The sequence below is a fragment of the Xenopus laevis genome, chromosome 1S (genome assembly GCF_017654675.1).
Source record: "Xenopus laevis strain J_2021 chromosome 1S, Xenopus_laevis_v10.1, whole genome shotgun sequence".
NCBI lineage: Eukaryota > Metazoa > Chordata > Amphibia > Anura > Pipidae > Xenopus > Xenopus laevis.
The window spans coordinates 2,677,073-2,735,443 of NC_054372.1; the positions used below are offsets into that span (position 1 = coordinate 2,677,073).

Genomic DNA, 58,371 nt, shown 5'->3' on the forward strand with positions numbered 1-58,371 from the left:
ATTTTAAATAACTGTTTATTAATTTTTAATTGCAGTTTTGCCCTGTCATAGTCTAATTCTGGATTATTGAGATCCGGAACCAACATGGATCTCTGTTCCTTTGTAATAACCGAAACCTGGTTATTCCTTTGCAAAACTGACTCTATTTCTGACAGTCTAAGTTCATGCTTAGAAATTTCCTCAGCCAGACAGTCATTGCTAACTCTGTAACATTCTACTTCTCTCTTATCTGGAGTAGTAATCTTTTCTGCATCATTTTCCTTCCTCTCTGAGCACATTAAAGTATTAAACGTTTTCACTAATAGCATTACATTCTGGATTTTATGTTTCAATCTGGAAAATGAAATATCTTTTCTCTCTACCAACACATTAGCATTCATACATTGAGTATACAGATCTGACCATATCTCTGCATCAGACATAACACTATGAGGGATATCAAACTTGAATTTGCTCTTATTAGCCAAATTATCAAGAAAATCCATACTCACCGGAAAACAGAATCTTTCTCACTGCGTCCGCAATTATGTCAATGCCTGTAATACTTACACAAAATACTTCTAGGTTCTTTTACTCATATAGACATCTGGAAGCTTTAGTTCAGCTACACCCTCCTGTCCCCCTTTGAAGCTGACAGAATGTGTATATGTCTAATGTCCAGGTCTATAATCTGACTAGGCTCGCCATCTGTTAGAAACTGTTGTCTTATTAATAATTTGTATAAGTTCTATGGTCGATAAACACAACTCACCAAGGTGATATTTAAATATATTTAATGTGTAGAAAATGTGTTACAGAAAATACATACAAATTAACAAATACCTAGCCAGTCAAATGCTCTATTGACAGCCTACCAAAATAATATGTATGTATCAATATGTTGTATAAAAGTTTTGTGTATGTCTGTATTATGTGAGAGTCAGTGTGTGTCTGTGTGTGTGTCTGTGTCCAGTGTCAGAGCGAACTTCTCTTTGTTCAGGAATTTATTCAAAATCTGTGAGATACACCTCCCCCAGCCTACTCATAAGACATTCCATACGTTTCCTGTAACCTAATCCATTTGACTTAGGGAATAAATAGAGTATGGGAACCAGTGTGTGAAGGATGTGTGAATGACAAGTCATGAGTGCACAAATGAAACATATTCAAACTTAATCAATACTGGAATATAACCATTTTTCCAATACCCAATATTTAACATATATAGAGAGGCAAAATTAACTATATTGTCTGTCATTGTGATACAGACCTTAGATTGTAAGCTCACTGGGGCAGGAACTGATAAGAATGTGATAGGGACCTTAGATTGTAAGCTCACTGGGGCAGGGACTGATGGGAATGTGATAGGGACCTTAGATTGTAAGCTCACTGGGGCAGGGACTGATGGGAATGTGATAGAGACCTTAGATTGTAAGCTCACTGGGGCAGGGACTGATGGGAATGTGATAGGCACCTTAGATTGTAAGCTCACTGGGGCAGGGACTGATTGGAATGTGATAGGGACTTTAGATTGTAAACTCACTGGGGCAGGGACTGATGGTAATGTGATGGTGACCTTAGATTGTAAACTCACTGGGACAGGGACTGATGGGAATGTGATAGGGACCTTAGATTGTAAGCTCACTGGGACAGGGACTGATGGGAATGTGATAGGGACCTTAGATTGTAAGCTCACTGGGACAGGGACTGATGGGAATGTGATAGGGGCCTTAGATTGTAAGCTCACTGGGCCAGGGACTGATGGGAATGTGATAGGGACCTTAGATTGTAAGCTCACTGGGGCAGGGACTGATAGTACTGAGGAGCAATCTCTGTAGTGGGCTGTGCAACATGTTAGTGGCTAAATAAATGAATGAATCAGAAGAGAGACTGTCATTAGCCGTTTCACCATGTGGTGGCGCCAAAGCAACACAAGTGATTTATGGAGGAAACAGCAAAACTGTAAATAAGTTTCTCTCCTGATCTTCACTGGATCCTGAGATAAGAGTCAATTGTGAATTATGTTTTGTTTTTCATCATGTGAATCCCAGAGTCCTATGTAGTCCTCCTCCAGTTGGTGGGCTCCCATATTGTTATTAAAAGGGTAATAGTTCCCTTCTGGTAGATACGTAGTAATAATAATAATAATAATAATATTAATAATAATAATAATAATGGTGCAGTTTCCTCAGCATCTAATGATCATTACAACCAATGATACACAATAAAGGAGAATAAACTGACACATATTTGGGCTGATTCTGGATCAGTAGAGAAATAGTTTCCTTATTTAATGTGTAAATTGGCTCTTTGCTAATGATTCCTGTACAGTCTGTGTGAGAACAAGTCAGGATAATTGTGCCCCCTATAATCTCCCCTGAGTCGCCTCGAAACAAACAAAATTCTACCCAAAACCATCCCCAACCAGGAACATCAGTTAGATCAGTGGGACTGTGGGAGATGTAGTTCTGCAGCATTTGTAAAACCACAGAATGAGCAACAGCCGGAGGGCCCAGATGTGCACAACACAAGGAGATTAATAGGATAATAATATTTATACAATTAATATTGGGGGCAGGGGGGTGTGAGTGGAAAGGGCTGGAGCCTTGGGGAACTTTCTATTGAAATCGGGCCCTGCCAACACCCCATACACCTCCCAACATTTTAGAAATAAAAACAGGGTCAAAAAAGTTGTGAAAATGTTTTTGACCACGCCCATTTTTGTGGCCACGCCCCCTAATTACCATGTTCATTTCACTAAATTTGGCAGGTTATGAAAGTTTAAACATATTTGTGTTTTTTCCAGTGATTCCAGTTTTGCTAATGAAGGTGACTTGCCCTTTAAGCTGCGATTCTAATGTTTCCCAAGGGACCCGTTGGAGGTGAATTTTTGAATTAAAAAAATTCGAATTTTGAGCTATTTTTTGTGTACGTCAACTAAAGAATACTCCAAATTCGATTTGAATTTGAAAAAAATTCAAAAATTAAAATATCGAAATCTATCATGTACTGTCGCTTTAAATATTTGACTTAGAACGATTCGAATTTGGCTGAATACAGACGTATTCAATCTAAAACAGACGTATTCAGCCAAGAAAAAACTTCGACTTCATTTCGATTGGTCTTTTTGTATTTCAAAATGTTTCAACTTCAAAATTCAACCCTTGATAAATCCGCCCATAAGTGTCGGGGCAGACGCTCAGATTCGGGGAGATTAGTCATCTGGTGATAAATCTCCGTCTTCTTTGGGGTGACTGATCTCCCCGAACTGCCTCCCCTTCCTTCCCTCTGACTAAAATATAAATCGCCTCACGAGAAAACTTCAGGTGACTTTGGAAAACCAATCACTCCGAGTGCCATCCCGCTAGCGATTTATATTTTAGCCTATGGGAAAGCAGGGGAGGCAGTTCGGGGAGATTAGTCGCCCCAAAGAAGACCGAGATTGATCGCCGTGTGACTAATCTCCCTGAATCTGCCCGTGTGCCCTGACCCTAATTTATTTGCTTCGAAACGATTCAAAGGATTTAATCGTTCGATCGAACAATTTTTCGCTCGATCATTCGATTTAACGAATTGCAGTAAATCCTTCGACTTCGATATTCGAAGTCGAAGGATTTACATTCACCAGTCGACCTTAAGTAAATCTGCCCCCGTGTGTGTTAAACAACGGCCAATTCAGAGCAACTTTTCAACTGGGTTTCATTATTTATTTTTTTATACTTTTTGAATGATTTGCCTTCTTCTTCTGACTCTTTCCAGCTTTCAAATGGGGGTCACTGACCCCATCTAAAAAACAAATGCTCTGTAAATCTACACATTTATTGTTATTGTTACTTTTTATTGCTCATCTTTCTATTCAGGCCTCTCCTATTCATATTCCAGTCTCTTATTCAAATCAATGCATGGTTGCTAGGGGGATTTGGACCCTAGCAACCAGATGGCTGAAATTACAAACTGGAGAGCTGCTGAATAAAAAATAACCTAAAAACCACAAATAATAAAAAATAAAAACCAATTGCTAATTGTCTCAGAATATCCCTCTCTACATCCTACTATAGGGGCAGATTTATTGTATTGAGGGTCAAATTTCCAGGTGATGGGAGTTTTTTTAAACTCCAATCAACTTTACATTTGAATAAAAAAGACCAATTGAAATTTATTTAAAAAATCAAAGTTTTTTGTTTCGGGTGCATAGGCTGTTTTTGTTCAAATTTAAATCGTAGTAATCGAAGTCAAAACGCATTTGATCAAATTTGATTCTAAGTTTTTGCAAAAAAAACTTCGATTTTTTAAAGTCCACCAATTGACTCCAAATAGGTTCTAGGAGGTCCCCCATAGGCTAAAACAGCAATTTGGCAGGTTTTATATGACGAATATTTGAAGTCGAATTTTTAAAGAGACAGTGCAAGATAAATTTCAATATTCTAATTTTATTTCATTTTTTAAAATCATAATTGAATTTGAACTATTCCCTAGTAGAAGTACACAAAAATAGCTCGAAATTCGAATAGTTTTAACTCTATTTTGACTTTGACCTTTCACAAATCTGCCCCTAACAAGGGGCAGATTTATCAAGGGTCAAATTTTCGAGGGTTAAAAAACCCTTGAATTCGACCCTCAAAGTAAAATCCTTTGAATTCAAATATCGAATTCAAAGGATATTAGCGAAAAAGGTTCGATCAAATGATCGAATAAAAATCGTTCGAATTGAACGATTCGAAGGATTTTAAGCGATCGCTCGAAGGATTTTTATTCGACAAAAAAACCTTAGAAAAGTGCTGGGGAAGGTCCCCATAGGCTAACATTGGACTTCGGTAGCTTTAATTTGGCGAAGTAGGAAGTTGAAGTTTTTTTTAAAGAGACAGTAGGATTATCGAATGGTCAAATAGTCGAATGATTTTTACTTGGAATGTTTTGAATCATTTGATTCCATCGAATTCGATCAAATTTGACAAATTCAATGGTCGAATCGAAATTTGAATATTTTTGATTCGAACTATTCACTTGAGCTTAATAAATCTGCCCCTATTAATTTAAAGGAGAACAACCGCTTAAACTGAGGCTCATTAGCTGAGTGGAGTATTTTTTATTATTCCTGAGTAGAGATAAATTACAGACAGTTGGACAGACAGAGACAGAGGAGACAGAGGAGGTTTATAAGAGAAGTGAATGTTACAGAAGAACAAGAGAAGATTTAGGAGCTGCTGATGATTCTACAGGAGAAAGAGACTTGGGTCTAATTTATAGATTTGTGTCAATTTTACTGAACAAAATCCCTCCATGTTTAACTTTATTGTCTCTTTCTTCTGAAATGATCGCAAAGCTTTTGCCTGTATTTCTTTGGTCTGTGTATATTTATATTTATCTTTATTTATCTTTATTTATAATTATTTATATTTATACATTTATATTCATCTCAGGAGGAACAAAACATTGGATGTGTAACATGTGAATATAAATAATAAACAGTCACAGAGGCAGAGCTGCTCCAGGAATAGTTTATTCCAATACAGAAATGTGAGCTTTATTATCTGCTCCCCACTATTGTATAATTGGGGTACAGACAGGACTTTATATTATATTTATATTATATTTATATATTTGTCTTTGGAAATAACTGGGCCCTATTGCTGAGCTCTGTGTCCCTCACTCGGTCTGAGTTAATTGTATTTCTTTTGTAGAGTTCAAATAAAATCATTATAAAACCCTCACTCATTAAAGCGAGAAGTGAAGTCACTACAGTCGCATTTATTATTATTAATAATTATTATTATTATTATTATTTTCAGTCGCTCAGTTTCAGGTTTGGGGTCGGGGAGAGATTTATTTAGCGCAGGAGGGTCGGACTGTTGTACAATCAGTTTATAGAGCGACCCCGACTCTTGTCTTGTGCTGCTATATATATATATATGTGTATAAATAATGTAATTAGATCTATAAATTACCCGCAGCTACTTGTTCTCTCAGTCTCAGTCCGACCCCAGCGCTTCGCGACCCCCCATTCTCTCCTCACACTGAGAAATCTCTGGGGCTCCCGGGAAATTCACTGACACTTGAGTTCATTCTGCTGAGAAGCAACAGATACAGGGACCCCACTTGTATCTCTGGATTCACTGACAGACAAAGTGACAGGAGCCAATGAGAAGAGAAGAAGTAACGGGACAATGGGAGAGAATGAAACACAAGAGAAAGAGACAGAGAAGGAGAATAAAGGAGAAGTAGAAGTGAGAGGAGAAGTGAATGAAATAAGAGAGAGAAGAAGAGACTTGGGGGGGAGAGACAGGGGGGAGAGAAAAGAGAGAGGGAGACAAAGAGAGAAAGAATAAAATAAATATAAAAAAGAGAAATAAAAGAGAGAGTCAGAGCTGCTGATGTAAAGTCCATATTAAGCCTATTTCTTATTAACTCTTCCTTCCCCGGGAGCCGTCGGGTCCCATTGATTCCCAAGCGCAGGCAGCTCAGCGGTGCAGGGGTTAATGGGGGTGTGGCCGCCGCTTATAATAAAGATTTATTAGGAGGGAGGTGGTCGCCGCCCCTCACAGCCTCTGTCAGACCCTCCCCTCCATCTCCAGCAAGTGGGTTATTGGGGGCTCTGTCCTGTGCAGAGACTCGTCTCGGGAGACAAGTAGAGAGAAGTGGAGAGAAGTGAAGTGGAGCAGCAGCAGCAGGTAACGAGTCGCTGGTGGAGCAGCGGAACAATCTCTGTCTATAAAGAGAAGTCGGATGGATTTGGGGGGCTTCTCTGGACACTGAGCCCCCCCCCGGATCTCTCCTGGATTCTTGTGCTGGGGGTCGGGGAGTTGCAATTGACTGTGAGCTCCTGGGACAAGCTCGGGCCCCTGAGGATCATGTTCCAGCCAATAGGAAAGCGCTGTTTTACCATCGAATCGCTGGTGTCAAAGGACAATTCCTTCAGCTCCGAGGAGCCCCTGCGACCCCCGACCCTCCCCTACCCCGCGACCCCGGCAGAAGCCTTTGTCAGTGGATTCCCCAGCCCGGCCGGACGCTCCATCTACAACAACCCGGAGCTGCTGTTCCCTGAAACTGTCACTCACTCACCTCTGACTGTCAGTCACTCACCTCTAAGTGTCACTCACTCACCTCTGACTGTCACTCACTCACCTCTAAGTGTCACTCACTCACCTCTGACTGTCAGTCACCTGCAGCCGCCTCACTCCTTCCTCGCACCCCCACACAGGGACCCCCTCAACCTGTACCCCTGGCTCCTCAGGAACAGCTTCTTTGGCCACAGATTTCAAGGTAAATGTAAAATACAAACATGTCCCTGGTCTGGGGCCACTTACCTACCGGGACACTGAGTGTAAAACCGACTCACCGGGATATTACTGAGCCCAAAGCTCTTTAATCACTAGTGCGATTTAGTAGCTGCGACTCAGTAGTGCGACTGTTGTTACAGTAATTCTCTGGCTTTTCATTTCTGTCGCTCGTTATCAGACTGACAGTTTTATATCAATTCTAATAATGTCATTAAATGTTACACTAATCACTGAGTAATGAACGCAATGTTTAAATATATCTCTATATACACTCTATATACTCCGTATAACTTATATACTCTAAATACTCTACTCTATATACTCTATATACTCTATATACTCTATATACTCTATTATTATTCGAATGACAATTATTCTGCAACATCACTTGTATTAATTCCTCTGTGTGTGAGAAATAATATTATATGGGGAATATTGTGTGTATTACAGAGAATGGAGTTGCTGCAGAGTTACATTTCTGTTTTATTATTATTATTTTTGGTCAAATCTAATTGGCTGATGTGCTGATATAAAGTAACTAAATGTTACTGCTACAAATAATTTGTGGGTTAGTGGGATATTTGGGGGAGTCTGGTGTGTGGGGGGGGATAGGGGAGTTGGATGTGAATTTAGCAAAGAAATAATGTTTATTAGCAGTCAATGAGGGGGTAATAATGAGAGATGGGGGAGACAGGTAGATGTGAGTATTTGGGGTCCCAGGCAGAATATATATATATATATATATATATATATATATATATATATATATATATATATATATATATATAGATATAGATATATATATATATATAGATAGATATATATATATATATATATATATAGATAGATATATATATATAGATATAGATATAGATATAGATATAGATATAGATATATATATATATATATATATATATATATATATATATATATATATATATATTGGGGTGCCAGGCAGAATGTGTGTATTTGGGGGATACTATGGAGTTTTAAGTGCAAATGTCAGGCTGTTTTTCCTGTGATTGGTTGATTTGTGTTGATAAATAAAGAGGGAGATTTCTATAGAAAGGCGCAGATTCCCCGGATGATATTTGTTTAATAAAACTGCCAGTTGTAAGGGGTAAATATTGATGATAAGTGTCACATGCCAGTCACTAGAAGAGACAGTATTTCCCCAGCTACACGGTATAAGGATATTATCACATGATCAGCAGGAAACACTGGGCCAGTAGCTGGAGCTGTTATAGATGAGACTGTAAACTCCTTATATGTGACACTTGGGGGTACTGAATGCCTGGAGTTTATTGTATGAGTTGTGAAGCTGGTGCTTATGGGAGATTTGTGTTTAGTTGTGTTTAGGGGGTTTAATCAAAGGGGGACACCCGCATTTAGGCTCCTCCTGTGAGGGTTGCAGGGAGTTGTATGATGTCGCTTAGGTGCAAAGCTGAAACTGGACTTGGGGTGAGGGGGTGACAGTTGTCAGCTGACACTTTTATCTCCTGTCTCTAAACTTTTTAGTTTGCGCCTCACTGAGCCCCCAGGGCAATGATCTGGGCTAAAGGGATTCCATTCAATTCTGCAGAGAAATCGGGCGACTAAAGGTCCTTATCGGGGACACTCCAGTCTGGAATCCTGTACAACTGTCAGATTGATGCGGGGGAGACGCTTTTTATTCATCATATTTATTATATCATTGGCGACAATCCCATTAGCGATACACGTGACCGATGTCTAACGACCAGAAATGCAAATTAATTCGAGTTCCCAAGATTCTCCCCGAGCTCTAATTCTAATTGTCGTATGGGAGGGGCCGATGTGTGCGGAGAGGACAGATCATCGCACGATCAGAGACATCGGTCGGTCTGGGCTAGAAATACAATCGAGTCCAGTAATGTCGCTTGTGGTTATACAATGAGAATAATAATGGGGGTTTATTACAGACAATTGACTCTCATAATAATAATAACGTGAGAAGCTGTTGTCTCGGAGCGATGCGTATTAGCCCCGCCCCCGCGTATTAGCCCCGCCCCGCGCCTCTTTCCCTCACCTGTCAGTCTCGTGTATAATAAACCAGTGACTAAATGAGGGGTCACAGGGTCTCACTGAGGTTTTTATTCCCCCAAACTCTCGTGACATTGGAATGAGTTGGACTCAATGGGCCCGTGAGGATCTGCGCTCCATTAACCCTTCTTGTGCCGCAGATTCCTGGGCTTCTTCCCATTGGTCGGTCTCTTCAGCCGATTGGGGGCCCTTAATTGGAGGTTTTCTGCAGATATTTATTATTTATTTATTACCCACCCCCTTCCTATGTCCAAAGCTCATTGTTATTGTAAGAAAGTGTCAGTGAAAGTGAAAGGTGTTGTTGGACTACATCTCCCACCATTGTCTGACCTCTTGTATATTGTTACACCCATCACTGGGGCACTGGCAGTCAGAGGGTTAACCCTGTGGTACATGATGGGTTAAAGCTGAGCCACAGACCCCCCCCCCCCCCATTGGTGCATTAATACAGGTGTTGGGCCCTCAGGAGCCAATTGATTCTGCAGCTGCTCAGGATTTAGTGTAAAACAGACCCCCCCCCCCATCCTCCTGCTGAGCCAGAAATATCATATAATATAATATATTAGTCTATTGGGGCCCCTCATAGTGTTTATTTGTCACTGGGACACAGAGACACACAGACACAGGGACACAGAGACACAGAGACACAGAGACACAGAGACACAGGGACACAGAGACACAGAGACACAGGGACACAGAGACACAGAGACACAGAGACACAGGGACACAGGGACACAGAGACACAGAGACACAGAGACACAGGGACACAGAGACACAGAGACACAGAGACACAGAGACACAGGGACACAGAGACACAGAGACACAGAGACACAGAGACACAGGGACACAGAGACACAGAGACACAGAGACACAGGGACACAGGGACACAGAGACACAGAGACACAGAGACACAGAGACACAGAGACACAGGGACACAGGGACACAGAGACACAGAGACACAGAGACACAGGGACACAGAGACACAGAGACACAGAGACACAGAGACACAGGGACACAGGGAAGGGAACAATTCTCCTCTGCACAAAAATTCTCACAAAAAAAAACATCAGCAAGAGCTGCGCCGTTATTATAGAGAATTTTGTAAAGAATTTCCTCCTCTCCTTCCCATAAATATCCCATTAATTCTTCCCTGACCAGGAGGAATACAAGGAACAGTTTCAGTATCGGTATTTAAAATGTAATACTTTTTTTTTAAAAAAAAATCTATAAAAAATTTAGTCTAAGAAAGAAAAGGAGTCGCTTTTATATCATCTGCAGAATGGAACCGATTACACAAATTAAAAAAGTGCGAAGATTCAGAACTTGCAACTGATTTGTGGCCAAAAACAAAACAAAAATATATATATTTTTTTAAATTTGATACAAATCTACAATTTATTCAATTCTGTTATTCCGCGGCAATAGAATCTTCCTAAAATGATTGTAAACATTTATCCTACACCCTGTCTGTATTTATTTCTCTTTTTTTTATATAATATTCAGGAAAACTTGGAAACGGTTTGATTTTCTTTCAAATCATTTTTTATTTTTAAGGGAAGAGAAGTAAATGCAGAGAGAAGCCCAGGAGGGACAATCTGTTACTATCACTAATTCACACTTTTATTCTGATTATTTTATTGCATTTTGTAAACTTTTCTGAATTTGAGATTTATTTTTTTGACATTTATTTAAGAAAAACACCGTAGGGATTTAATACAATAAACATTCCAATTATTATTAAAATTCAATGAAATGCAATAGATCTAACATCAAAACCATATTTTAGTTTGAGGAATTATATATATTTTTTATATTTTTATATATTTTAGTAAGATATATAAGTTTTTTGTTTGGGCTGATGATTGTGAGGGGAGAATTTGGCTTCAGTTTCGTTTGGTGAATTAATTTTGTTTTTCTGTGCAGGGGGGGGGGCAGGGCTCTCGTTGGGTCAGTGCTGGGGGGTCGCACTGTATCTCTATGTGCTGAGAACCTTCTGCTGTTACTGCACATAAATAATAAAACAGATTAAACAAACAACGAACACATTTTGTGTCATTTTTTTAAAAATATTTGTTGCTTCTGTTTCTGTTTGTGGATCTGGGATCCAGTCCCTCTGCTCCCAGGAGCCCCTCCCCCATACACTGATTATTATTATTATTATTAATATTATTATTATACAGAGTCAGACATTTACTTCATATTTAGGGGCCTTATAATATTCCTGTAGGGTCTGGCTCTAATTAAAGGAACCAATAATTCACAGGATTGTGATTTCCTTCAGTTTAATCTCTGTGTGAGGGGTGTTAGTGAGTGTAAGTGAGCAAAAGTTAGCGTTAGTGAGTATTAAAGGAGAACTAAACCCTTGGAATGAATGTGGCTAAAAATGTCCTATTTTCTATAGTGAACTTATTGCACGAGGCTAAAGTTTGAGCTTGTCAATAGCAGCAATGATCCAGGACTTCAAACTTGTCACAGGGGGTCACCATCTTGGAAAGTGTCTGTGACACTCACATGCTCAGTGGGCTCTGATTGGCTGTTGAGAAGCTAAGCTTAGGGCTCGTCACTAATTATCCAGCAGAAAATGAGCTTCCCTGGCTGTAATATAAGCTGATGCTACAGGTTTGCTGATTATTCAATTCTGATGCTAATTGCACTGGTTTCTGTGCTGCCATGTAGTAATTATGTGTATTAATTACTAATCAGCCTTATATTGTGACATTTCTATTCTATGTGTACTGTATATTGTGAGTGGGTCCCTAAGCTCAGTAAGTGACAGCAGCACAGAGCATGTGAATCAGTGAATCAGCAGAAAAGAAGATGGGGAGCTACTGGGGCATCTTTGGAGACACAGATCTTTACTGCTAAAGGGCTGTGGTTGCCTTGGGCTGGTACAGAAGCACAAAACATCATGTACAACATACTTCTTTATTTAGGCTTTAGTTCTCCTTTAAAGGAGAAGGAAAGCTACAGAGACATGTTATTGCCAATATATTAGCTGCAATAGTACAAGCTATAACACTATATTTATTCTGTAGAATGCTTTACCATACGTGAATAACCAGCTCTAGAAGCTGTTTGTTTAGGATAGCAGCTGCCATATTAGCTTGGTGTGACATCACTTCCTGCCTGAGTCTCTCCCTGCTCACTCATAGCTCTGGGCTCAGATTACAGCAGGGAGGGGAGAGAGGAGCAAACTGAGCATGCTCAAGCCCTAGCCCTGGAGGTTGAAGCTGAAAACAGTTAGTCTGATACAGAAGCCCATGAGTACACAATAGAAGGAAAGAAATGTGCTGTTTGACAGGGGACACAGAGCAGCATTACTTTGAGGGGTTACTGGTGTATTTATATAGACCTTTCTGATAAACCTTTAGCCTCTCCTTCTCCTTTAAGGGCTGCACTGAATCCAGGATTCGTTTTGGGCTTTGGCCCATTTCAGCTGAGCCAAATCCTTAAAATCATGTGACTTTCCATCATACAAAGAAACAGGCAGTAGTAAAGTTTCTCTCTAACTCTTCCTAATTAGATTCAGATTGAGGATTCGGCAGAATGTTTCATGAAGTATTCGGGATTAAGCTGAATGTGAGAATAGTGGATCCAGTGCATCCCTGCCCTAAACACAACTGCTCATTTATTTGGACTACAATTCCCAGCATGCCCCTTGGGGGTCCCATAACTGAAATCACTTCTGCTGCCAATAAACTAACACAAGTCCTTTTTGTCCCCAGGCAGCGACATTTCCCAGGAGTCTTTGCTCCTACACGGCCCGTTTGCCCGAAAACCCAAGCGGATCAGAACGGCCTTTTCTCCGTCACAACTGCTGAGACTGGAGAGATCGTTTGAGAAGAATCATTATGTGGTGGGGGCTGAACGCAAACAACTGGCCACTGGCCTCAGTCTGTCCGAGACACAGGTAACTATGGGCAGAGATTAGTACTCTCAGTACTCTCATTACTCTCAGTACTCTCATTACTCTCATTACTCTTATTACTCTCATTACTCTCATTACTCTCATTACTCTCAGTACTCATTACTCTTAGTAACTCTCGTTACTCTTATTACTCTCAGTACTCTCGTTACTTTTATTACTCTCATTACTCTCGTTACTCTCTTTACTCTCATTACTCTCATTACTCTCAGTACTCTCGTTACTCTCATTACTCTTGTTACTCTCGTTACTCTTATTACTCTCATTACTCTTATTACTCTCAGAACTCTCGTTACTCTCATTACTCTTATTACTCTCAGTACTCTCGTTACTCTCATTACTCTTATTACTCTCATTACTCTCGTTACTCTTATTACTCTCGTTACTCTTGTTACTCTCATTACTCTCATTACTCACAATCACAACTATTAATATTCAGCTTCTTTTGTCCTTTCTATTCTGCACTTCCTGTTCAGCAGAGTTTCCTGTTCATTCCTGTGCCGCCCCTTTACCCATCAGCCCATGCGCCGTGACACATATGTGGGGTACCCCCTCCCCACCAACCCCAGCTTGCTGAAGTATTTAAAGGGATACTGTCATGGGAAAACATGTTTTTTTCAAAATGAATCAGTTAATAGTGCTGCTCCAGCAGAATTCTGCACTGAATCCATTTCTCAAAAGAGCAAACTGATTTCTTTATTTTTAATCTTGAAATCTGACATGGGGCTAGGCATATTGTCAGTTTCCCAGCTGCCCCTGGTCATGTGACTTGTGCCTGCACTTTAGGAGAGAAATGCTTTCTGGCAGGCTGCTGTTTTTCCTTCTCAATGTAACTGAATGTGTCTCAGTGGGACCTGGATTTTACTATTGAGTGTTGTTCTTAGATCTACCAGGCAAACTTCAGTCACTCTTTACTGCTGTACTGCAAGTTGGACTGATATCACCCCCCCCCCCCCCAGCAGCCAAACAACAGAACAATGGGACGGTAACCAGATAACAGCTCCCTAACACAAGCTAACAGCTGCCTGGTAGATCTAAGAACAGCACTCAATAGTAAAATCCAGGTCCCACTGAGACACATTCAGTTACATTGAGTAGGAGAAACAACAGCCTGCCAGAAAGCAGTTCCATCCTAAAGTGCTGGCTCTTTCTGCAAGCACATGACCAAGCAAGATGGCTGCCTACAGTATAACCAATATTATAAATTTAAAAAAATACACTTGCTGGTTTCAGGAATGAAATTTTATTGTCCAGTGAATTATTTGCAGTGTAAACAGTGTCATTTAGAAATAAAAACGACATCATAAAAATTAGAATCCCTTTAAGGTGGGAGCTGCCATTGTCTTGCAGTTGGTCCATGTTCATTACTTTCTGCTTCATGAGAAACAGCGGCAGATACTGAACACTTTCCATATGCTGAGACCTCCCATAGTGCATTGCAACAGCCCCCCAAACTCCCCGCACCCCACATCCCAGCCCCCCTGTGGGTCTCCATTCTGCTATAGGATTCCATAGGCTCAGTCTCTGCCGGAGACATTGACAGATTTGTGTTTATAGTCACAACCATCTGTCCTATTATTCATCTTTGTATGTTAATATTTCCATTTATATCCAAATCAGCAACTGTCTCTCCCTAGGGCTCCCGGCTCTGCACACCCACATATATATATTTATTTATACTTATATTTATTTATTTATACATTTATTTATTTATTTATACATTTATTTATATATTTATTTATATATTTATTTATTTATATATTTATTTATTTATACGTTTATTTGTATATTTATTTATTTATATATTATTTATTTATTTATATATATCTATTTATTTATTTATATATTTATTTATTTATTCATATATTTATTTATACTTCAGCACCCGCAGATACAACACCCAGTACTGGATCACAAGCGCTCCTCTATCACAGGGCCCAATCAGCAGGATGAGGGTCATTTCTTGAATGTGTCTTGTGCCATAAAGTGAGACTGAGCTGCTGTGATGATGTCACAATTAGGGAGAGTCACATGGAAACATCACATACGTATTCCCAGTGTCCGTCCTCAGTCCATGGGATTAGATGTCACTGGGCCCCTCAGCAAATTCAACACTTTTTTCTAGGGATGCACAGAATCCACTATTTTGGATTCGGCCGAACCCCCTTATCCTTTGCGAAAGATTTAGCCGAATACCGAACCAAATCCAAATCCTAATTTGCATATGCAAATTCGGATTTGGTTCGGCCAGACAGAAGGATTTGGCCAAATCCGAATGCTGCTGAAAAAGGCCGAATCCCAAACCGAATCCTGGATTTAGTGCATCCCTACTTTTTTCAGTTTAGTTGTTTTCAGATTGTTCCCCAGAAATAAAGACCCCTTTTAATTACTTTCTATTTTTTACAGTTTTTCCAAAATCTAAGTATAAAGTGTAATGTCGGTGTCTCTGGTGTTTGAGTCTGACAGATCAGTAATTCAGGTGCAGATTCTGCTACAATTTTGCAACATGGCATATTTATCAAGGGTCGAATTCCGAATTGAAATACCTTCAAAATTCGAATTCAAAAAGACCAACCGAAATTAAGTTGCAAGTTTTTTTTGTTGTCTAGGTCCATTTTTGATCAAATAGGTCCGTATTCAGCCAAATTCAAATCGTATAGGAACATCGCATTCGATAGAATTCGATTCGAAAGTTTTCCCCAAAAAAAAACTTCGATTTTTTTACTCCAAATAAGTTCTAGGGGGTCCCAGCAATTCAGCAAATTTTAGATGGCGAATGGTCGAAGTCGAATTTTTAAAGAGACAGTACATGATAAATTTCGAAATTCTAATTTTTTTCAAATTCAAATCAAATTTGAACTATTCCCGAGTCGAAGTATAAGAAAATTAGCTTGAAATTTTTTTGATTCAAAAATTCACCTCGACAATTGATAAATATGCCCCTTAGTTGATCCATTTCTCAGCAGCATCTCTGGAGTATTAGTAACTATTGGATCAAGTCTAACAGCTGCCTGTAATGAAACTCAGAGATTCTGCTCAGCAGGGACAGAGATAAGAAATGTATCAACTTAGAACAGTTTACAGGGTCGGCGACCCCCCCTCCCAGAGCTGCTTTAGAAGGTGAAAAATGACACTTTACGCTTTAATATTAGAAAAACGGTGACACAAAGAAAATAGAAAGTCATTGGAAAAAGTGGTTATTTCTGGTGATCTGTCTGAAACCAACTAGTTGTTTGAAGGTGAACAATCCCTTTAAGGGCCCCAACATATTGGCAAATTGACTTTTTCTACTACAATATATTAAAACAACTAAACCCACTGGGCTAATTACAGTCATAGGCAGGTAATTAGGCCAAACACATGGCGGCACAGAATCCGGTATTCTCTGCCGGTGAGTAACCGCTCAGCAGTTATTCAGGGACAGATGTATCAAAGGTCAAGGTGAATTTTCGAATTGAAATAATTAGAATTTCCAGCTATTTTTTGTGTAGTTCAACTAGGGAATAGTCCAAATTCGATTCGAATTTGAAAACAATTCAAAAATTCGAATTTCTAAATTTATCATGTACTGTCTCTTTAAAAATTCAACTTCGACCATTGGCCATCTAAAACCTGCCGAATTGCTGTTGTAACCTATTGGAGTTAATCGGTGGACTTTGGTTTTTTTAAAAACTTCGAATCCAATTCGATCGGATGCGATATTCCTTCGATTCGTCCGATTATTATTATTACCTATTTGATTGAAAACGGACCTATTCGACCAAAAAAAAAAAAACTTTGCCTTAATTTCGGTCGGTCTTTTTTAATTCGAATTTCGACGTTTTTCAATTTGAAATTTGCCCCTTGATAAATCTGCCCCTCGATAAATCTGCCCCTCATTGTGGGGCTTTTCTACGGTTCTGTCACTGGCACCGGGGGGGAGGGGAGAATAATATGAGAATGTTAATGGCGCCCCAAAGCCTTCACTGCTGAGAGTTGTAGTTCAACCCTTCCCTATCATTTCAACTTTTGTCAAGTGTCTGTTTCCATGTAACCCCCATGATCCTCACTGTCCTCTCTCTGTCTCTCTCTGTCTCTCTCTCTGTCTCTCTCTCTCTCTGTCTTTCTCTCTCTGTCTCTCTTCACCTTACGCTGCTCTAAAGTGACAGTTTCTTCCCCTCCTGGGCCAGGAATATAAACATTTGGCTTATCCGCCAGTTTGAGAGCAGATTTATTTGCATATTGATGGGAGGGGTGAGAGTGTTGGCTCCCCATTGGCTGGCGCTCTAATCGCTATGCAAATCAGGCAGATATTGGGGGACATTTGCCTCGCAGGGGTGACGTCTGTATAAATTACAATTTGACAGATAAAAAGGCCCAAGGACAGAAAACTGTGGATAAATGAGACTGAGTATCACCTGTATCATCCTCCTCTCATATGAAATGATTCCAATGTCTGACTTTCCTTTTCTTTGTGAACGTTCGGCTTCTGTGTCTTTGTGGGAAGGGCAAGTTAAAGCTGAGGTGCAGAATTCAGAACCTGTGCTTGAACTACAACAATCAGCAGCTCTGCAGGATCATATAATATAAGGAACTGGTCTATTGAACACAGCAAACTGGCCTACTGAGTGTAGCGTAAAGGACAGGGATTTTGCTCCACCTGCTGGTTGAGGATTGTAAAGCAGGCGCTTGTGTGTGGGCAGAGTATGGGTAGCCCCACCCACCACACTCACCCCACCCACAAATGTCTGTCCCTTGCTTTTCTCTGCACCATTAGTTCTGACTACATACACGCAGGCACAAACATATCCGTCACCATAGGTATTTATTTCTACAACTGTCTTAAAGCCACAGTAGGAAGCCACCTTCAAATGCCGGCTTCCGGTTTTATAGTCTTGCGTATGCTCGCCCCGCCCCTTTTGTGACGTCATCGGCGGGTCGGCGCGGGTCTATAAAAGGACCCCGGAAGCGCGGGTGCGGGCTGGAGCAGGGCGGGTTAGGGTCGGGTACGGGTCAGGAAAACACTGACCCGCACATCACTATTCTACACCACAGAAAAAGTAACAAACATCAATGAAACTGAATATTATCAGAATTATTACTAACATATACTTTTAAGGCGCCAATAAATAAATTGGAACGATCTAGAGAAACAAAGGGAAATTATAGGGAGTCACAAAAGTAACAATGATACATAAGTAACAAACAAAAACAAAAATATGTCACCAACAAAAATGAGAGAAAGCTAAAGAGAAATTAAATAGAGTAACAAATAGAAAAAGAGTAACAAAGATTATAGAGAGTAACAATGATAAACAAAAGGGAGTACCAGAAAAATGAGAAAGAGTAACAAGAGTAACAGCTGAAGCGACAGCAAGTAACAGAGAACTAATATAGAGTAACCGAAATGCCAGTAGGTACCAGAGAAATCATGTAGAAACATGACGAGTAACAAAGAGAAACTATAGGGAGTACCAGAGAAATGATACTACACATATATTAACTAGAAATGATAGGGAGTACCAGAGAAATGATACTACAAAAATATTAACACCTAAAAATGTTAGGGAGTACCAGTGAAATTATTATACTACAATTACATTAACAACTAGAAATGACAGGGAGTACCAGAGTAATTCATTCAGAGTAACAAACGGAAATAGTACAGAGTAAATAAGGGAATTCATTCAGAGTAACTTAGGGAATTCATTTAGAGTAACTAATGGAAGTAATTCAGAGTAACAAAGGGAATCAATTCAGAGTAACTAAGGGAAGTAATACAGAGTAACTAAGGGAAGTAATACAGAGTAACTAAGGGAAGTAATACAGAGTAACTAAGGGAAGTAATACAGAGTAACTAAGGGAAGTAATACAGAGTAACTAAGGGAAGTAATACAGAGTAACTAAGGGAAGTAATACAGAGTAACTACGGGAAGTAATACAGAGTAACTACGGGAAGTAATACAGAGTAACTAAGGGAAGTAATACAGAGTAACTAAGGGAAGTAATACAGAGTAACTAAGGGAAGTAATACAGAGTAACTAAGGGAAGTAATACAGAGTAACTATGGGAAGTAATACAGAGTAACTAAGGGAAGTAATACAGAGTAACTAAGGGAAGTAATACAGAGTAACTAAGGGAAGTAATACAGAGTAACTAAGGGAAGTAATACAGAGTAACTACGGGAAGTAATACAGAGTAACTACGGGAAGTAATACAGAGTAACTAAGGGAAGTAATACAGAGTAACTAAGGGAAGTAATACAGAGTAACTACGGGAAGTAATACAGAGTAACTATGGGCAGTAATTCAGATGAAATTAAGGAAATAATTTCAGAGTAACCAAGGAAATGAATACAGAGTAACTAGAGGGAATGTTGCAATATTTAAAAAGGAATATTAAGGGGCAGATTTACTAAGGGTTGAATTACGAAGTTAAAAGAACTTTGAAATTCGACCCTCGAATTGAAATCCTTCGACTTCGAATATCGAAGTCGAAGGATTTTTTAGCATATTCGATTGATCTAATAGAACGATTAAATCATTTGAATCGAATGATTCTAACGATTTTTAGCGATTGATGGAAGGATTTCGATTCGACCAAAAAAAACTTAGAAAAGTGCTGTGGAACGTCCCCATTGGCTAACATTGCACTTCGGTAGCTTTAATTTGGCGAAGTATGAAGTCAAAGTTTTTTTTAAAGAGACAGTACTTTGATTATCGAATGGTCGAATAGTCGAACAATTTTTACTTCGAATCGAAGTCGAATGGTCTAATATAGCCTATTCGATGGTCGAAGTACCCAAAAAGTTACTTTGAAATTCGAACCATCACTCGAGCTTAGTAAATCTGCCCCTAAGAGTAATGATGGGAAATGCAAGAAGAGAAGTAAGGGAAATGTATAGTAACAAAGGAGAGTAATACAGAGATACAACAGGAACTAATAAAGAGTAACTGTCATCCAGGGTAACAAAAGGAAATGATAGTGAGTAACAAAGGGCAATAGAAAGGGAACAAGATTATATTATTGTCACAATGCTGTCAATTCCCCGCTCAGTATCAGAAGGGGTAACAGATGCCCCAGACCCAGTGGAAGGTGTTGTAGCCCCAATCCTGCTGGGGGAGAAGCAGCTGAACATACAGTGGCCCCTCTATAAAGACCCTTTGTTCTATAGGATTCACTGCTCTGCGTAGAAACCATATAGATTGTTTGGGGGATCCAGTGTGAGACAGTGAGGCCAATGTGGAGCTGAGGATGCTGGGAAATAACAGCTCCCCCACATAATACTATCAGAAACATCCTCATGACCTGTGAGACATATCTGTGCAATCTAAAGTCCCTATCACACACACTATGAATGGAAGGTAAAGAGATGGAGGTGACCCTGCTCCACAGGTGAATCAGTTCTGTCTCTTCCCCACTAGAGACGTGAGTGGGAGAGGAAGTGCGGGCGCTGGAGTATTAATATGCAGTTTGTATTTTCTCGTTCCCATGGATTGTGGCCAAATTAGAGTTTGTGGCTCACACTGAATATGTTGGAATTAGTCAATGTGTATAATTGATATCACGCTGAGTTCTCACCCAGAACATTCCCTCTGAAATATATGGTTTTATTCACTTCTGTTGTGCTACAACAACAAGCACAGAAAAGATTAAGAGAGAACTTCTCAATATGAACATTGTCCATTCATTTATTATGTCCATTACCCACAATGCAAATGTGTTCATGATGAAACCCCATTGTGTAGACTGCAAGTTTCAACTCAACTCCATCTCCCAACCAGCTCATTCCCTCTGCTCTGTCCCACCAGGTGAAGGTTTGGTTCCAGAACAGAAGGACAAAATACAAAAGGCAGAAGTTGGAAGAGGAAGGTCCAGATTGTGATCAGAAGAAGAAAGGGTCTCATCACATCAACCGGTGGAGAATGGCCACCAAACAGCCCAATGGGGAAGACATTGATGTCACCTCCAATGACTAGTTGGGTCAGTTATGAGAGTCAATGTCAAGATGAGACTGGAGACAAACACTCAAGGATTTCACTGACACAGAATCCAGACAAGCTCAGATGCCGAGGAGGACAATAGAGACCTGCTAACACTTAGGCTCAAGGGGTGCAGGATTAACCCCCGAGAGGAGGAGGAGGAACACGTGCACTTGTTCTGTGAAGAGGTGGGACTGCTCCACCCTATGGCTGATTCTCTCATGGACTTCTGTCAGCCACAAGCAAAACCGCTCACCTGTCCTCTGTCTAGTTTTTTCTCCCTTTTTGTTAATTTTTAATTTATTTTACTTTTTCTTTTTTTTTTGATATTTAATATTTTTATTGGTTTTCATTGTAACAAATAAATGAAAAAAAATGCCATAAAGCACAACATGTATTCAGCGGCAAGTTTGTCGTTCCTTGTGAAACATTTCCATATTCGGTCATTTCCCATGACCTCTCGAGGTAGGACGTTTCAGTATTAATCTTGCAGCTGGCATTTAGAGAAGGAACGGGGGGGGGCAGTTAATGGGAGAAAGAGGAAAAGGGGAGAGAAAGATTTAACGGGAGAGATAGTTACTTGGAAGTCAGTATGTTATTAGCAGACTACATCTTGTTTGTGATGTTGCTCAAGTAGCTCTAGAAGCCTCGGGTTGAGGTCCGGGTTGTAAGTTCTCCAGAAGTTGGGTCCATGGATACCACTCCAGTTCCCTCTCGTAGCTCCTATGTAGAAGCCTGTCTCTGATACATTCCAACGCTCGGGTCCAGTTCACTTTGGTTATCAGCGGTTGCCGGCCGAGTAATTGTGGTCTTTTCCAATTTGTCCCAAGAGAGATCTTGCTGCTGTCAGGATATGTGTAGCTCGTTTATGGGATTGTTTAGAGTTTATGGTCTCATTTTCAATGTTTGTGGAGTTCTGTAATAGTGCTGCGTAGAGTGGCTACCATCTTCCAGAACTCTTGGGCCACTGTACAGGACCACCATATGTGTAAAAAAGACCCTTGTTTGCTACAGCCTCTAAAGCAGTTCCGGATTACCACTAAATTTACTTACGCATGATGGGGTGTAGTACCATCGAAAAATAATTTGATACGCTCTTTCGCTGGTAGTTGCGCATATAGATGTTTTTTTGGCGCTGTCCCAAATATATGACCATGTCTTATTTGAGATTGGGAGATTTAAGTCTGTTTCCCATTTTGTCATATAGATCTGATGGGTGTCAGTTGTGTCTGATGACAGTTGGCTGTACAATAGTGAAACCAAATGTGCTGGGTATGAGCGTTTGATACAAATCGATTCAAAGTATGTCATGGTCTGGGTGTTCTGGGTTTTGATTTCGGCGTCTACATAGTGTCTGATTTGTAGATAACGGAAAAATTGCGAGTGGGGGATGTTAAGTTGCTCCTTATGTTGTTGGAACGATAAAGTTGTGGATGTTTGTGGCTATCCATGGTTGAAAGTCTAGTAGATGACATTCTGGTAGGAAACTCTTATTACAGAAGATAGTCCTATATCTAGTGCTACTTGTGGTCAATTTCATCTTAATAGCTATGTAATCCCATAGTATCTGTGTATATGTGGGACTCCCAGGCCTCATAATGTTTTTGGCTTAATCATAATTGTCGCTTTAATTCTGGGTCTTTTCCCTCAACAAATAAAATCCGAAATAGCTTTTTGTAATGAAAGAGCAATTTTATCAGGGAAAGTTATTGGTAAAGTCCTGAAGATATAGGAGTCGGGGCAACAGTGTCATCTTTACCGACGCTATTCTGCCGAACCGAGAAAGGTGATAGGTATGCCAGATAGATAGGTCTTTTCTAAGTTTGTCTATCCGTTTGGGGTAATTTGCCTTATACAAAGTGTCGTAGGAGGGTGTGAGGTTGATACCCAAGTATTCTAAGTGTTCACTTTCCCATTTACAATCAAAATTGAGCTGGAGTAGTTTCAATTCTGGTTTGGGCATTTTCAGAATGAGAGCATGAGTCTTTGTACCATTGATTTTGTATCCTGAAAACTTTTGGAACTGTTCCAGGGTCTGTACTAGATTAAGTAGCGTGGGGAGATGTAAGTACGAGGAGGATATTATCCGCAGATTGATTTTATGCTCCACCTGGAAAACTCTAAAGTCTGGGTTGGATCTAATGGCATTGGCCAGGGGTTCTTAGGATAATGCAAAAATAAGAGGGGAGAGGGGACAACCTTGACGTGTCCCTCCCTTTATCTCAATGTGTTCAGATAAAAGACCCAAGCTGAGTACTCTTGCTGAGGGAGTATCATATAGCTGCCTAAGTCCTGTGAGGAATGGATGTGGTATACTGTGTTTTCCCAGAACTGCAAACATATACTGTAGCTCCAATCGACCCTATCAAATGCTTTTTGTGCATCTAGAGACAGAAGGAGGTGGGTGATTTAGAGGTTAAGCTAATCAAGTCGATCGCGTGCGTATGGCATCTGCTGCCTGTCGACCTGGTACAAACCCCACTTGGTCCCTATGAATTATTTTGGGGAGTGTAGTGAGCCTATTAGCCAATATTTTCACAAACATTTTGATATCAGTATTTATCAATGAGATCGGTCAGTAGCTATCGCAGTTATGGGGGTCTTTTCCTGGTTTCAGTATCATTGTTATGGTTGCTGATTCCATATGTTTTGTTAAGGGTGATCTCTTGAGAAGTGATTGAAAGAGGTCTTTCAAATTTGGGCCTAAGAGTTTATCAAATTTCTTGTAGTATCTAGCCGTGTAGCCATCTGGGCCCGGGGCCTTCGTTGCCTTGGAGATCTTAATCACATTCTCTATTTCTTCCATTTCTATGGGTGCAGCTCGCATATTTTGTTCCTCCTTGGTGAGTTGGGGTGGAGTCCATTCAGACAAGAAGCTGGATTCTCTAGCTAAATTAGCTTCTGGGGTTTTGTGTAAAAACGACTGAACATATGGAGAATTTGTTTTGTATCTCGTGTTACATTCCTTGTGTAGGTCCTAATGGCATGTATGGTTTGTGTGGAGTGTACAACTCTCAGTTTGTGTGCTAACTTTGTGTGGGGCTTGTTTGCGTATTCATAGTATTGATATTTCGTTTTACGCATAGTGTAGGCTGCTTTATCCCAGATTGCTTGTATTAACTGTCTTCTCGTGGTTCGTATGTCCCAGTCGTTTTCTGGAGTTGGATTTTTTATATGTGCTGTGGCCACAACATGTCATTTTTGGGATAGTTGTTTAATCTGCTCTGTTTGATTCTTTTTATTTTGGATGTATGTTTGATCAAGATCCCTCTAATTACTGCTTCATAAGTGTCCCACCCAGTGTCGGACTGGCCCACGGGGATACCAGGAAAACTCCCGGTGGGCCTCTTGCTTCTAACCATTCAGCCTATTTCATGCCTATTTCATGGTCATTACCTATTTCTTAAAAATGCTTAATAATGGAAGACTATAGGAAGTAGATATAAGAAGAATATAGCAAGACATAAAAGACTAGGAGAATAAAGAGGTTAAGGAAAGGAGGAATAATAGTTTGGAAAGTGGACCCATAGTCTTTTGTAGTAGTTTTCTGGTGGGCCCCTGGCATCCCAGTCCAACACTGGTCCCACCTGATAGCCAGGGAGGTATCATCTGGGGTATTATTTTGGAAATATTCTTTAGTTATGTTACTTATTTCCTGACAGATATCCCTTTCTAGTAGTAGGGAGTCATTTAGTCTCCAGTTGCCGCACCCTCTGACCTTGTCCTGGGGGTAAAAATCGCTTCCACCAAGCCATGATCTGACCAAGTAATGTCGTGAATTTTAGCAGAGTGAATGTATTGTAATAATGTGGGTTGAGAGAATATAAAATCTATGCGTGAGTAAGTGGCATGAGCCGTGGAGTAGTATAATCTCTGTCTATGGGATGTTTCTCTCTCCATACGTCTACCAGTGTCTCCTCCTTTGTGTACTTTGTGCCTCTGTCGTTCATGCTGGATGACTGTCTAAAATGTCCCGTGATCTATCTACATTGTTATTTATGGTCCTATTGAAGTCTCCTCCTACTATGACTCTGACCTCCGAGATTTCTGAGAGTTTGTTAAAAAAAATTCTGTTTGGAGGTGTTAGGGGCGAATACTGAGACAAGCGTAGTCAACTGATTCTGGAGATGTCCGGTTAAAATAATAAAGCCGCCATCAGGGTCTATATATTTCTGATTAAGTTGAAATTTCACCTGTTTTGCGATAAGAATAGCCACCCCTTTAGTTTTTGTGGTTGAGTTTGCGAAGTAAACTTGGGGGTAGTATTTGATATGTATTTGGGTGATTAAGTTTTACTGAAGTTTGTCTCCTGCAGCAGAAAGACGTCCATTTTTAATTTAAAATAATCAGAGAAGTCCATGGTGTGTTTATGTGGTACATTGAGGCCATTGACATTACGCGAGCTCTTCCTTCAGATCAAATGGGCGCGAGTCTGGGGGTATCCGCGGGTCCATCTCGGTTGGTTCTTGAGGGATCTCTATGTCACCCAGGTAATAGGTTGGTAATAAGGAGAAATCAGAGCGTAAGGAGAAATTGAACAGTAGTAAGTGTTAGAAAGAGGAGAGAGGGGAAGGTAAGGATAGAGAAAGGGGGCAAGTATATTAAAATAAAAGAGAAAACAATACTGATAAAATTGTAGAATCACAAAGTGAGATCCTGAATCAGTGAGGTTTGAGGATAAAAAAGGGGGGGGTAGACAGTAATAAACAACACAAATATCAAATTAATTAACGTATTATCTCCCAAAATAGGAGATTTGTGAAGGTTCCTGATAAAAAGAGGGGGGAGCAGTTTTGTTGCACCCCGCTAGGAAAACCTAAAATTGGGGGGGGTTATGGATTGGAGTCTAACAGGGAATCCAGTCCGTGTACCCCACCATATATTTATTTTGTCAATACCCTGTGTCCAAAGGGTAAAATATTTTAACACCCTAGATTCTTAACTCTAACATTATCAATTACTAACTAACTACTTGGAACTAGTTTATCTTTAATCAAAATGAGTCCACATGAGGATCAATATGTCCCTGCTTTTGTATATTCCTGTATTGTTCATGGGGTTCCAAGTGGTTCCAATGGTCTCCTGCATCAGAGTGGAAATAGGGAGCCTGTCTATGAGAGCCTGTCTGTCTGCGTGTAAAACTGATCAAACTAGCATATATTTAACTTCAGGTATCTCAATTTAGTTTGATCCTCTATTGGTATGTTCTTGGTTTGTCAATGTGATATTGGGCAGTTCAGGGAATACTCAGTCTTTGTTTTCAGAGTCTGGTCTCCCAGAACTCAGCTTTTATCAGTCTGTTGATGTATGGCTGAGTTGGGTGTATAGTCCATCTCTGCGTCGCTGTATTTAGGTAGTAGTCAAAGTTCACCGTTTTTGGTGTAAGAGGTGTAATGTCCTCCATCAAGCAGTCTTGCGGCCATTGACCCCTCAACAGGTAAGTCCCACCCTCCGGCTATGCCATTATGTCCTGGTCATTGGGATCCCATGTCTCTATCTCGGAGGAATCCGCAGGAGGTGCCTGAAGATAAGGTGGTGCATCTTCTATTTGCACTGCGGTATATGAACTGGAGGAGGCCTCTTCCTTGTGGGGATTCTGAGTCTCAGGTTTGAGTTTACACCTTCTTGGTAGCTCCCCTGCAGCTGTGCGAGACAGTGCTTATGAAGGGGTTATCCTGGGGAATGGCCAATTTCTGGCCTACCTATTGTAGCATTCAAGGTGTTCTGCGCTGCCTTTATAGTAAAATATTATGCTGCGACTCACACCTGGCAGAAAGTATAAAGGCTCTCCGACTGACTTCCGGAGGGTCCTGGTGCTCAGTTTCTATTGAGGGCTTAAGGGCCTGGTGTGCCTTCTTGTGTGCCCCCATGTGGTCGGTGCGCCTGGGCCTCACTCACCTCACAACCGCTCTCCCCAGGTTTGGCTTCCCAATTCCTGAATAAGCGTTACACCCGCCTCAGTTGTTTTTTTTGGGGCTCTGGTGTGTAGGAACTCTGCGGGCAATGAAGTCGGCTGTTGGTGCCGCGCTGAGTAATGGCCACACAGGATAATCTGCGCACTAGCCTCTCTGCAGATCTTCCCGGAGCGGACTGTCCATCTGTGCTCCTGGGTGCCTGTATTAAATATCGGGAGGCTCAGGGCTACTCCGGCTGTTATTGCGGTGGATGTATGGCAGGACACGAGGGGCTTATGTAGGCTTTAGGTGGGCTTTTTAGACGGAGCTGCGGATTCAAGCCGCCATCTCTCTCAGATTCCAGGCCACGCCCCCTATTTTACTTTTTCTGATGCAAAAAAAGAAGTAGTTATTACCAATTAAATGTTTAATTTGTGTCTTAATAAAAATCATCTGGAAACATCAAGCTGAGACGTTGTTGTGGTCACAAGGAGATGGTGGGTCCACCACGAAGGTTTTCCAACTCTGCTGATATATAGAAATATAGATATAAACACTTGTGTTCAGAATAAGAGCAGCGTGACATCACTAACCTGATCGATCACTGGTTTTGGTAGAAATTATATTTATACATCACAAATAATTTACTAGTAGGTGTAGTAGAGTCATAGAAACCCAACAGACCCAACAGTCATGACATGTATGCGGACTCTGTGTTATTGAATCATTAATTGTTCCAAATAATAGCAGCGTAGGGTTCAATTAGTGAGTTCATTCATTCTGGGGAAAAAGAAGAGTCAATTCAGGCCGTATTTAAATGTTGTGCTGCTGTTATAGAGCATTTCTCTCTGAAACTCTCACTCAAATGGCTCCTTCCACACATTGTTCAGAAGAACAGACGACTTTGATTGATGACTTAAAAAGTTGATTGGAGAGGGGAAAACATAAAGAAGTGCAGAAAATGAGAGGCTGCTCAGCTAAAATGATCTCAAATGTTTGAAAATGGAACCAAAACCTGAAAGATGTGGAAGAAAAGGGAAAGTGACCATTGGAATGGATAGAAGAATAGCCAAAATGGCAAAGACTCAGCCAATGATCAGCTGTAGGAAGATGAAAGAAGGAGTAAAGTTCCCTGTGATACTGTTACAATTAGAAGTGACTGTGTGAAGTCAAGCTATCGGCAAGAAGCCCCCGCAATGTCCCATTGTTGAAAAAAGAAGTGGGCTGAAGAGCTTACAATTAGCCAAAGAACACACTGACTGGCCTAAAGAGAAATGACACAATATTTTGTGGACTGATGAAACAAGATTGTTCTTTTTGGGTGTAGGGGCCACAGACAGTTTGTCAGACGCCCCCCAAACACTGAATTGAAGCCCCAGTACAGAGTGAAGCACAAGTATCATGATATGGGGGAGTTTCTCATACTATTTATCCCTTTATACCAGGGATCATGGATCAGTTTCAATCCAAATACTTGTCATGTTGCCTTATGCCCAAGAGCAAATGTCCTTGAAATGGGGGGACAACAACCCAAACACCCCAGTAACTGAGCAACATCTTGGTTCCACCCCAACAAGATTGACATTATAGCCCCCCAATCCAATAGAAAACTAGTGGGGTGACATAGGGTGTGAGGCAAAAGCAAGAAATGCATTTGGAATTGTGGAAGAGGTTGTTGGAAGTTGGTGGAGTCCATACAACAGATGTGCAGCACAAACACTGTTATACAACTCAATATTAGTTCCCTCATTCCAAGCAACACAAACGTCAATGAGTTGGGAAAGAACAATGAGGGACTAATATTCCCTTCACTTTCTCTAAAGGAATAACACACATTTCAGCCATTTTTCTTCATGTTTTGGTTTGGAATACAATGTGCAGTGTTCCCAATGCATTTGTGTGTATGGAAATAAAACTGGTTATAAGGATTTTGAGCTTTACTCTCACTGCTATTATTCTGAACACAAGTGTACGTAGAACAATAGAAAATGGAATGGTCTCATCAAACACATCAGTTGGGTAAGATGTCTCCTGAATATGAGCTCTCATTGGTTTGCTCCAAATCCCCCATTACTGAGATCATGTTCCCCGAGGACACGGAGCTTCACTCTCTCTATAGACATGTGGGTGAATGCCGCCAGGCCCAGGAGATCAAGGAAATTGTGTCCATGGAAATCGCTTGTGTTATAATGATCCCCAGATGTGCAAATGCTCAAGTGATCCCTATGGTGTAAGGGAAACCTCCAGTGGGTGTGTTGGGGTAGAGTCCTGCAGCAGGTCTGGTACCCGTGGATACCCGAGGGTTACCCACAAAAACCTGCTGTACCCTGTGAGTTGCAGGTAGAAGTTCCGGGTGCTGTAACTTGTTATGAGCTAAGGGGGCCCAGTCTGAAGGTCAGTTAGGGGGAGATTTGGGGTGAGTGTTTATTTGTACCCTGGGTACCCCTGGAGCTGCATCTTCAGCTGATGGATGGGCAGTTGTATGTTTGGGGTGATCTCTGTTGAACCCCTGAGCGAGTCAGTAGAATCCTGCCATCCCAGGCAACACAGAAGAGAAGCAGAAATGATGATGATGAGGGGTTGAAGTCCATGGAAGTATTTTATGCCGATGCTTCTCTGGAATTCACTGCTGGACAGATTGGGGGCTGGAGAATTTGGAACAAGTTGGATCCTGTTTATTTGGAGCTGTCCCTGCCCATTAGGGCCACAAGCAGACACGAGCCACTTACCTTTAACTGGGTCCGTGATTTATAGAGCGGGTCAGGAATGTTGGGGACAGACAGATTGGGAATGAACTGGCAGTGTCTGATGTAACATATTGGGGGGTGTAGGGAAGGCAGGGGCTGGATATATTCCTATACTTGGGGCTGGTTATTACCGTTTGAGGGCAGAGTAGTTGGGGGTGTGACAATAACTTGTGTATAAACAAAGCTTTTGTCTGGCCGGGGTCACTGACCCTAGGGATGATGAAAGCAGAGAGGTGCTGAGCAGCTACATGTTCCCCCCAGGCAGTGAGTAGGTTAAACAGGCGGCTAATTGCTGACATTTAATCCCCAGCCCAGGTGTGACAGTTGCACAGAGACACAGACCTGCTCTGACGGGTCGGATAGAAACTGACAGGGACCGGCTGAACTGGAAACTGATCCAGAAGTACAAACGGACGCACCTACAGCACCTGGACTCCATCTGTTAACCCTATCCCTGCCACGTGCAATTAGGGTTGGCGTCTCCTCATTGGTCTCAGGGATGGAATGTTCCAACTCTTCTCCGGGGGGTGTAAGGGAATGGCTGTTGGTTGCTATGGGTTACTAGACAGGGGACCCCAACATTAAAGCGCCACTGAGAAAGAGATCTCCCAGAGTGCTTTGCGGCTGGCATTTCCCAGGTGCCCCAGTGATGGGACTTGGACACATTGGGGGGCTCCTGTTGCACGGCTACTATACACCCAGTCCTATTAGCCCTGGACAGGAGAGGGATCAGAGGGCAATTGGGAAGTAAAGTCATTTCATCCCACTGACCCCACTCACAGGGGCAATTACCTCCTACAGGGCAATTATATGCCCCTCCCTCTCGTTGCACAGGACTAGTGATGTATTAGCCAATATTAGCCCCAGGGCAACAGAGCCAGTGACTAAATAACAAATGTGCCCCAGTGCCCATAGAAGAGCTGAGTGACAAGTGGAGCATTAATTATACATTAATATCGATATATCAGGGATACCAATTGCTCATCAGACAAGAACTGCCGGCACATTCTATACCCACAATGCTCTGCAGCGCTAGTGCCCAGGGATAGACTTGCTGAATACGACCCTGTGTGAATGCTGGGAATTGTAGTCCAACAACAGCAGCAACAGCTACATTTCTGCCTCTACCAATTACACCAAAAGACCATCAGTCTAATCTATGGGGTTCAAGCAAATCCTACTGGTCCTATAGTGGGGTGTGTATAAGGGGTCGGAGGGGGACGTGTGTAATAGTGGGGTGTGTATAAGGGGTCGGAGAGGGACGTGTGTAATAGTGGGGTGTGTATAAGGGGTCGGAGGGGGGTGTGTGTAATAGTGGGGTGTGTATAAGGGGTCGGAGAATTCTGGAGGCAGAAAGGCGCCCCCCCAGTTGTGATTTTCCATGTTGCCCCCTCTGCTGAGTAATTAACACACAGAGTAATTAATTGGGTTCAGCTGATGGAATATTTGGGTGGTGAGTCCCAGGCAATGCACCCGGCTGGCTAATTACTCAGCAATTAATTAATTATGTGCCGTATGATTATTAGTTGTATCATAATTAATATCAACTCACCCCAAATATACAGGGAATCCCCAGCGAGTGTATCTCATAGTAGGATTGCAATTAGCCTGCGGGCCTGCAGTTGGTCGGCCTAGAGTTTCATTGTGTACTAATTAGTGGCCTCTGCTGATTGGCTGAGCTCAGATACAGTGATTTGCTGGTATGAGATTTGCCATAAACACAAGCACAGGGGGCGACATACAGGAAAATGATTTGGGGTAAAAGATTATTTATTTACCTGAACTTGAACCTGAGTTTGAATCCCACCTACAGAATGTTCCTCTCTGTATGTCTTGCACCAGTAATTAGAGTGTCAGCCCCGTGGAGAGTGAAGTTGCCTTGTGCTGACATTGAGGCACTGGAAGTCACACGCCATGATTCCAGCAGCCCCCCACCTACAACACTCCATGTCTGCGGCTGATGCCCACCCTATAACAAGCCGTGGCTACAAGACCACACATCGGCTGCTTCTTTCATTTTGGCCAAACGTGTCCAACTGGAGCCACATGACAGTCCAGACTCACGGGAATGTCTCTCTCGTCTCTGAGAAACACGGCAAGTTGGCACAGCTGTAACACTGGGCCACTAGTTACACTTGCCATCCATGGACCCCATCATAAATGGACATTGATTCAGGTGCAGGAGACCCCCTGAAGCATACGTACCTATGACATCACTGGCCCTGAGTTTAAGGCTCATTACAGGCAAAGCTGGAACCAGATCCAGGTTAGTTATGCAAATTAGCTTCTTATTATTATATTATAGAATATGTGAGAAACTCAAAGCAACCGTGGGACATTCTATCATAATGGAACATTCTGTGGCTTTTCTTCTATCTGGATAGGTTATTAGGTAAGCAGAGACACTGGGCACATGATACAGGGAAATGTAGTTGCACATGGCATGGAACCCTGGCTGTAGGAACATAGTGGAACATGGCATGGAACCCTGGGTACAGGAACGTGGTTGCACATGGAACCCTGCTGTAGGAACGTGGTTGAACATGGCATGGAACCCTGGCTGTAGGAACATAGCATGGAACCCTGGGTACAGGAATGTGGCTGCACATGGAACCCTGGCTGTAGGAAAGTGGTTGAACATGGCGTGGAACCCTGGGTACAGGAACGTGGTTGCACATGGAACCCTGGCTGTTGTAAGTCTCATTATAGAAGTAATTAGATGCTGCTCAGCAGTGAGTGCCATTTGGCCATGGGCTTAATAGGAATGAAATGATATGACCCGGCTCTTCGTTAATGAATAATGAACATTTCATGCAGTGAGTTGCTGAGTGAATTGTATTTAAGTCTAATTCCTAAAAATGTCAGTACCACATTGTGCCATTTATCATCTTCCTTGTTAAAAGTGACCCCTACCATGGGGAGGTGATAACTATGTTAACTCCGCCCCCCAGCTGAGAGTGGTCTCCTCCCCCATGTGCAGGTCAGAGAGGTGTCCCATTGTATTAAGCGGAGATGAACCTGTGCCTCTTACAGTCCTTTGTTGTAGACCACGGTTCTGGAGCTGGTTCTGGCCGCTATTTCTGGCTCCAGCCGGGAGGTCTCAATCTTAAAAATAAGAGAAATATAAAAATCTGTCAGGTTCACAAAGTGCCAACATATTCTGCATTCAAGTATTTCTAACAGCCACCCACACAATATTTATAGACTCACAGCTAAATACTGTATGAACTATAGACACAAAGTGATACACAGAGCTCGTTATACCCAGACAGAAACTTGATTTAGTGAGCTGGGAGCTGACGGAAAAGTTCAGGAATATGTTATAATTAGCAGGGAATAGTGGCAATACTGAATGTTTGGGAGGCGCAGGGAGTTGTGGGTTTGGGGTGCGGAGCCAAGAAGCTGCAGAGCTAGGTGGGAGAAGCACGAGGTGCGACGCAACCCTTAAGCAAAGCTGTTAAAGCGCATGGAGAGCATCATGGGAAATAGCACTTCATTATTTCCAATGCACATATGTGGGGTTTTTGCACCATATGCCGTTCCGAGCTATTTACAGTAATAATTAAATCTTAATCAACGTTTAACCCCTGTAAAATGTCTGAAGGATCTAATCACCCTTCACACAGCACTAATGAAGGAGAAATATACAAACACAAAAGGAAATGATTTGTAGATATCACAGCACAAAGAAGAGGAATTGCACAAAAATAGATATATTTCTGCGGCTCCGGATAAAAGTGCGGGCGGCGAGCGAGGGGCTGGGGAGGCAAACGGGGAGGCATCTTGGGTGTCAGAGGAGCTAAATTTGTACATTTATATTCAGCATATTCCTCCCACTGCCATTATTAGCAACGGCTACACTCACACACAACTCAATATTAATCCCAAACTCGTTGTCGAGACAGATCCTAAGGTACATAAACGCCAGTGAAACTAGGCTCAATGGCACCCTATATAGCAGCCTGACTCGTTACATCACACTCCTAACCATGATGCAACGGGTGCTGTTGTGCAGAGACCCCATGAGCAGAAAGCTAAGGGTCCGCTACTAATGTCCCCAGTGTGCAGGTCAGAATGGATCCTTAAAGGGCATGTAAAGGCAAAAAAAACTTTTTTTTAATGTAAAAGAAACTTATCTCCAATATACTTTAATTAAAAAATGTGGAACGTTTTTATAAGAAACCTGACTGTATGCTGTGAAATTCTCCCTTCATTTACTGCTGTGGATAGAAATTGTCAGACAGTCCCTAACTGCTCTGCAGGGAAACAATCATACTTATGTACAGCAGGGGGAGCCCCACCTTACTTCCCAGCCATGCAGAACTCAAGCAGCTTTGTTTGTTTCCCTGTAGAGCAGTCGGCGACTGTGTAAAGATTTGTATTGGATTTTATTTTTGTCTTTACATCCCCTTTACTGTTTCCAACTCCAGCTGCAGGGACAAAGATCATGGAGCCAAATTTAAACAGATAAACTGGGATTCTATTTGGAGAATTATTTTGCCGCAGCCACTGGTTCTGCAGAGTTGGAGAAAGTTTGTATTAAACAATACAAAAAGTATAAAATCCACATTAGATTACATGACAACACAGGGCCCAGTGCAGTCTGTATATTCTGATTATTAATCAGTCTTGCTGTATTGGCTTCTGGCAGATATTATTTGACTTGTGCTGTTTTGATCATTTATGACGATCCCTAAGCAGCCCAGATCACACTGAGCATGTGCACAGTCTTGGTCTTGCAAAGCTGTATAACAAAGTTACAAGATGGTGACCCCCTGTGGCCAACTTTGAAAGCATAAATCATTTGTTTGATTAGGCTTGTGGTGCAGTAAGTTCATGTTTATGTTTAGTATACAAAATACCGCATTTCTAGCCTTATTCTATTTTACACTTTACTTCTCCTTTAATGTGGACTTAATGTCTGGTTTTGTGTGCCTTGGAGATGGGGTTAAGATCATCATGTGCAACCAGAGGCCTTTCCTGTTGACTGGACTGGCAGTTGCTATTATCGGCAAAGCCAAAAAGGGCCGCCTGTGAGTCTCCCAAAAGCGAAAGGCTGGCTCTGCGTACAATTAGAATGTGATTGGTGCCGTTTCAAGTCAAAGAGTCATTCCAATCCAACAAGATGCCATAATGGCTGTGTTGAATATATTCCAGGAGTCCTTATAGGGTTACATATGTACAGGGATACACACAGTGTGTCTGAATTACACGGGGACATTGTTTTCCCACATTCAAACTTTACAGCAATACCCCCGAGTGAGGTGCTGATGTCCAAAAGGGGTGTGGCTTAACCAGTATGGTAGATTGGGGATATCTGTACGTAAATTGGTATGGCCTACAAAATGACAAAGTTATTCCGGAATATAGGAAGTCTGGGTAACCGAGGAGACCTGCTAGAAAGTCTCTTATTGGCCCTCTCTAGCCCCACTGTCTAAAATAGGCATAGGGGAAATATAATTAAAGGTATGGGATCTGTAACCCAGAAAGCTCCAAATTACAGAAAGGCTGTCTCCCATAGGGACAATTTTATACAAATTTTAAAAACTGATTTCCTTTTTCTGTGTAATAATAAAACAGTATCTTGTACTTGATCCCAACTAAGATATAATTAATCCTTATTGGAGGCAAAACCAGCCAATTGGCTTTATTTAATGTTTATATGATTTTCTAGTAGAATTAAGGTATGAAGAGCTAAATTGTTATCCGGAAAACCCCAGAAACGGGTCCCATACCTGTATAAGGATATTCCTAGATTTGATGCCTATAAAAGTACAGCACCAGTTTGGCAGCAGATATGGGGAAACCGAGTTTTGAGTTTGAGTTGAGTTTTTGGCAGTTGGGGAAGGGACAAGAGTAGCTGGTGAAAACCATACAGAGTTTTAACCCCCAATGCGCCTCTTTAGTCGTGACTACAATGCAGTGGGATCACAATACACAGAGTCGCCATGAGAAACTCGCTTTTCGCTTTGGGGCCCCATTTCAGTGCAACATTTAGCGCCTCTTACTGAACAACTGCAACGGTGGCTCTTGTGGCTGCCCATTAAGATGCCCATAAATGGCCCGAGGGTCTGACAGAGAAGAGGCTTCTTGCTCTACATTATACACATTTACTTAGAGCAGAACGGTGGACACAATGATCCATCATTATTATCTGTGGAGCAACATAAACACTTGCACCGAATACTGTCACAGCCATTTGTATATTCATCAGCCCCGAAGCAAAGCGAAAAGGAGCGAGAGTCGGGGCTCACCCGTATGGGTCTGGCTTCCATACGAGCCATTCATTCTCCATTAATACATGAATTCTACATTATTATATGAATTCTCCATTAATACATGAATTCTCCATTAATACGAAAACTCTCAATTAATACGTGAATGCTCCATTAACAAGTGAACTCTCCATTAATACATGAATTCTCCATTAAAACATGAATTCTCCATTAAAACATGAATGCTCCAATAATAAGTGAACTCTCCATTAATACGTAAATTCTCCATTAATGCTTGAATGCTCCATTAATATGTGAATTCTCCATTAATACGTGAATGCTCCATTAACAAGTGAACTCTCCATTAATACATGAACTCTCCATTAATACATGAATTCTCCATTAAAACATGAATGCTCCAATAATAAGTGAACTCTCCATTAATACGTAAATTCTCCATTAATGCTTGAATGCTCCATTAATATGTGAATTCTCCATTAATACGTAAATGCTCCATTAACATGCGAGCTGCACAAATTTTTACTCATTTACCAATGGAGGGGTTAGTGACACACACACACACACACACACACACACACACACACACACACACACACACACACACACACACACACACACACACACACACACACACACACACACACACACACACACACACACACACACACACACACACACACACACACACACACACACACACACACCACACACACACACACACACACACACACACACACACACACACACACACACACACGAGAGAAACAGCTGTTAATGGGCCCTTAGAGCCCTGTCTGTTTACTTGAACCCGAGTATGATGGGAAAACCAGATGCCCAAGTGGGGGGAATGTCTTCTCTATAATCAGATCCTTTCTCTACATCTTCTCACACAGCTTGGTAGATGTTATTGACTCTAATACACATACAGTATTTGCAAAGCTTTTTGCCTTGTGTTGATTAGTAAAATATATACAGAGCACCTACAGGAAACTGAGCACCAGATCCTACATCAGTGGGACGGACCTTATGAGCCACAACTCTATATCACAAGTCCATCAAGTATAACTAACCCATAACTACAACGTATAATTGCTGGAGTACTCCACCTGGCCCAGGAGTTTGACTTGCATCAGTTTTGTTCTAGGGTTCCTGTAGAATGTGTTGTGTTGGCTGATAAACCTTCCATATTACTACAATGTAAGTACACAGGCGTGATGTGCATCACATGTCCAGTGTCATGTTCTTGTGTTTATCCTGATTTAGTGCCACTATGGGGGAACAAGATGAGGTGACTGTTTAGCAGGGTGATTGGGTCATAAAGACAGAGGATGGGGAGCAGAGGAGATCTATCAGGTCAGATCAGGTTGGTTGGACGTCCATTCCCTGCAAAGACTCCCAGTCATCATCATCATCATCATCATCATCATCATCATCATCATTTATTTATACAGCCAAAACAAACGGCATTCAGTAGATTTTTAGAACAAGTTTGTGGTTCACTTCAAAAGATTCACCTGGAAGTGGGTGTGGGAAGGTGTAAAATGAGCCTCGTTCAACTGTAAGAAGGAAATGTTTATTTTAAATGTTCCTCTTGTTTTTTATCATTAACATTTCACGAGTGGGAAGGAGGTGAGGGCTTTTGGCAGTGAGCTACAAAGTCACAAAAGGGATCTAACAACAAAACAATTATTTAACTACAATATGTTCTGAGTGTGAATTGTAAGCAAGTAGAGGTAAGTAGAGGTAAGTGCAACCAGTAATTCAGAGGCACCGCCTTCCTCATGGATTTGGGACTTATCCCTGATTGGTTGCACATAACTCTAACTGCCCAATTAACCTGATATTTAGGAACAATGTGAATTTCTTTTTATACGCAGTTACATTTCCCACCTATTTCGGGATATGGTGCAGGAACAAAGAGGCGAAATCCAAGTGTATAATTTGTGTTGCACAATGTGGTGAAGCAAAGGAGAAGGGGGCGCAAGTGTCAGAACAGGAGCTCCCTCCATCTGTATCATGAATATATGAATTAATGAATGAACTAGGTGGGTGTCAAACGTGGGCCTGAATCCCATTTATAGTCTTGGGTCTTCACCAAACTGCAATGTGTGAGCTCAGGAGCAAAGTGTAGGCCTCATACGTGTTTATCCCTACAGATAATTAGGGAACTCATCTGCTGCACCCCAACCGTCATCGCTTTGAGCCCTAGAGATACAAGTGCAGACAGTTGCACTGGGATCCACTCCCCAGGGGGTCTGGAAAAAGAGCAACTGATTATTTTTAGATACATCCCTGATGCATTTGCCTTGCTCCGAGTATATATACCTATGCAGCCATGTTGGCAGGCCAATATATATATAATAATTATAATATGGGTGCATGCATGTTTTAGGGCAGGAAATAAAGATGGTGGGGAGGTGGCAATTTCTTGCATTTATATTTCCGGCATCTTTGTTTATGAGTCTAATAAGTCTGGGCACTTCTAATGAAGGGTGGGCAGCTCTGGGTAATAGCTGGTCTCATGGATTGGGAGGGCTGCCAAGGCTCTATTCTGTTGGGAACATGTGAATATATTGTGGGAGAAGAGTCTGCTCTCCGCTGGCCCATCCTTACGAAGTCACAGATGCTGCGTTTGGCTGTCAGGAGCCTTTAATGTGCAGATAAGATTTAGTTATAGATACTGGAGACACCCTGCCATGGGCTCACCCATCAGTAACTGGCACTTGCATCAACAGGTGGCGCCTCAACAGGAGACACAACTCCCAGTTTTCCAAGTTCAGGTTAAGAGACTTTCCGTTGGGCAAGAGCAGCCACTGGTAAGTAAGTATAAGAGTGACTTTATCTCGAGGACTCTGAACATTGATTAGACCCGTCATCAGACAACACTCAAGGCAACATGGAATGTAGGTGATCTCAGTAACAGCTTCACACTCACCACTGTTTTACTTTGGAAACACCTCATTTCTGGCACCTGAGCCCCTGCATTGGACAGGCTTGTGACACATCAGATCTACACCACTCACTGTCACATATAGAAACTGCCACATATAGAAACTGCCACAAGTAAAGTCCAAACAATGACACTGAGCCAAACTGAATCCTGGATTCACTACATCCTATGAATATTAATGTTAAGGGTTCCATATCCCCAGAGCTCAGCCTGCAGCCTTGTGCCTTTATATGGTCACAGAACAACCCCTCAGTGACTTCTAATATCCTTATCATTTACAGTAGGGGGTACATTATCCCTTATAATACATGAGTGATACTCAGAGTTCCCTGTATAACTCAGCCTGCAGCCTTGTGCCTTTATATGGTCACAGAACAACCCCTCAGTGACTTCTAATATCCTTATCATTTACAGTAGGGGGTACATTATCTCTTATAATACATGAGTGATACTCAGAGTTCCCTGTATAACTCAGCCTGCAGCCTTGTGCCTTTATATGGTCACAGAACAACCCCTCAGTGACTTCTAATATCCTTATCATTTACAGTAGGGGGTACATTATCCCTTATAATACATGAGTGATACTCAGAGTTCCCTGTATAACTCAGCCTGCAGCCTTGTGCCTTTATATGGTCACAGAACAACCCCTCAGTGACTTCTAATATCCTTATCATTTACAGTAGGGGGTACATTATCCCTTATAATACATGAGTGATACTCAGAGTTCCCTGTATAACTCAGCCTGCAGCCTTGTGTCTTTATATGGTCACAGAACAACCCCTCAGTGACTTCTAATATCCTTATCATTTACAGTAGGGGGTACATTATCCCTTATAATACATGAGTGATACTCAGAGTTCCCTGTATAACTCAGCCTGCAGCCTTGTGCCTTTATGTGGTCACAGAACAACCCCTCAGTGACTTCTAATATCCTTATCATTTACAGTAGGGGGTACATTATCCCTTATAATACATGAGTGATACTCAGAGTGCCCTGTATAACTCAGCCTGCAGCCTTGTGCCTTTATATGGTCACAGAACAACCCCTCAGTGACTTCTAATATCCTTATCATTTACAGTAGGGGGTACATTATCCCTTATAATACATGAGTGATACTCAGAGTTCCCTGTATAACTCAGCCTGCAGCCTTGTGCCTTTATATGGTCACAGAACAACCCTTCAGTGACTTCTAATATCCTTATCATTTACAGTAGGGGGTACATTATCCCTTATAATACATGAGTGATACTCAGAGTTCCCTGTATAACTCAGCCTGCAGCCTTGTGTCTTTATATGGTCACAGAACAACCCCTCAGTGACTTCTAATATCCTTATCATTTACAGTAGGGGGTACATTATCCCTTATAATACATGAGTGATACTCAGAGTTCCCTGTATAACTCAGCCTGCAGCCTTGTGCCTTTATATGGTCACAGAACAACCCCTCAGTGACTTCTAATATCCTTATCATATACAGTAGGGGGTACATTATCCCTTATAATACATGAGTGATACTCAGAGTTCCCTGTATAACTCAGCCTGCAGCCTTGTGTCTTTATATGGTCACAGAACAACCCCTCAGTGGCTTCTAATATCCTTATCATTTACAGTAGGGGGTACATTATCCCTTATAATACATGAGTGATACTCAGAGTTCCCTGTATAACTCAGCCTGCAGCCTTGTGCCTTTATATGGTCACAGAACAACCCCTCAGTGACTTCTAATATCCTTATCATTTACAGTAGGGGGTACATTATCCCTTATAATACATGAGTGATACTCAGAGTTCCCTGTATAACTCTTTATACAGTCCATGAATATAACGAGTGAGTAGAGAGGGAGGAGATGAAGCAGAAGAGGACAGACGCTGACACCATTGCACTGGGAAGAATGCCCTCCTCTCCCACATTATAGTCACATGCCATTCAGGGCTGCTATAAGCCCACACACTGGCTCCGTCTGTTAGGAGGGCAGAATGCCTCAGGGGTGATGGGCATTTAACCTTTTAAATGACACTTGGGCAAGCAATGCTAGGCAGGTGTAATAGATATTGCAGCTGTATCTAGAATCTGCTCCCTCGTTGTCACTATAGGGAGAAAGTAATGGTGATATTATAATATAAGAAGTATATATATATATATATACTCATGCTATGAGTGATTCAGATAATTGGGGATCAGAAGCTTAAATGGGGGGTCAACAAAGGAAAGAAAAGAGTACAGGACAGTAGAAGACAGAAGCGGAAAGAAAAAGAACCGAATCGGAAGGGGAAGAGAAACAGAGAATAAAGGGAGAAATAAAATCAGAGACAGATAAGGGTGAAATTGTCTCCTGAGGGACTTTCCTTTAGGGATTAAATAGTAGTTTGAAAGTGGAACAGGGATTCAGCACAGGCTCCTGGTCAGGGAACAAGATGTCAGGATAACTGAGGAGCTGCTACTTTAACATAAGGTTACTCCATGCATTTCACTGAGAGTAAATCTCATCATTTCATACTTCCCAACAGAACAGAAAGAGTTTGTTTTAAAAGACATGAATTTCTTACTATGATCCTGAGCTGCAATTTGCATTTACCATCAGACTACAGAACAGATGGGCAGGTTTATATGAATGTAGAACAAAGAATAACCCAGACCTCCTGGTGACTCCTCTAATCACGGAGAGACTCCCCCATTCAGTTGCACTGCGGACACCGACTACTGAGCTGCTTAGATAAGCTATGTATGATGGTAACTCAAAGTCCTGACACCCTGCTCCCTAAACAGCACCCACTTCAAATCCCTGACACCCATCTAAACCGGAATACTGGGGTTAAACAGGAATACTGGAGTTAAACTGGAAGTCTGGGGTTAAACTGTAATATGGGGGATAAACTGGAATACTGGGGTTAAACTGTAATACGGGGGTTAAACTAAAATACTGGCATTAAACTGGAAGTCTGGGGTTAAACTGGAATACTGAGGTTAAACTGTAATACGGGGGTTAAACTGGAATATTGGCATTAAACTGGAAGTCTGGGGTTAAACTGGAATACTGAGGTTAAACTGTAATATGGGGGTTAAACTGGAATACTGGGGTTAAACTGTAATACAGGGGTTAAACTGGAAAACTGGGGTTCAACCTGGCAAGGAGGCTGGCACTTAAATGTCAGGTTAGGTACAGGAGGTGTGACTGGCATACTGGAGGTTAATTTTACATTCTACAATCTGTGGATTCCAGGCAAATGATGTGATTTTCACTGAAATTTTTAGAATTAGAACTAAAATAAAATGAGAGACAGTGTGAGAGACAGTGTGAGAGACAGTGTAAGAGACAGTGTAAGAGACAGTGTGAGAGACAGTGTGAGAGACAGTGTAAGAGACAGCCTCTCGCGCACACACTGGGCTCACACAAACTTGCTGAACTGCTCCTCCGACTCTAAACTGACAGTGGGGTTTCCATCTCTAACTCTGATCATTTCAGTTAAGGGAAGAAGTCCCAATACTCGCCGCCATACGTTGGGTCTGAATAATAACAAAGATATAGAAAAGAGCCTGTCAATAAAGATGACAAATTCCCTGTGCTGCTTTACAGATCTCCTAATCAACTGGCTTCCACTACATTGTCTCAAGAGTCAGGAGCAGCAGTGCAGACTAGAGAAAGGCAAATCATGTGCTGGCAATTGCCCAAGAGATGGCAGTTGGGGATAGAAAATGTCCGTATTTACGGAGAGAAAGGGATTCCGTTTATAGGCAAGACTTGAGACAATCACATGGCAGACCCGCACTTGTCTGTGCAACACGTTTTCCTCGTTCTTAATCGCTGTTCTTGTTATAAAGGAGGACAACAGCAACACAACCCAAATAATAAAAACAATGCGGCTAAATTCAGCCGCCCAGACCATTAGGCCCCCCCTTAACTTCTGTTTAGATAAAGAAATGTTTTCAGCCTGAAACCGTGCAAAATATATTGCTCTCCCGTGTGTTCATTTCCACTCCCAGCCAACAAGAACTTTATATACACATATATATATATATATCACTATACAGGTAGGGGTTCATTGCGATTAATTAATTGGGATTAATTGATGTTGAAATGATTTTTATAGTACAGGTAGGGGATCCATTATCCACAAACCGGTTATCCAAAACGCTCCGAATTATGGGATGTCCATCTCCCATAGAGTCATTTTGAGCAAATAAGTTTCGAATGATTTACTTGTTCTCCATAATAATAAAACAGTACCTTCTATTTGATCCCAACCAAGATATAATGCATCCTTATTAGGATTAATTGATGTTAAAATTATTTTTATAGTACAGGTATGGGATCAGTTAACCTGGAAACCCATTATCCAGAAAGCTGCCAATTGTGGGATGTCCATCTCCCCATAGAGACAATTTAATCAAATAATTTTCGAATGATTTCCTTTTTCTCAGTAATAATAATAATAATAAAACTGTACAATGTATTTGATCCCAAGGAAGAAACAATGAATCCTCCTTATTGGGATTAATCGATGTTAAAATTATTTTTATAGTACAGGTATGGGATCCATTATCCGGAAACCCATTATCCAGAAAGCACCGAAATACAGAAAAGCCGTCTCCCATAAACTCAGTTTTATCCAAATTTTTAAAACTGATTTCCTTTTTCTCTATAATTATAATAATAATAATAATAATAAAACAGTAGCTTGTACTTGACCCCAACTAAGATATAATTAATCCTTATTGGAAGCAAAACCAGCCTATTGGCTTTATTTCATGTTTATATGATTTTCTAGTAGACTTAAGGTATGAAGATCCAAATTACAGAAAGATCCATTATCCGGAAAACCCCAGGTCCCAAGCATTCTGGATAACAGGTCCCATACCTGTAATAATAAAACAGTAACTTGTACTTGATCCCAACTAAGATATAATTAATCCTTATTGGAAGTAAAACCAGCCTATTGGCTTTATTTCATGTTTATATGATTTTATAGTAGATTTAAGGTATGATGATCCAAATTACAGAATGATCCTTTATCCGGAAAACCCCAGGTCTCACGCATTCTGGATAAAGGGTCCCATACCTGAAATAATAAAACAGTCGCTTGTACTTGACCCCAACTAAGATATAATTAATCCTTATTGGAAGCAAAACCAGCCTATTGGGTTTATTTAATGTTTATATGATTTTCTAGTAGACTTAAGGTATAAAGATCCAAATTATGGAAAGATCCATTATCTGGAAAACCCCAGGTCCCAAACATTCTGGATAACAGGTCTCATAGATGTATCAATAACGGTCACGTCTGCTTGCACAGAGGACAGTATTTCCTGTTGCTCAGGCTCCACAACTTCCTTTCTGGCATCCACCATCTTGCTTTGTGGCAAGGGCTCCAGGTATATATTTGGGATGAGAGTAATAGTCCTACAATGAGTAAAAGCAAGAAGTGACCAGGGAGGCAGAACTCAGTGTAATTAAGTCTTGGGATAAGAGCACATGGGGAGTTTTAGGAAGATGGATATAATGGAGACAAAGGCTGATTAACAGGGACGGGTCTCATGACACATGACACATGAGGCTTGCAGGCTTGTTCTTGCAGGAGACGGGAAGCTTGTGGGGTCATACAGTTATATTTTCTCCATGGGCTGGAGGTCCCAAGCGAGGAAAAGATGTGAGGCTTTCACGTCTGGATGTAGAACAAGAGGCCATTGCTCACAATGAGATGAAAGCATCTTCCTGTTCAGCAACATAAAGGCTCCCCCACTGAGATCGGCAATTATTCCCTGACTTAATGCTCTCTGAAAAGGTGCACATCTCTCTATAGAAGCTGCACAATACCCAAGAGCTTACACTCCATGGAGGTTTTACAATTGTCTTTGGAGGTAGGAATCATTTAAATTTTACTTTCTGGATTCATGGTGCCTTCCTCTGCAGGAGAGCTGAAAAGCACGGGGGAAATATCGACAGCAGAGACTCAAATGAAATCTGGGTTCCCCAGGGGTAACCACAGACAGCCATGCAATTGCTCCATCTGAATTTTGTGCCCCAGCTTTTTTGCTAAGAATGATGTACAGTTTTCCATATCTTTCGGCAAGCGTCTGTTGTTTTCCCTTTGATCCCACTGCGGAAGTGAATTGGAGGTCAATTTGTGACAATTATGAGTCATCATCACCAAAAATAGGCGAGGCTAACCTAGGAAGAGAACGTTTTATGGTAAGTTGCTTCTCCTAGAAGGTCATAGCTTCGAAGGCCCCCAAAACGTAGGTGAATGTGGTTTGTGGTTCTTCAGAGAGACCAAAATTGGTGCATTGAAAGACCCTCAATATTAATGTCAGTAGCGAATAGACCAGTGATCCCCAACCAGTAGCTCATGAGAAACATGTTGCACCTCAACCCCTTGGATGTTGCTCTTGGTGGCCTCAAAGCAGGGGCTTATTTTTGAATTCTTGGCTTGGAGGTAAGTTTTGGTTGTATAAAAACAGTTGTACTGCCAAACAGAGTCTCCCGTAGGCTGCCAGTCCCCACAGGGGCTACTAATAGCCAATTAAAGGCCTTATTTGGGACTTTTTTCATGCTTTTGTTGCTCTCAGACTCTTTTTCATCTCAGTGTGGCTCACTAGTTAAAATAGGTTGGGTACCCCTGAAATAGAAGGTTAGGGGTCTGTTGACACACAGACATACTGGTGGGCTGATTATTATGTGGTTATGTCTTAGGGCCCATGTCCATGCCCTGTTATGCCCCATGCTAAGCCTCCATTTATGCCCCCTGCAGCTTCAATGGCAGATACAATCTGGAAGGTTCAGAAGCCATTCAATGTCAATGTGCAAATGAAGGGAAGAGTCTGACTGGGCTGTTACTGGGGGAGACTGGGCCAAAGCTTTGTGACTCCTGAGTTGACATGTCTGCAACATCCCCGTTGGAAGGCTACACTTGACCTCCTCTAGTTTTTTGCCTCCAAATATTGGTTAAAAAAAGGACAAAATCCTCGTCGAGCCCTCGCTTGCGACCTCTGTAGCTTCTCAATTAGCATTTCATTAAAGCGTCAGCTTTTTAACTGTAGACACATTTCAGCCGCACCAGATCTGCTGTTTATTGACAGTTGGTGAAGAGGAGATTTCACTTGTTCCTCCTGTTAAACGGCATCTAATTAGTAATTACTATTTGACTGTCATCTCTGTGAAACAATCCCACTGCACATTGGCTCATTAACCTTTTGCTGTCTGTGATTCGGCCTGCCAGCCAAGAGGAAGATTGTGAGAAAAACACCCAATGTTTGGCTGCTGCTCCTCATGGGCCACAGTGGGGGAAGGAGTGGTGTGAAGATGGTGGGTACGGTGGCACTGCCAGGGGGAAGGAGAAAGGCTTTGGGTTCTGTACAGTTAAAGTTCCATTATGGTCAGACAGCTGGGCTAAAGCAATGAGGTGCCAATAAGTCATCCTCTGCCCTGTCCTGATCTCCTGCTCTGGGAAGCATAGGAACACCTGAAGGATATTAACTCAACACTGGCAACACGTTTGTATGTGTGACTACTTGTGTAATCCTGGTTCACATTCTGGCTCCAGTAATAGTGGCTACTCCCCTTGTAACTAGTGCCCACTTCTGCCTAACATACCCCACAAAACCCAGGGAGGGTAATTCATCCCTTTGCTCAATAGGCCCAGATCATCTTCTCAGATTTTCCTTGGTGCCTCCCCCTATGGCCAGGGCATTTATTCCCCTCTCATGTCAGGGCAAGTTTAACTGGAATCAATCAACTTCTGCATCACATGACTATGCTGGGTTTGCCTTCAAATGTTCCCATTGCTTATTTAGGTTTCCATTCAAGTAACATTTCTTTCATTAATTCTCATGTTTTACTGATAAATTCTGAATTCTGAGTTAGGGACCGAGGCGGGAGATGCACAAGGGAGTGAGGGACCGAGGAGGGAGATGAACAAGGGAGTTAGGGACCGAGACGGGAGATGCACAAGGAAGTTAAGGACAAAAACAATAGATATTGACGGTACATGGGGCAGAGGTGATAGAGATGGGGCACGGGAAAAAAACTGTTTATTCATGGGGAAGAAGGGAGAGCAGATGGGTAACAGAGAAGTCATACACATGACAAGAAGATAGATGGTGATACACAACACATAAGGTAGTTGTAGGGAATACTAAAGACAGAGGTGATAGAGGAGGGAATACTGAGGGCAGAATGATGGAGGCAGAAGATACTTGGGGCAGAGGGGATAGGGGCAGGGGAAATACAAGGCAGAAAGACTAAGGCCAAAAGAAGGAGGACACACAATGACTAGGGTGGATGAATGATTAGATAAATAAGGCACAGAGAAATAACACTTGTTTTGTTCTTGGATCAGTACTTTTCTCTCCCATACAGCATTCTCCTTAATTCCCAAATGTTGTTATTAATCATCTCACTAATCATTAAATCAGCAGTGGCCACATGACCTCAGACTGGCGTAATGGAGCCAACACAGACGGTAAGTAATGAGCAAACGGTACATTTCTGAGACACGAAAAATAAACGACTACTTGCATCTGGGCACTTGGCATCACTCATGGATCTGAGGGAGCTCAGGGCTGGCGGCCACTTAATTCTTGGCGCCTCACACTGGGGAATGATGGGTTTTGGGTTGCTATCAGTTTTTAAGAGAAAAATGTCGCTTAATAAGTGAACAATTTCAATGTGGCAAACAGAGAGGGCCTGTAAGACCTCAGTCAGTGAAGGTGTAGGCAACAGTTAGGCAACTCCAGCCCTCAACAATAAATATTGGCCCTCAAAAGGACAAGCAAGAAGAACAGCAAATGCTTTGTACCTAAATCTAACAACTCCAGTCACAAGGCCTCACAAGGGGACCAACACTCTAAATATAGTGCAGCCAATGATAAGCCAAGAGTCCTGTATGAGTTGAATCTCATTATCCAATCCAATATGTATAACACGTGCTGAACTTGATGCATTTAGTGGTTCAAAAGCCGACAAAGTGGTCCATACGCTTAGTAGAGAGACGCTGTATTTTGTATTGGACAGGAGCCATTCTTTGTTTCTGTTTTACCTGCCCAATCTCTACTCCAGGCGGATGTGTCTTTGTGCATTTGTTTGTATGGGTCTGGATGCTGGGAGATTGAGATACAGAGGCTGGAGTGTGTCCAACATGTGAGTTGTGTCTATTTATCCAAATCAGCTGATAGTGGACAACCTTGGACTGATCTGAACCATGAGAGTGCCTGTAAGCCTGCTGAGGAAATAAAGGGATTACTACTAGCATTTTAAAGGCCAATTTAGGCCCAGGGCAAATGGAGAGTATAACAGGCCACTCAGCCACATTCGGGCAATACCCATGGACAATATGACTCAGGCCTTACAAAAGTGTCAGTTTTATTATGCACTTCCAGCTTACTGCAATATAATGAATCACACTCAGCAAATCCATGGCAACCAATCAGATGTTTCCAGATTCCATTCCTTTGCCTTCAGCTGGCTGAAAAAAAACCTATTCACGGATTGGTTGCTCAGCCCATGAGTAAGTACCTCGGGAGTACGAAATGCGTAGGGCCCATGGAAATTCATGAATACTTTTAACTTTGATCAATAAAGACCTATTTTTTTACGTATTCTTTTGGTCCTGTCGATTCCTCCGAGTGCCGGATAGCCGTGTTTTCTTGCTGTATGTGCAACGATTGTGCCCCTCTCAGCATGATGCCTGGTGGCAGGTTGATGGACTGTAGCAACACATGTAACACACATGTAATGTAACACACACATTAATTGACAAGAACAGCAGAGCAAACTCTTAGTAGTCACTAACCTCTGACATATGTGGGAAGAGACTGATGGCTAAAGGAAGAGCCAGTCCAAAGGCACACGAGGCTATACACGGGGAGGAGCAGTCTTGGGTATGAGCGCAGCAGAGATGTCCTGCAAGAGACAGGGTGAGATATGGGGCCAATAGAGTAGATGTTCTACCATTATGAGAGTGGACTTTCATTCTGGCTGTTTGTTGCTTCTAACAATACATTTCCAGCTTTTCCCCCCCATTAGGATCTTAAATGAGTAAATCCCTATTTTTTTTTTTTATTTTTTTTTTTTCCTATTCCTATTTTATGCCAAGCACCCAAGTAAAATGTTTTTGGCATTGCCGTTGTGTTCCTCAGTGAGACGGGCCTCCTCCTGCATTTCACGCATTATTATTATAAGCAGGTGTTACATGCGCTCAGTTTTTGTTTCCTTCTACATTCATTACCAGCCCAGGTTACAAACTGTCACTGTACAAACATACACAACAGCAACCAGGTGATTTCTTTCCTTCCGGAATCCGACAAACGACAGATTTTAAGAGAAGGCCTGACAGTGTAATTAGATGTTACTGGGCCCCACGGTAAATCCATTTTAGGGCCCAAACATATCTACAGGTTGTCTTTTTTTACCAAGATATGTTGAAATTGCTCATTAATTAGGGCCTCATGGGACCCCCTATACCTGCTTCCTCTGTAGTTACCCCCCTGTCTGACAGGCTCTTTAATGGATGAAGGACATCTCCCCAAAGACCTGACTTTGGCTAAATCTCATCCCCTGATGGTTTGAGCTATAAATTCCAGCATTGGCTACTCATCTGATAAACTGAGTCCTTCCATAATGGCACACAGAGTGAACGATACTGATCAACAAACTCCGGGTCACCGGATCAGAAATTTTTGGGGTCCTATAAAACTTAACAGTTCCAGAAATTCTAGGGCCACCCAGTCCTTATTTATCCAAGTCTGACTCTCCAACCTCTCCCTATTTTTTTGATTAACCGTCACTTTCCTCCCTTTCTCTTTCTTGCAGAAGGCACCCCCTTATTTCATGATTGCACCTCCTCGCTTCTGCTGACCCCCTTCCTTTATTTTCCCTACACTATTTTCCTTCTCATTCACTCCGCTACATGGACATATGGGGCTGGTGCAGGGGTCCATGTTGCTTTGTAACTGGGGCCAAATGTAATGATAAAAATGGTAATTGCCATCCAGGCTTCCCACTGGGCCTACAGTTGGCTGGGCCCCCCTAGAGCACTTGTAGCACCCCCACCCCAATGGCGGCCCTAAGCACATTCCCATCTCACACATCTGGCGCTATATAAAAGCAAAGTCATCAGTTTAATAGCAGGGAAGCTGGTCCCTTTCTTTCCCCCCAAATCTTGGCACGTACCCATCCCCTTTTATCAGGCGTTAAAATGCCTTGGGTGACTTGTAAAGAAGACAGAACCCAACAGATCATTTCTGTCTGCCTTCCCCCACCATCAATAGCCCAATGGCTAATTAAGAGTCACTGCTCATTAGTTGGAGGGAAGAAGTTTTGGTTGCACTGTGTCTGTTGTCTATGGGTCTGAACGTGAGCGGCACATAATGACTTCAGCAAGTGCACAGACACATGAGCCCTGAGGCTGCGACTTACAACAGACTCAGTCTCCCCGACTTTGTTTAACAAAACTTCAATGTGATCCAGAGATTAGGAAGTGTGGGGACAACTATACGGGGAGTCGCAAGAGGGAAAGCCTGTCAGTGACGTGATACATCGCTTCTTCCATGAATGGACCACATTGTCAGCTTTAATGATGGGTCTCATTCTTTTATTTTACTCACAGGTACAAAACATTAAAGTGCTCAGGAGCAGATTACTATGACTCTATCCCAACCCCTTCCCTCCATCATTGTGACAAGCTGTGACTTTCTGCTGATCAGTGTCTGGCCTTCTACTCTTCACTCACTTGCACTCCAGGCTGTTATACACCAATAATCTACCCCCTACTGTAAATGATAAGGATATTAGAAGTCACTGAGGGGTTGTTCTGTGACCATATAAAGGCACAAGGCTGCAGGCTGAGTTATACAGGGAACTCTGAGTATCACTCATGTATTATAAGGGATAATGTACCCCCTACTGTAAATGATAAGGATATTAGAAGTCACTGAGGGGTTGTTCTGTGACCATATAAAGGCACAAGGCTGCAGGCTGAGTTATACAGGGAACTCTGAGTATCACTCATGTATTATAAGGGATAATGTACCCCCTACTGTAAATGATAAGGATATTAGAAGTCACTGAGGGGTTGTTCTGTGACCATATAAAGGCACAAGGCTGCAGGCTGAGTTATACAGGGAACTCTGAGTATCACTCATGTATTATAAGGGATAATGTACCCCCTACTGTAAATGATAAGGATATTAGAAGTCACTGAGGGGTTGTTCTGTGACCATATAAAGGCACAAGGCTGCAGGCTGAGTTATACAGGGAACTCTGAGTATCACTCATGTATTATAAGGGATAATGTACCCCCTACTGTAAATGATAAGGATATTAGAAGTCACTGAGGGGTTGTTCTGTGACCATATAAAGGCACAAGGCTGCAGGCTGAGTTATACAGGGAACTCTGAGTATCACTCATGTATTATAAGGGATAATGTACCCCCTACTGTAAATGATAAGGATATTAGAAGTCACTGAGGACTATTACTAACTCGTAGACCGGGTGCCCAAAAGGAAGATTGAGATCTACCAGTAGACCTTTAGTTGGGGATCAGTAGATGTCAAGACACTGCCAACAAATGGCTTGTCTATATCACCCTCCTATTTCATTCTTTTCATTCAGATATTTATTACATTAAGGTTACATAAGAAATAGATGTTTGTTAAATATAACTATACATTTTCTAATAAATCAATTTTTAAGTAATATTTTCCATGGAACGGAATGGTAACAATGTTTTTATGGATGTAGATCCTAATGTGACATCATTGCTAATAGTAGACCTGACATTATGGGCACTGGAATATCTCAGTACTAAATGGATGGACAGGTTTTTGCACACAGATATTCCTGGCTTGATGCTGATGGAGTCGGGAATCCCTGCAGAACGTGATGTAGATCAGAACTGAACATAAAGAAGTTTGTATGACTGGGCTTTCCTGAAACTGAGCCGACAATAGGGAGAGGTATTTAAGAAATCGCTGGTTGTGATGGGAGAATGGAAATGAAGAGCCTAACAGGACAGGGCTAATAAGATATGTCTGTGCAATGAGTTGGCAAATAAAAACCAAATTATGTGTGAAGAGGACTGGGATCCCATCAATGATTTGCATCACTTATTAAGGTTGTTGTTGGCCTTTAAATTGTCCCTCCCCGGCCTCTCCCTTCTCTGCAGTCTCCTGGCTTGTAATGAATGTCCTCCTGCTCTCCCTTAATCATCTCAGCCCAACAAAGTAATAAAGAGAAATAACACAGGCGAGAAATAACAGACCAATTTAAACTTTACGTGGATGGAGGCGTCCTGCCGAGTGCTAACGAAGAAGTCCCATTATAATGCATGGAGCATCCTAATTAAGCAATCATACCACTTCAGTTAAAGAGTGAGGACGGGGATTAAAAGAAGAAGGTGTAATTTCTTAATTGGACATCTGATTCTAAGATTCAGAGGACTCTGCCTTCAATTAATTATTTTTTGTTGTTAAGTACCAACGGTTGTTATTATCCAGTTTTAAGGGGACGTCGTCTGCTACAGAAGAAGTGACAACACTGAGTTTTTTTTAGTTATTTAGGTTTTTATTCAGCAGAACTCCAGTTTACAATTTCAGAAGTATGGTTGCTAGGATCCAAATGACCCTAACAACCATGCATTGATTTAAACAAGAGCAAATAATTAAAGAAAAAAAAGTATACAAAATGAAGACCAATTGCAAAGTTGCTAAGAATTAGCCATTCTAGAACATACTAAAAGTTAAAGGTGAAGCACCCCTTTAATGTACATGTATGTAATGCTTATACAACAACCATAGTTTACTAAAGACATAAGACTTAACAGGAATTCAGGTTTGAAATAATCAAGTTCACAAAGAAAAAGAAAATCAGCGCAGGTATGGGACCCGTTATCCAGAATGCTCAGGACCTGGGGTTTTCCAGATACGGAATGTTTCCGTTATTTGGATCTTCAAGTCTACTACAGAAACATGTAAACATTAAATAAACCAAATATGCTGGTTTTGCTTCCAAAAAATGTTTGAAAATTATTTCCTTTTTCTGTATAATAATAATAATATTAATAATAATAATAATAATAATAATAATAAAACAGTAGTTTGTACTTGATCCCAACTAAGATATAATTAATCCTTATTGGAAGCAAAACCAGCCTATTGGCTTTATTTCATGTTTATATGATTTTCTAGTAGACTTAAGGTGTGAAGATCCAAATTACAGAAAGTTACATTATCTGGAAAACCCCAAGTCCCGAGCATTCTGGATAAAAGGACCCATACCCTGTAATTGTTTTTTTTTACCCACAGACCTGCAGAAAATTGTATATTTATGGTAAAATGGGGGGGGGGTCAAGAATTTCCCTGAAAGTTGAATTTGTTAAACTTATAATACGGCTATAAAACTTATTTCATAGATATCGTAATTAAAGTATAAATGTAAGAAAAAGGATTTTGAAAGTCTGTAGAGAATAAAAAGAAACTCGTTTGCTAAAAGCAGCAGGAGAAATAAGATCAGATTTTCAGATTTCCATGATTATTAAACAGGAGGCAAATGAATATGTTGAGTTCTGAGCAATTCTACACGTCCCTCTGGCCTGAGCGTCTGTAACTCCCTGCAGCCTTCAGTGCATCTTCCCCCGGTGTTTGACGCTACAGGGGCAAAGTGACTTTGGATAAGGGTCTTTAGTGAAACTGGAGAGTAAAACAAGGATAGTGGGTGTGTGAGGGGGGCAGGGAGTCGGATCTGGACTAGTTTTAGGAAACATCTAAAGGTACAATAACCTATGAGCCTGTTTGATGTAGTATTTAAATAACAGCAAATCAAGTGAATTGCCAGGCAGTGAGTACGGGCTCTTATACAGCAGCTCATTATGCCCGGCACGTACTCCAACTAGTCATGTGACTACCAACGTCTGCATGTTGTCTCGTCAGTCTAAGGTAGAGAACGGCCAAATTGTTTTACATCTGCTGATCTGCGCCCACTCTCACCTGCACCGTCTCGCCTGCGTTGTGTCTCGCCTGCGTTGTGTCTCGCCTGCGTTGTGTCTCGCCTGCGTTGTGTCTCGCCTGCGTTGTGTCTCGCCTGCGTTGTGTCTCGCCTGCGTTGTGTCTCATCGCATTGCTTATTCCCACCACACATGTGTATAATATGTCAGTGCCCTCTGGGTGCGCTCAGCTGACTTCTGTCCATATGGGAAGGAGCCAGGGGGCCGGCGTGGATCTGGAGCAGAAGTCGCCCCTAAAATGCACAAGAGCTGCACAATAGGAACCTGCCAATGGTTTGTGTTTTTATAATTCACCAGCAGTTACAAAAAGCATTGAGCATCGATCGTGCATTTCGTGGACTGAGAATTAAAATAGACCCTGGCATTTCAGGAACACAGCGGCCCAAACAGCCCCCACCAGCCCACTAAATACTGACTTTCTATGGGACCTTATAGCAGCTCACAAATGTGTTTGAGGAGTCCCCCATATCAAGTGAACAGAATGGCTACGTCTTTGATGCGAGTGGCCTAAAGAGCAGACGCTTTTCCTTTTTGGAATGTGACCTCCCGTCCCCTCCAGATTTGCTGGTCACACTTGGCAGCACATAATGAAGTAACATAGTAATAATGTTACATAGTAACATAGTAAATTAGTAACATAGTAAGTGAGGTTGAAAAAAGACACACGTCCATCAAGTCCAACCTTAAGTCTATATATAACCTGCCTAACTGTCAGTTGATCCAGAGGAAGACAAAAAACCCATCTGAAGCCTCTCCAATTTGCCTCAGAGGGGGAAAAATTCCTTCCTGACTCCAAAATGGCAATGGGACCAGTCCCTGGATCAACTTGTACTATGAGCTATAAGTGGAGCTGTACCATCTAGATCAGGGGTCAGCAACCTTTACTATCAAAAGAGCCATTTTGCCCCCTCTTCCAAAAAAGAAAAAATTGTCTGGAGCCACAAAACATAACAAAGCTTATAAACTTTTTTATTTTTAACTGTTACAACAACAGAATACAACAAACAGAAGTGCAGTGAGTATGTATAGGGCTACTTTAAAATAAATGAACCACTGAATTGCCCTATTAAATGTTAGTGTTCTCTTCTGTTTAATGTGACTTCTGCTTCTGAAGCTCCGTGCTGATCTTACGTCTCTTGTCCTGAGTGTGTGACCGTGGTTAGGACCATAATGAATCAACTTGCTGCGGCTCGGTCTTGCCGGTCACTCCTGGGATGTCTATACAGCCCTCGCACCTGCTGGCGGCTTACTGCCGTTAGCTTACCGCAGTCATACACTCAAGAATCCGCCAGCAGGGCTGTATAGATGACGTGAGGGCTGTATAGATGACGTGATAGGCAAAGTCGCAAGACGGAGCCGCAGCAAGCAGGATGAAGAGCCGCATGAGGCTCCGGAGCCGCGGGTTGCCTACCCCTGATCTAGATGGTTGATATCTCCTCTACAGAGATTTGTCACCTCCAGAAAAAATACACTGCCAGCTAACACTGCCTTTAACTGAATGACTCCTCTGTGTTCTTTCTCATGAATGGGAGCTGCCATACTATTCTTGCCAGTGGTAAAACAAAGTCATAGAGATCCCAGTTCCATTGCACAGGAGATGGATGAATACTTGCCTGTCACATGGAGTAACGTCTTAGTAAAACAGTGACCTCTAGTGCTCAAAATGTGAGAATTCTTGCACTCCATGATCACTGTAATGTCTCTCTTCAGTAGGGTAATGAGAGGATACAAGAACAAGCCATCATAGCCAATAAGCTATTGCGCTGGAGTTGGCAGTCAGTGGTGGCCCCTGTATGAGCAGCTGAAGTGACAGTTAATCTAACTAATACTTCTGCTAATTAACAATATAAGTGCATGTTGCATGGCGGCACACATACACCTATATATATTTATGACTATGCGCTGGTGTAAGGGTGAGGTAGGGAATGCAGATGGAGCTGAAGGCAGTTATGGAGGAGCACAAGAGATAAAATGAATACAAATGGAGCATTGTTTTGGTTGGAGAGCGGAACTTACTTTTCAAGTGCAGACATAATGATGGTAGAACCAGTATGGACATGGGCAGCACCACTCTGCGAAGAGCCGTCTCCAGTAGGGCCTGCGAACAAGAGAAAAATAAGAGATTGAGAGAAGCAGGAGCTGGCCACATACACTCAGTCATTTATTTAGATACAGGCTGCACTGATTTTCATGCATACATATGCCTCTAGTCTAAACCAACTGCCAATTAGTCAAGCAGCGTGCACATTTTATATGCGTCTAACGCTCATTGACTTCCCCTTTGTTCCTAAACATGTCAGTGTATATGCTGCTTGATATGGGCTTTCATTAGGAGGTGATGTAGAATACAATGTTACACTCATACAGGAGCAATCTATGTGGTAATTAATATTCCTGTGGAACCCGGGGGAGCGGGCGAGTAGAAAAAGCAGGGAGCATATGGCCACAGATTTTAAGGCAGGTGTTTAAATCAAAATGGAAACAGCTGGAGGCTTCTCACCATAAATGTGTCTGTGGGGCTCTGCGTGTAGCGTGTTACTCACACAATACAACACGGCTGTCCGATTTCTCTGTATCAATCAGCTTTAGCAGAGTAAGATAAGAAGGGGCAAAACACATATATTTGGTGTACTTGAAAGAAGGGCCCAGTCTGTAGGGATCCAAAGTTTTAAAAGGGAAAAGCAGCGCTTGCAGCACAAGGTCAGGCTCACAGAGAAAAGAATAGGAGAGAGAAGAGAGATTTTCGCCAATATGGTGTAGTATTCTCCAAATGTATTCACACACCTTTTGTGATTAACTTATATAATAAATAAAGTGTCCCTTATATCCACTCAATTGGATCTTTGTGATTCATTAACCACTATCTCTATTAATCGCCAGGATTTAAGACGCATGCGCTAATTACAATTTGAAGCCTTTTGAGAGAGTCGAAGGACGAAACGCGTCAAGGCTATTACGCCATCGCTAGGCGCCTGAGTTCTGCACGCGGTGGGAAAATACGCCGGCTACTTTTCGCACATATACCAACTGCTTGGAGACTCTTAGGAACGCTGAAGCGGTGAGCGTGGGGAACATAATATTATATGTGAACTTACCATTGGAACATTGTGAGTGTATTTTATCGATTGATCATTAAAATGTTTATGGTTTTACACTATGTTAGCGCATTCTTATCACGGGACGAAGTTTTGGAGCCGTACGCAGAATCAGCTGGCGCTATCCACTTCTTTTTAATGTGCATCATTCGTTAAACGTCTGTAAGTACCCCCCTATACAAGTCCTCACGGTATAAGGCTCGAGATAGTGGTTAATGAATCACAAAGATCCGATGGAGTGGATATAAGGGACACTTTATTTATTATATAAGTTAATCACAAAAGGTGTGTGAATACATTTGGAGAATACTACACCATATTGGCGAAAATCTCTCTTCACTCTCTTATTTTTTTCTCTGTGAGCCTGACCTCGTGCTGCAAGCGCTGGTTTTCCCTTTTAAAACTTTGGATCCCTATTTTAATTCTGACGGAGAACAGACATACGACATACCGGCAGAGGAAGCGGACAGCCAGAATCCTTAATATCATTTTATAATACACAAAAGCCATGAATATCCTGTAAATTATATCCTTATAAACGGTGAGTTCTGATGTCACCAGTTATAAACGGTGAGTTCTGATGTCATTTCTGTCACATGACTCACTGAAACTTGTGTATTATAATAAATAAAGTTCCCCCAGTTGTAAAATATGAGGATATTAGAAGTTACCTCGGAGTTCCATGACCTGTATAAAAACACTCGGCCTTCGGCCTCATACTTTTATATGGTCATGAAACTCCTCGGTAACTTATAATATCCTTATATTTTACAAGAGGGGGTACTTTATTCACTATATATATTTACTCCCAGTCTGTAGGTGTTTCACAGGGGACTGGGGGAAGAATATAGGACACGGCTGCCTGTAAAGAATATTTCTGGGGTTAGTTGTGGGACAGACTGTGATTTTATTCACCTGCATCTCCCAAGCCTGAATAATGTCTGGAGCCGTGGAACTCACAAGCATTGTTACAGAGGGGTTGCTGGGAGCTGTAGTGCTGCAAACACATTAACACTGTCTATGCCTGGACTAACTCCTCAGCCTGGGGGGTTGGATGCTTATATGCCCCTTATTCGAAATTAAACTCATTGACTGAATTGATGATAGTGATGCACCAAATCCACTATTTTGGATTCAGCGAAACCCCAGAATTAGAGTCCTGCAGCGGGTCGGGTACCTGCGGGTTACCCACAAAAAAGAAGGCACCCTGTGGAATGAGGGGAGGATTTTCAAGTGCGGGTAATACCCGTG

The 58,371-nt window shown here is 41.7% G+C and overlaps 2 protein-coding genes across 7 annotated transcripts; one reads left to right on the forward strand and one right to left on the reverse strand.

Annotated features, from left to right (window-relative positions):
* The first annotated feature begins 6,313 nt into the window (after positions 1 to 6,313).
* emx1.S (empty spiracles homeobox 1, S homeolog) lies at positions 6,314 to 21,600 on the forward strand. Of its 2 annotated transcripts, NM_001093430.1 has the most exon segments (4): positions 6,800 to 7,065; positions 7,108 to 7,239; positions 13,043 to 13,227; positions 21,033 to 21,600. In NM_001093430.1, coding segments are annotated over 4 exon segments (723 nt in total). In that variant the 5' UTR covers positions 6,800 to 6,827; the 3' UTR covers positions 21,201 to 21,600.
* Positions 21,601 to 32,664: 11,064 nt separating this feature from the next.
* Positions 32,665 to 56,787, reverse strand: LOC108706474 (sideroflexin-5-like). Of its 5 annotated transcripts, none has more exons than XM_041579322.1 (4): positions 56,042 to 56,779; positions 48,817 to 48,926; positions 48,608 to 48,730; positions 32,665 to 32,949 (listed from the first exon to the last, which is right to left on the reverse strand). In XM_041579322.1, the coding sequence occupies exons 1-4, from the start codon at positions 56,056 to 56,058 to the stop codon at positions 32,945 to 32,947; spliced, it is 255 nt and encodes an 84-aa protein (XP_041435256.1). In that variant the 5' UTR covers positions 56,059 to 56,779; the 3' UTR covers positions 32,665 to 32,944. The 5 variants fall into 5 exon arrangements, 4 of the variants coding, with proteins under 4 accessions (XP_041435256.1, XP_041435253.1, XP_041435255.1 ...); XM_041579321.1 differs by lacking the exon at positions 32,665 to 32,949 and having other exon boundaries at positions 48,104 to 48,730; positions 56,042 to 56,123; positions 56,526 to 56,782; XM_041579319.1 differs by lacking the exon at positions 48,608 to 48,730.
* Between the last annotated feature and the right edge of the window lie 1,584 nt (positions 56,788 to 58,371).

Excerpts from the sequence above, each read along its gene's own strand:
- emx1.S (XM_018237554.2), top strand. The coding sequence starts at position 6,828 with ATGTTCCAGCCAATAGGAAAGCGCTGTTTTACCATCGAATCGCTGGTG. Across the intron at positions 7,240-13,042 it reads CTTTGGCCACAGATTTCAAG|GCAGCGACATTTCCCAGGAG; the intron begins GTAAATGTAAAA and ends TTTTGTCCCCAG. Across the intron at positions 13,228-21,032 it reads TCAGTCTGTCCGAGACACAG|GTGAAGGTTTGGTTCCAGAA; the intron begins GTAACTATGGGC and ends CTGTCCCACCAG.
- LOC108706474 (XM_041579318.1), bottom strand. The coding sequence starts at position 56,186 with ATGACTGAGTGTATGTGGCCAGCTCCTGCTTCTCTCAATCTCTTATTT. Across the intron at positions 48,927-56,041 it reads ATTATGTCTGCACTTGAAAA|GACATCTCTGCTGCGCTCAT; the intron begins GTAAGTTCCGCT and ends TGTCTCTTGCAG. Across the intron at positions 48,731-48,816 it reads TCTTCCCACATATGTCAGAG|TCCATCAACCTGCCACCAGG; the intron begins GTTAGTGACTAC and ends GTGTTGCTACAG.